The 67,668-nt window shown below is 50.2% G+C and overlaps 5 protein-coding genes across 11 annotated transcripts; 4 read left to right on the forward strand and 1 right to left on the reverse strand.

Annotated features, from left to right (window-relative positions):
- Nucleotides 1–11,187: 11,187 nt before the first annotated feature.
- Nucleotides 11,188–17,531, forward strand: FXYD3 (FXYD domain containing ion transport regulator 3). Of its 2 annotated transcripts, none has more exons than XM_066243932.1 (8): nucleotides 11,188–11,268; nucleotides 13,707–13,760; nucleotides 15,652–15,684; nucleotides 15,792–15,815; nucleotides 16,656–16,730; nucleotides 16,811–16,847; nucleotides 17,173–17,210; nucleotides 17,331–17,531. In XM_066243932.1, the coding sequence occupies exons 2-8, from the start codon at nucleotides 13,721–13,723 to the stop codon at nucleotides 17,348–17,350; spliced, it is 267 nt and encodes an 88-aa protein (XP_066100029.1). In that variant the 5' UTR covers nucleotides 11,188–11,268; nucleotides 13,707–13,720; the 3' UTR covers nucleotides 17,351–17,531. The 2 variants fall into 2 exon arrangements, with proteins under 2 accessions (XP_066100029.1, XP_066100028.1); XM_066243931.1 differs by having other exon boundaries at nucleotides 11,220–11,268; nucleotides 13,684–13,760.
- Nucleotides 17,532–17,681: 150 nt separating this feature from the next.
- On the reverse strand, nucleotides 17,682–26,921 carry LGI4 (leucine rich repeat LGI family member 4). The gene is made up of 9 exons (XM_066243928.1): nucleotides 26,158–26,921; nucleotides 25,666–25,737; nucleotides 25,341–25,412; nucleotides 23,906–23,977; nucleotides 23,705–23,776; nucleotides 23,321–23,490; nucleotides 20,812–20,976; nucleotides 20,193–20,698; nucleotides 17,682–19,335 (listed from the first exon to the last, which is right to left on the reverse strand). The coding sequence occupies exons 1-9, from the start codon at nucleotides 26,328–26,330 to the stop codon at nucleotides 19,021–19,023; spliced, it is 1,617 nt and encodes a 538-aa protein (XP_066100025.1). The 5' UTR covers nucleotides 26,331–26,921; the 3' UTR covers nucleotides 17,682–19,020.
- Nucleotides 26,922–28,998: 2,077 nt separating this feature from the next.
- On the forward strand, nucleotides 28,999–34,849 carry FXYD1 (FXYD domain containing ion transport regulator 1). Of its 2 annotated transcripts, none has more exons than XM_066243930.1 (7): nucleotides 28,999–29,214; nucleotides 31,628–31,692; nucleotides 32,149–32,181; nucleotides 33,052–33,126; nucleotides 33,402–33,438; nucleotides 34,318–34,367; nucleotides 34,556–34,849. In XM_066243930.1, the coding sequence occupies exons 2-7, from the start codon at nucleotides 31,632–31,634 to the stop codon at nucleotides 34,576–34,578; spliced, it is 279 nt and encodes a 92-aa protein (XP_066100027.1). In that variant the 5' UTR covers nucleotides 28,999–29,214; nucleotides 31,628–31,631; the 3' UTR covers nucleotides 34,579–34,849. The 2 variants fall into 2 exon arrangements, with proteins under 2 accessions (XP_066100027.1, XP_066100026.1); XM_066243929.1 differs by lacking the exon at nucleotides 28,999–29,214 and adding an exon at nucleotides 30,360–30,490.
- Nucleotides 34,850–35,042: 193 nt separating this feature from the next.
- On the forward strand, nucleotides 35,043–44,323 carry FXYD7 (FXYD domain containing ion transport regulator 7). 2 transcript variants are annotated; one of them, XM_066242891.1, is made up of 6 exons: nucleotides 35,043–35,155; nucleotides 40,076–40,105; nucleotides 41,708–41,782; nucleotides 41,927–41,969; nucleotides 42,104–42,144; nucleotides 43,918–44,323. In XM_066242891.1, the coding sequence occupies exons 1-6, from the start codon at nucleotides 35,125–35,127 to the stop codon at nucleotides 43,938–43,940; spliced, it is 243 nt and encodes an 80-aa protein (XP_066098988.1). In that variant the 5' UTR covers nucleotides 35,043–35,124; the 3' UTR covers nucleotides 43,941–44,323. The 2 variants fall into 2 exon arrangements, with proteins under 2 accessions (XP_066098988.1, XP_066098989.1); XM_066242892.1 differs by having other exon boundaries at nucleotides 41,927–41,960.
- Nucleotides 44,324–44,648: 325 nt separating this feature from the next.
- FXYD5 (FXYD domain containing ion transport regulator 5) lies at nucleotides 44,649–58,525 on the forward strand. 4 transcript variants are annotated; one of them, XM_066243742.1, is made up of 9 exons: nucleotides 44,649–44,873; nucleotides 45,555–45,615; nucleotides 47,486–47,584; nucleotides 48,817–48,870; nucleotides 50,967–51,068; nucleotides 54,754–54,789; nucleotides 54,868–54,942; nucleotides 58,198–58,243; nucleotides 58,339–58,525. In XM_066243742.1, the coding sequence occupies exons 2-9, from the start codon at nucleotides 45,555–45,557 to the stop codon at nucleotides 58,445–58,447; spliced, it is 582 nt and encodes a 193-aa protein (XP_066099839.1). In that variant the 5' UTR covers nucleotides 44,649–44,873; the 3' UTR covers nucleotides 58,448–58,525. The 4 variants fall into 4 exon arrangements, with proteins under 4 accessions (XP_066099839.1, XP_066099840.1, XP_066099838.1 ...); XM_066243741.1 differs by having other exon boundaries at nucleotides 44,654–44,918; nucleotides 48,817–48,873; XM_066243740.1 differs by having other exon boundaries at nucleotides 44,656–44,873; nucleotides 48,817–48,873.
- Nucleotides 58,526–67,668: the final 9,143 nt, after the last annotated feature.

Raw genomic sequence — 67,668 nt, forward strand, 5'->3', positions numbered from 1 at the left:
TGAAGACTAGACTGGATTTTTCCTTGGCAAGACAGGGAAATAAGGCATTGGAAATCTGTAAACAATCTTCTGTTTCAAGTCTGGATAAATCCTACTGCAAAAGCTTAAGCTTCTCCAAGTGTGGGTTTTATATTACTTTTTATACAACACCGTACATGAACCCCATCAAAACCAGATTCAGAACCAATATCACAGGGACAGCAGGTGGGTGTGATTTTACATAGGGTGGTCAGAAAAGGCCATGTGAGAAGGTAGCATTGGAGCCAGGACTTGAATAATGTAAGGGAATGAGCCCTATTGCCCTATGGGAAAAGAATTCCAGACAGAGGAAGCAACTACGGCCAGAAACATACCTGAAATGTTCCAGTAGCAGAAAAAAGCTGGAACAGAGTGACAATGGGGCAGGTGCTGAACCTCTCCCAGCTTGCCTACTCCCTAATGTGGACTCAACCAGTAGCCCAGGGGCTGGGCATATTTAATACACGAAGTATTAAAAAAATAAAAGGCAGTTACCAACATTTAAAAAATCAGGAGATAACATGATAAAAACCAACATTCCCAGCTTCTCTTGGTGGGTGATGACATCAAAGCAACACAGAGGGCAGCTGTAAGGCTGGTGGCTGGTGGCTGTGGCCATGCAGGTGCACATTGGATTTGGGCAGACGTAAAGGAACCGTGGAGCTGGAGGGTGGTGGGCCATTCTATTTATTAGAGTCTCACGACAAAGGATGAGCAAGCAGGGAGGGAAAACTGCTTCTCTCTCTCAGGGCTGATGAGCAAACAGTCCAGGGGAAAAACCCCTTCTCTGGCAAATAATAGCAAAAATGACCCCTCCCAATGGCGGCAGGCAATCTACAATCTACAACCTTCTGCCCTGGGGACAAGCACCTGCAGCCTTAAGTAGACTATACACACATGGTGCTGCCCGTGCTCATGCACCAATCAGGCAAAGTACAAGCAAGCAAGCCTAACACACTTGTTTGCCCAACATTTCACCCCTTTAGGGTTGCTCGCTTCACAGTCTACATGACGGGTATCTTCCGCAATGGTCCCTGTGTGAGGAGTGAGGTACATTACATAAACAAACAGACTACAGCAACAGCACAAGCTATACAATTACAATAATTACAAAGGTGCCCTTCACAGTATCTCTCTGAGCGCTCTTCTCAAAGTGCCAACTGGGACCCATCTCTAGCCCCCTAATTCACAGTAGGTGGGAGGGCCTGTATAGTCCAGGGCCGTGTCCATGGAAACTGTAAAGTATCCTTGGTATGTCTCTACAACTGGATGAGAGCAGCTTTCCAGTGCAGGAGGGCCTCCACTGGAGCTGGACACCCCACCCCAGGGTCTCTCATACTGTCCAAAAGCGGCATAACCATCCAACAAGGAAGCCAGTGCCCCCGCTCTGGTTGCAGTCCAAGAGTCCATTACACTGCTCAATGATCAGTCCACAATAGACAGCCCAGCTGTCTGTGCAAATCACCAAGGTAAAGGTCCATTACAGGCAACTGGGCATACAGCTCTTTATTAACGGACCTCAGCGCCTTTCCATAAGCGCTCTGTCCATTACCACAAACCCCATCCAAACCCCTCAGCAAGCCTACAGGGCTTGCTGGAAGGGTCAGACACATTCAAGGACTGTGCCACCTTGAGAGTTCTCTTATCTGTTGCTGCAAAATGAATGAAAAAAAAAAGCACCTATTATCTTCTAATGCCAACAGCTGCTGCACCTAGAAGTGACCCATGGATTGTTAATTTCACATGGGGCCTCAAACCTCCCTGCACATTCCTGTTAGGAGGGTCTTTTGGCCTTTTCCCTATTTAAATTGGAACAATGGACCTTGGGGAGAATACTCCTCTCCCACAGCTGTCTCCAACAATTAATCCTGCAACTGAGCAACCCACGCACCAACTGTTTCATTGGTAGCTGCTTTTTGTCTCAGCAGCTGGAACCTCTGTTCTGGTTTAAGCTGCCACCAAAGCTAAAAAAAAACTTTGGACTTGCCATCCAATTTTTCCCTATCTGTCCCAGCCATGATCAAATCTACCCACATCTGTTTGGGTACAGGCCTATTTCCCTTGTTAGTCAGGGGCGAGGGGCAGCACAGGCAGCAGCCCTCACTGCTTTATGATCCCATGCTACCTCTAGCTCCCCCAAATCTACTACCATCTGCATAACCTCACTGATGGGCTACCCCACATAGGGGCCCAAGATAGCCACTAGTGACCCAAAAATGGCTAATGGGGTGCTGCCAAGAATAGGTCCCTCAACCACGCCGTAAACACTTTCTCATCTGGCCCACGGGACCTCAGGTTGAAAGCAGCATTTTTCATACCTAGTTTCCTAAGGATTTTTACTAGCTCACTATAGCATTGTCACCTACTCACTGCTCCTGGCAAGTCTCCAGCATTCCGCCAGACTGTACGAATGGTGGCCATCACCCATTCTAATTGGGTATGGTTTTCTGGGTTGTCACAGCAGTTTTGAAGATGCTACCTTAAGGAGGACTGTGTGGTAATGACAGCCAATTTCTCCATCTCTGTTCCAGAGAGCACGATGCCATCCACCCCACTATGTCCTACAATCGCAACAACCAGGCTACCAGGGGCTTGGTGGGTTTCTGCCTGAATTGTGCTCCCAACTCCATCTCTGCCTGAGTGTAAGGCTGTACACAGAGTGCTCCACTACCTTGCGAGGGGGCTATGGCTGCCCCTGAGGGACTCTTGGCTGCTGAGCGGCTTTTACCTTCTGGGCTACCACTGGCCAGGCTCTGAGTCTCTGTATGGCAGATTCAGCCCAAGCCTCCTCACCCTCAGAAGAGGAGGAGTTGGAAACGTCTGTTCCTACCGGCTCAGAGCCAGTCTGCCAGCACAGCTACTGCTCCTTCTTTGGTGACTCTTTCAGCTCCTGCAGCTGCCGGCTCTCAGCCTGAAGCTAAGACTCAAGCTCTTGAACCCATACTTATTTTTCCAACAGCTGTCACTGCCAATGTTCAGCTTCAAGTGCAAATTGCAACTTGCAAACCCCTAATTCCTTTTCCAGAGACTGTTCCAGTTCAAGGCGCTGCTGGTGTTTGTTCTGCATCTCACACTGCAGCTCCTGAACACGGTCAGCCTCCTTCTCCAGTGCTTGTTCCAGTTCATGCTGTTGTTGGTGCTCGGTCTCTTCCCACAGATTTGTAAAAAAACATCCAGCCCATGGCCAAAAGGACAGCCAAGGGGAACCATATGCTGGAGATCAATGACCACTCCTCTATCATACCCTTCAAGGGTGACAGTGGCTCCATACCGCTCTGAACCGAATCCTGCCAACTACACCAGATGTAAGGCCGGTGGCTGTGGCCATGTAGGTTCACACTGGTTTTGGGTAGATGTTACAGGAACTGTGGAGCCAAGAAATGGTGGGCCATTCATGTATTAGAGTCTCACAACGGCAGACAAGCAAACAAGCAGGGAAAACCACTTCCCTCTCTCAGGCTGACAAGCAAACAAGCTGGGATGGGGGTAGGGGACTCCTTTTCCAGCAAACAATAGCAAAAAAAAAAAAAACAAGGGCCCTCCAATGGCAGCAGGCAATCCACAATCTACAATCTGCTGCCCTGAGGGCAAGCACCTGCAGCTACGTAGACTATACACACATGGTGCTGCCCCATGCTCGTGCACCAATCAGGCAAAGTACAAGGGAGCAAACCTAACACACTTGTTTGCCCAATACACACTTTCTACCCCACCAGCCATGTCTCTTAGTCTCCACCTGGGAAGGTGGGAAACTGGCCCAACCAGAACCCCTTTCAAGGGTCAGGGTGCCTCTGGCTTGTGGGAGACTGCAAGCTGGCAAAACCCTCACAGTTTAAGGCTTAGCCCAGGGGTCCCCAAACTACGGCCCGCAGGCTGCTTGCGGCCCCCTGAGGCCATTTATCCGACCCCCACTGCACTTCCAGAAGGGGCACCTCTTTCACTGGTGGTCAGTGAGAGGAGAATAGTTCCCACTGAAATACTGGTCAGTTTGTTGATTTAAATTTACTTGTTCTTTATTTTAAATATTGTATTTGTTCCCATTTTGTCTTTTTATTTTAAAATAAGATATGTGCAGTGTGCATAGGGATTTGTTCATAGTTTTTTTTTATAGTCTGGCCCTCCAACGGCCTGAGGGACAGTGAACTGGCCCCCTGTGTAAAAAGTTTGGGGACCCCTGGCTTAGCCAAAGGTTGAGTTCTTTCCCCACACCACATATTGGCTATGAAGCTGAGTATTTGTACTTGTCCCATCCCCCACCTCACTTGCTTAAGTTGCTAGAAGCAATTTACATGCCCTTCCTCTTACCCTTTGTTTGTTCTGATGTTGGTTGATTTCAGTTATGAGCTGGTGGAGGATTTTCTGCACTTGGAAGAATTCTTGGGTTGCCTTGAAAATGTGACTTTGTATCAGAAATATCATTGATTTGCTAATGACTTTGTTCTGCCCTATAAATAAAGCAGTTTGGGGGTGGAGACCCGCTTTTTGCAAGCTGTTTTGGCCTTGCAAAGAGACCTCCCAACCCCATCCTTTTTCTCTCTGAGTCTGTTTCTTCATTCCGCATCTTTCTCACTCAGGACCTGGATAATTACTAGCCGTGCTGGTCTGCAGCACTGGCTCCCTGACCCAGACTGACCCATCGAGAGTCTATAAACTTCCCATGAGCCTGTGGAAATATTCACAGCCTTAAATAAGAACAATGAAAGTATTGACCCCTGAATATTAAAATTGAAATTAATAAAACTTTGAATCAGTGACTATAAAACACTCTATGGCAGTGGTTCTCAACCTGTGGCTTGCGACCCCGGCGGGGGTCGAACGACCAAAATACAGGGGTCGCCTAATTTTCCGATGGCTTTAGGCGACCCCTGTATTTTGGTCGTTCGACCCCCGCCGGGGTCGCGACCCACAGGTTGAGAACTGCTGCTCTATAGCCTTGCTTTTGTATTTTTATTTACCATTCCTGAAAACTTTGTGATGTTCAGAAACTATTTGAAGGTTTGATTTTTCTCATTTTGCAAAGATTTCCAGGATATTGAGAAGTCACAGGCAATCACAGCTTCAACAGGTTCTGCAGGGCCAAAGGATTTCAATAGCAAAATGAAAAGTAACTATTTTCACTCTGGTAGTTCAGTTGGTTAGAGTGTTGTCCCAAAGCACAGAGGTTGCCAGTTCGATCCTCAGTTGGGGCACATACAGGAACAGATGCTCCTGTCTCTCTTTTGCCCTCTCCCTTCACCTCTCTATAAAAAGCAAACAAACAAAAACAAAAAAAGAAAGGGAACTATTTCAAATGCCATTATTATCTATACAATATAATAAATATATATTATATTGTAAAGTAGCATTCCGTGGGTTTATGTAGAGACACCAAGGCAGGATACAGAAGAATTTTTAAGAGGAGATTTATTGATTAAGCCAGCTGCATATGCCATACACGGGGTATAGCTGACCCAAATCGTGCAGTGTTGAATATAGCTCTGAGGCTGGTTATATACCCTTAACCACATACAGGTTGGGGGAAAAGGAGGCGGAGCATGACACAATCATTAACAAGCTTATAACATTTGTCTGGAGGATCTATAAAAAATGTTAAAACTTTCAAGGTAACACAATAGTGATGTCATTTTACATATCAAAGATATTCACAAATCTTTTAGTGTCTATCTCCCCTCCCTTTGCCTAAAGGTATATGTTACTCTCAGGATTCCAGGAAGGGAGGGAGAGTTAAAATCAGTGTAGGGTATATAAATATTGTCTCTTATTGAAAGGGAAAGGAAGTTCTTCAGATAACCTTTATTCTATAGTTAAACTAAATGACCCAATTGTCCTTGCAAGCCAGAAAGCTTCTGCATTCTCCTCCCTCCATTCTCTAAAGAAAGGGCGGGGCAAGGAGCCTGACTTTTCCTCCAAAATTTAATATTAATTTTTGCAATTCTTTGGTACCTGTAAAGCCAGTAGCCATGGCCACCATCAGAGCCACCTGGCCCATGCAGGTTTGCATTAGATTCGGACAGACGGTAATGAAACAACAGAGCCAAGAACTGGTGGGCCATTACCTTTAATCCTAACTTGCGCCCGATGGGCAAGTAAAAACACACACTGGGCTCCAAAACCCACTCATTCAGTGCTCACAAAGCTACTGGTTTATCCGAGTTTCCTAGAATCAAAGGTTTCTAGCTCATTAGCCTTATTCACCTCTGTTTCCCATCTCCTTCTCTCTACACAAACTCTGCACAAACTGGCTTCTCCTTCAACACTCTGCCATCTTGGCTGCCTCTCCTGGCCTCCTCCACGTGGCCTTTCTCTGCTTTCCTCTAGCATGGGCTCCTCCTAGAACATAATCACTCTTCTCCCAAAACGACGTGAATCTCTTCCTTTTAAAATCTTTTGGTGCGAAAGCCCTCCCCCGACACACATTAATATAATCACGCCCATCCCAAGGAAGAAGGGCAAATAATATTATCACCTGGGCACAGGCTTCCACGTAGGCAGCGCCATCTTTAACAAAGTGAGCATAATATATTTTATCTGCCCAACAGTACCTTACCACAATATATATTTATAAACATGTAACCACACTTTAACACTGTTACTGGATGGGGGCCAGGTCTGAGTCTGCCTTAGGCTGGCCTATAGTGTGTGGGTTCTTGACTTGGTGCAAAAAAGATTTCACAACATGAGTCCAGGTGATTTTGAGAGTACATTTATTAAAGCTGGAGACAGTGAAACAAAAGAAGGGCTTAAGGTAGAAGCAGCAACAGGAGAGGGAGCCTAGGCGGGGCTGCTTTGGCTCACGGGAGAGTCAGAGAAAAAGGGGGCCTTGGAGACAGGCTCAGGGGTAAACCCAGGACAAACTGCCACTGCCCATTGCTCCCCTGGTTGCAAATCTCATAGGACCCTTAGAGTTTATGAGAAAGAGAGCAGAAATACACACCTAAGGGAGAAAAGCCTGGGTTGCTTTAGAGCAGGGGTCCCCAAACTACGGCCACGGGCCGCATGCGGCCCCCTGAGGCCATTTATCCGCCCCTGCCGCACTTCGGAAGGGGCACCTCTTTCATTGGTGCTCAGTGAGAGGAGCACAGGATGCAGATGCTCATCCTGTGGAGAGAAAGATTCCAGGAAGGGAGGGACACACGCGTCACGGCTTTGGAAGTGCGTCATATCACTTGTTACGGCTAGCAGTGACAAATATGGAACTGGACATTGACCATCTCATTAGCCGAAAGCAGGCCCGTAGTTCCCATTGAAATATTAGTCAGTTTGTTGATTTAAATTTACTTGTTCTTTATTTTAAATATTGTATTTGTTCCTGTTTTGTTTTTTTACTTTAAAATAAGATATGTGCAGTGTGTATAGGGATTTGTTCATAGTTTTTTTTTTTATATAGTCTGGCCCTCCAACGGTCTGAGGGACAGTGAACCGGCCCCCTGTGTAAAAAGTTTGGGGATCCCTGCTCTAGAGAGAGCATGCACTGGGTCCTTTGTCTTGAGGCTTTTCATCTTTCTTTAGCCAGTGGGCATTCTAGGGGAGGTCTCAGGAAAGGGTCTTAACAGAATATTAATTAGCTCTCTATGTGTGTCCTTCAATATGTTGATGCATCAAAATGTAAGTATAGAGGGGTCAGAGTTATTTTCTGGTTAGTTTCATTTTTAAAGAACATTATTGTCCCTGGCTGGGTTGCTCAGTGGATAGAACGTCATCTCAGTGCACCAAGGTCGTGGGTTTGATTCCCTGTCAGGGCACATATGAAAAGCAACCAATGAGTGTACAACTAAATGCAACAACTCAGTGGAACAAGTTGATACTTCTCTTTCTCTCTCCCTTCACCTCTCTTTCTCCCAAATCAATGGAAAAGAGAGAGAGAAACATCATCGAACAGGAACCAGGATGGAGGCAGGTGTGCCTCTGGACAGTCTGTGGTTTGTAAACCATTTGCTCTTAGGCGTCCTTGATTAGGGAAGAGAAAACCTTGTGATTCATTAGCTGGCTGTAAATTGCTCAAATTATTTGGCCTTGTTTAGTTATTTTGTCTCAATAAGTTTCCCTTATTCCACTTATCAAGGAATTTCCCTAGCCTCTTACTATCCTGCCTCAATATGACTAAGTCAAAGCGGCCTGGATAACTCACTGCAAAAGAGATCAGCCCCCAATAGGGTGCAAAAAGTTGCACACACCCCATGTCCTGTAGACCTTCCCCAGGGTTCCAGAGTGCACACCTTCCCCATCCACAAGGGAGTCTCTAGTCCAGAGGTCGGGAACCTTTTTGGCTGAGAGAGCCATGAGCGCCACATATTTTAAAATGTAATTCCGTGAGAGCCATACAACGACCCATGTATGTTATGCATTATCCAATAAAAATTTGGTGTTGTCCCAGAGGATAGCTGTGATTGGCTCCAGCTACCCACAACCATGAACATGAGCGGTAGGAAATGAATGGATTGTAATATATGAGAATGTTTTATATTTTTAACGTTATTATTTTTTTATTAAAGATTTGTCTGCGAGCCAGATGCAGCCATCAAAAGAGCCACATCTGGCTTGCGAGCCATAGGTTCCCTACCTCTGCTCTAGTCCTACTCTTTACAGCCCTAAGCCCCAGCTCCCGCCCATCTCACTCTTGAGTGTGGTAGTCCAGCTTTGGGAGGAAGCTATGATTGGCCCGGATTGAGTATAAACTGGTGGTCTAACTAGTGGTCTTCCCAGGCTGAAACCAGCCCTCAGATGTATTCTTTTTGACCTGTGTAATTTTTAAAATATCCGATCTAACTTTATATCAGAAATTCCACATAAAGATGCAGGTTTCTGACACCTATTGAAAATGTAGTAGCAATTGGTTGGAACCGTGTACAATCTATCCCTTAACTTTTTTAAATTAAACTTTTTTTTCAAGATAGTATATTTTCAAGATATATGCTAAGTGTCCCTTCTACTCCATTCTGCAGTCTCCCAGTCTCCCTCCCCAGAAGCAATATTTTATTCGTATAAAAGTATATGCATAAACATTATTTTCCCCCTCACAAATGGTAGCATACTTGGCTACATCTTGCTATCCTCCCTTAGCAAGGTATCCGGGAAGTACTTTATTTTTCTTAAGTGAAAGGAGAGGAGATAGAGAAACTGACTCCCACAATGCACCACAACCAGGACCCACCTGGAAACCCCCATCAGGAGCCAATGCTTGAATCAACCAAGCTATCCTCAGCACCTGAGGCCAATGCTCAGACCAAACAAGCTATCCTCACTGCTCCAACCAATCGAGCCACTGGCTGTAAGAGGTTAAGAGAGAGAGAGAAGGGGGAGAGGGAGGGGAAGAGAAGCAGATGGTCACTTCTCATGTGTGCCCTGAACCAGAATTGAACCTGGTATGTCCACATGCCAGGCTGATGCTCTATCCACTGAGCAAACCAGCCAGAGCCTGAAGTACTTCTTTATCTGTACACATAAGTTTGCTCCAGCTTTTTTGGTGTCTGCTCTTTAGACAATAGTTTTCCTATTTGTCCAGTTGCCACCATACCTTGTAATCTCACTCCTGTCCTGCTGCACTAGTTCATGATTCTTGCGTGTCCCCTTTGGCATCTGAGTTTGCAGACTGGCACAGGGGCAGGACAGAACAAGCCTCCTTCTCATACATAGTGCACTCAGCCCTTCTTGCTCTCCAATGCCTGTAATTCCTGGACTTCCCAACAGAGGGAGACACCACTCCACTCCCAAGACCACCAAAGGGGTTTTCCAAGCGACATTACAGTCTTAAACTATCTGGGCAAGAGATGTTACTGCCCAGACACATAGACCCCTTAGCTGGATGGGATCCCCTCAAGGCTCCCCTTCCTCTGTTTCTATGTCCACCATACCCCTCTGAATTTCCCACTTTGACTGAGGCCCATCCTCCCTGAGTGCCCTCTCCACTCCTTATAGTGACCAGACTCTCCTGAATGGGAGTAGGGGAGGCTTTGTCCAGTATAGGGCCTGAGACTGAGAAATTGTTTGAGGGAACCACATAAAGAAAGCACGTAGCTGGGTGAACATTCCTGCCTCCCTGTCCCTCCCTGCTGAGATGCGTGTGTGTGTGTGTGTGGGGGGGGGGAGTTGTTCTCCCTGCCCCCAGCAAACAGCCCCCAGCAGAGCCTTGACCTCCAAGCCCCTCCCCCTGTCCTGCACGCCACTCTCCCAATAGTACCCTCTCCCTGGCGTGGTTCCTGCCCCTCTCCTCCCCACTCCTGTGATGGTGTTGGGGGTCGCCTGGAGTCCAGCTGGTGGCCAGCACAGAGCCACCCTTTCCTGGCCCTGCCCCTCCCCATGACCCCAATCCTCCACCAGCCACTCAAAGGAGCCTTGTTCTCCATCCAGCCCCAGACAAAAGTCTTTCTGTCTAAAAAGGCGGAATCGGGGGGAGGGGGCACCCCAACGGGGACCATGTGGGGGCCCACACAGACCCCAGCCGGAAAGAATGCCATAAAAAGGAGGGCAGGAGAGGGACGAGGGAAGGAAAGGAGCCATGCACAGTGCAGCCCCCACCGCAAGGCCCCCTGGGTAGACCCTGCTCCCAGCACTCTTGGGAAGAGCGTGGCTAGGAAGGTATGGCCGAGTGCTCCGCAGTCAGTGTCCAGTCCCCCTAGGGCACGACAGGGGAGGAGTCGTGGTCTACGGCCCAAGAGCCCCCCCCCACCTTAGGAACTTGGTCATGTCAGCATCTTCTGTTGACCCTCATACCAAGTCCACAGCAGTAAGTGTTGCTGGAAGAGGACATTAGATCTCCCACAATTGCCACCAATCCCTCCTTCAAGCACAACACACAATCTAAGTAAAAGAAATTAGGATATGACACCCCTGTATAGCCCTCTCCCATCACCCCGCCAGGCCACCAGGCCACCAGACCACCAGACTGACACTGCTGTTAAAGACCCTGGACCTTCTTCTTTCTAAGTCCTTTTCTGAGGGGCAGAAGACTGGAGAAAACTCCCTCCCCTACTTTGGGGGGGGGGTTCCAGCCCATCCTATTCTCACTGCACCTCACCTGAGGCTGCTGTGACCTTGGACCCCAGGGAGCTCCCTATCACTAATGGAGGTGGTGGCGGCAGGAGCTGTCTCTTTAAGAGCAGGAATGGGATGAGAGCCCCTGTGCTTTAGGGAGTCAGACTTGTTCTCTACCTGCCCAGCTCTGCCCAAGTTTGCTTAGGGCGTGGCAGCTTCAGATAAAAGCAGGAGTCAAGCAGAACCTGGGACCTCCACGCAGCCTGGGGAGACGCACAGGTAAGAGATGGGGATCCCCTGCTCCATGCTCTCTGTTAAGGACCCTAGAACCTTCCATCTTCAAGGTCCTTTTCTGGGGGAGTGCACGAAATTAGAGCAAGTCCCTAATGAGATCCTCCTCCCATCAGTCTCCTCTCGGGGCCTGGGTGAGCCAGCTGGGGTGAGGATGAGGTCCACAGGTGGAACTGGGTGTCTGGATTGATCAGGGTATCTGAGTGGACCAGCAGTATCTGGAGTACTGCGAGTATCCGGGTGGGCAGGGGTGGGTTGAGGGTACCGAGTGAAGGGGGTGTCTAAGTGGACCATGGGTGTTGGGGTTATCAGAGTAAATGGAGGGTGACTGGCTGGACTCGGAGTGTCTAGGAGTGGGGTCCTGTGGATCTAGGTAACAAAGATGGTGGTTCCTGAGGAGCTGTGAAATGGGAGCTGGGTAGGAGACTTCAGGGAACACAGGGTTGGGCGGGGGGAGCTCATTCTGCATGCCTGAAAGGCCTCACTACCATTATGGAGGAACAGAGAGGAGAGCAGAGGGCCGGTGGCAGAGACAGGACCTCTGGGGCCAGGAAGAAGAAAGGGCAGGCAGAACCTTCATCTGCAAGCCTCATGCCAACTACAGTCAGTTTGGGAGCGGCCCAGGGCCTGACAGGGCACGGGAGGGCAGACTCCCAGATCCTAGCCCTCCAGCAGCCTGTCCCAGGGAAAGCCAGGCTGGAAATGTGCAGGGGCTGGGGTATGGCTAAGACCACCATCTGTCTCCTCTGAGCTGGGGGTGCCGGGTGATGCCCCGGGGAGGGGAGTAATGGAGGCCTTGCAGCCGGCGGAGGACTCGGAGACCATGGAAAGAGGCTTATGATCTGAGACTCCGAGTTGTGGGTGACGGAGTATAGCGCATTAAGTTTAGCAGGGATTACAGGGTTGCAACAGCACCATGGGCTAATCAGAATGCCAACGTCATCAGCCTGAGAAGGTTATACATGTGAATAAGTGTACAGAACTGATAATAGCACCTGCCATTGGGTGAATGCTCAGTAAGCCCAAACTCTTGTTACTAGCACTAGTATAGCCATGGGATTCTGGTACTAGTATAGTCATGGTGACGGCCTCACAAGATAGCTATTAACAACAGCAGACCTTCTACAGACCTGAGCCCAGAACCACTGGGCCATCCTGCCCACATACCCACTCCAGATCTCCCCAAAACTTTGTGGGTTCCTAAACATCTTTAGTAATGCTCCTCAAATCTGCAGGCTCCCCCCTGAAACAGAAAGCAACTCAGGTGGGAGTTACATGGAGGGAACAGAGGAAGAGAGAGATGGTGGGTTGCTCTCTACAGCTGTGGACAGGAGTCCCCACGGGGACAGAGCAGCGACTATCAAATGGGCTTTTTACCAGGGCTGGGGAGGATATATGTTTTCACATCATTAAATGGGGTATATAACATGACCTGCAGGGTTTCTGGGGAGATTAAATGAGTGAAAACCCAGCAGGGTCCTCTGGCAATGCCCAGCACAGGGTGGATCAGAGTGAGTGTAAGCGCTTGCTGTCAAAGTTCTGACAACATATGCTTGTGGCTGTGGGACAGGGGCAGGGAGAGCGCGGAAGGACACGCAGAGACCAGGTGCTTATTGCAGGCACAGAGAATGGTGGGAGGATGGACTGGCCCTAGACAAGGAGGCGACAGAGGGGTGTTCTTCACGCTGGGCAGGGCTCCCTGGGAAAGGAGGAAGAGTTTGCTGCCAGGAGGAGCTTGGCAGGGGCTGGAACTAGGGTAGAGGCAGACCCAGGGATTGGATTGGGATGGGCAGGGTGGGGCAGAAATGGGGGTCAGGGGTCAGGTGGCATAAAAAATGGGGCTGGGGCTGGGGCCGGGCCAATTCTTCTTCCAAGTCTGTCTCTGTTCCACACCCTGCCTTGAGCAGCCTACTGTCTGCAAAGTCTGGGCATGGCGGGCAGGCTGTAAGCTGTCTATGGGAGGCACTCCCCGGAAGGGCCTCCTGCCACCTGGCTTCTAACAGCCCTTTCTCAGAACACCCTGAGGCCCTGAGAGTCCTGAGTTAGGAACAGCCACTGCAGAGCTGGGCCTGGTTTAAATCCCACTTCTGACAAGGCACCTATCAGAGCCTCAGTTTCCCAATCAGTAAAACGGGGTTAATTGCAGGCAGTTTCTCCCTCATCTGGTTGCCAGGGTGATTCACTTCAAGCCTCAAGTGCCTGTCCGGGGAGTTACTGCTGCTCCCTCATCAGGTCTGAGTCCTCACCTAGTTCCCACTGCACTTTTTAGCTCCTTGCTGCCCAGCCTTTGTTACCAACCTTCCTGCCCTGGGGCAAGCTGTGTACTGTGGGTGGGGTATGGACTAGGAGGGGATGGGAATCAGAATCAGAGGCCCTGATGGCATCCCTGTGGCCCTGCTAAAGCCGGGCCCTCCCACCCCCTGCAGGCTGGTGCTCCATCATGCAACAAGTGGCCCTGAGCCTGCTCGTTCTGCTGGCAGGTGAGTGCTGTCTCCTGAAATGCCTTTCCCCTGAACCCTTAGCTCAGTGGCCGGCAAGCCCCACGCATGTCTCTCTCATGATTTCTGCCTCCCATGTGGGTGGTGGCTGTCAGGACATCATCTCCTTGAGGAAAGAAGTGTCATGTGGCGATTTGAAGAGAACACAGATAGGACCTTTCTATAGCAGCCCCTCAATGGACTAGAAAGTTTCCATCTTTTTTTTTTTTGTTTTTACAGAGACAGAGTGAGAGTCAGAGAGAGGGATAGATAGGGACAGACAGACAGGAACAGAGAGAGATGAGAAGCATCAATCATCAGTTTTTCCTTGCGACACCTTAGTTGTTCATTGATTGCTTTCTCATATGTGCCTTAACCATGGGCCTTCAGCAGACTGAGTAACCCCTTGCTCAAGCTAGCGATCTTGGGTCCAAGCTGGTGAGCTTTGCTCAAACCAGATGAGCCTGTGCTCAAGCTGGCGACCTCGGGGTCTCGAACTTGGGTCTCGGACAGTGGACAGTCCGACACTCTGTCCACTGCGCCACCGCCTGGTCAGGCGAAAGGTTCCATCTTGATGTCTCATTGATGACGTCAAGGAAGAGGCTCAGGCTTGGGCTGCGTCTTTCACACTTCTCTAACACCTTATTACAAGGGGTAAGGTGGAGGTTAGAGGTTATATAACAGGTTATCAGTTGTGCCTCAGTTTCCCTATCTGTAAAAATGAGGACAATAATAGCACTTAATTATAGAGTCAATGTGAGAATTAAACAAGTTGGCATTTGAAAAGTACATAGTACCTATACAGTAAAAGCACTATGTGTTTGTACTTTAAATAATTTAAAATTATTAATCTTCCTTTAACAAAGAAAGAACAGAGCCTAAGCCCAGCGCTCAGGCAACCCAATTCTACCCAGAATTTTTTTTTTTTGGAGAGTTTTTATTTTTATTTTTATTTTATTTTATTTATTCATTTTAGAGAGGAGAGAGAGAGGAGAGACAGAGACAGAGAGAAGTGGGGGAGGAGCTGGAAGCATCAACTCCCATATGTGCCTTGACCAGGCAAGCCCAGGGTTTCAAACCGGCAACCTCAGCATTTCTAGGTCGATACTTTATCCACTGCACCACCACAGGTCAGGCTCTACCCAGAATTTAATTCTAGTCCTTTGCTTTCTTTTTTTAAAAATATTTTTAAGACTTTATTCATTTTAGAGAGAGAGAGAGAAGGGGGTAGAAGCAGGAAGCATCAACTCCCATATGTGCCTTGACCAGGCAAGCCCAGGGTTTCGAACCGGCAACCTCAGTATTCCAGGTCAATGCTTTATCCACTGCGCCACCATAGGCCAGGCTAGTCCTCTGCTTTCACTATACTTGTTTTTACCTATTACATTAGGCAAGATTGGTACTCCATTTAAAATGGTGATAGAAAGGTGTATTTTTCAATAAGGCATATTAAGTTTATAATTAGTAAGTTGCTTTAAAGGGGGGTGGTGAACAAACATCAGAACAGCTGAGGTGTGGATGTGGCACAATAGGGAGACAAGCTCTGAGAATGACTTGGAACGGATACCATCTGTCACATGGACAAGAATGTTGCTCTGTTTCCAGAGAAGGAGTGAATTAGCCAGGTGTCTGGAAACATCAGGCCAAAGGGTGGCCAAAAGCCCCCCAGATCAAACCTATTTTAGAAGGCAAAATGCTGGGGCTGAGTGGGCGGGGGCGTCCACATCTCCAAGATGGGACATGCCGGAGCAGCTAGTTTGGGGCTGGACCCCTGCACCCTCGGGAGGTGGGGAACCGTCTGTCAGGGGACCTTATCCCTGAGGCCTCATGGTCCTGCCTGCCAGCTTTGCTGGGGCTGGCACCCCCATCTCCTCTCCCTGCTTCTCCCCTCCAGGCCTGCCCGTCCTGAGCGCCAATGACCCAGAAGGTAAGTCAGATCGTCTTCTTCTACCAGTCCAAGCCCCAAATTCTCCCCTAGGACGCCTACATCCCAGCTATACTGCTAGATTCATATTCTTTTTTCTTTCCTTTCAGATAAAGACAGTCCTTTTTACTATGGTAAGAATTGCTGTCCCTCCCTTCTCCCCTCCTACCCCCACCCCTGTACTATTTGTGCTATGGGTCCTATATAGGGTTGGGTGAGGGTCTGATGTGGGTGGAAAGGAGGCAAGGACAGGACTGCACTGGGGCATTGATCAGTGAACACAGTGGATTAGGGAACAAGACATGCCTGCCTGGTCCTCAGGAAGACCCACGATTATCCATAAGTACAGTTCACAAGATGCAAAGACAGTTCATAAGAAGCCCTTGTTATGGTTCAAGTCAAGTCTGTTGGGAGAAGGGCTGACTTGAGAAAACTTACTAGAGGAGCTAAGCTATTTGATGCAAATCCCCGTGTAGCCTCCAAATTCCACCTGCCCTGCTCTCTGTCACTCCTGTTCTCACTCTCCCCTGCCCCTCACTGCTGTTGCTCAGACTCAGCAGACACACTCTCAGCCTCCAGACCTTTGTAGCTTCTGATTCCTCTGCCTGGAACACTTTCTTCCACAAACTGCACAGCGCCCTCCCTTCCCCTCTCCATGTTTCCGCTGGAGTGGGGCCCCTCAGAGACGCCTTCCCTGATCACTCTCCCTAAAAGAGCTGCCCTCTGACTTTCTGTTCCCTGGCTCTACTTATTTGTCATCAAATCGCTTCTCTCCACCTGACCTTGCATTAAATGTCACTTGCTTGTGTGTTAACAAAATGTGAGCAAAGGAGGGTTGGGGTTTGTTTTCTGCACTGCTGTATGCTCAGCACCCAGCACATCGCAGGTGCCCAATACATCTTTGTGAAGTGGATGGGGGCTGGGGTAGGGAGGACAACGGCCAGCACTAAGTGCCCCCTCTGGGTTTCTCCTAGACTGGCACAGCCTCCGGGTCGGTGGGCTCGTCTGCGCAGGGATTCTGTGCGCCATGGGCATCATCGTCCTCATGAGTGAGTGGAGCAGCTGGCTGGTAGCGGGGTGGGACAGGGCTGTGAGTCCCCTCTCCCGACCATTTCCTTCTCCCCAACAGGTGGGAAATGCAAATGCAAGTTCAAACAGAAGCCCAGGTGAGATGGGTTCCTGGTATGTGCCTGCCTCATGCTGGACAGACAGACACCTTTCAGGGGTGAAAGAGCTAAACCCTGCAGAAAGAAGCCAGGCCTCCAGGCTCTGTCCTGGAGAAATCTTGCCATTAAGACTTCCTAGGTTTATTCTCCAGAGAGGAAAATCCTCAGAAGGCCCCAAATCTTAAAATGCTTTGGACCCTGGGGTGGTACACATCTACGATGGAAAAATAGCCAGGAAGCTAGTTTAGGGAAAGCTGAGAATCTTAAAGTACTGAGGTAGAGGACAAACAGGTGAATACAAAGCTCACCACTTTTCTTTTCCCAGCCACCGACCAGGGGACAACCCACCTCTTGTCACTCCAGGTAAGACAGGGACAGGTGGGGCTGAGGGGAACATGGGATGTGAGGTGTATCTACGAGCATGTGCCCAAGGGAGAAAGAACTCCATCCACTCTCACAAGCTGACCTCATTACCTTTCCCAGGTTCTGCCCATAACTGCTGAGGATGGATCAGTGAAAGAGCAGAGACCTCTCCCTTTTCTCAAGTCCTGGTTCTGCACAGGAGCCTGACTCCAGAATGGAATTCTCCCTCCTCTCCTCAGATGGTCTTGCCAGGCATCACCTCACTTCTCACTAGTGGGGTCTCTTTGTTCAATTTTTAATCTAAAATGATCTTGCCTCCTCCCCAAGTAGTCTTGAAACTCCCTGCGTGCTTTGGGGTAGGATTTGGGGGGCCAGGAGAAGGTAGACATGCATTGGAGGCTGCCACAGAAACTGGAGGCTGAATCTCTTTGTCGGGAAAAGCCCAGAGGCCTATTCCCTCATGGCCTGGTGAATGGCATAGGGTCTGTCCTCTGCCTCCATGGCCATGACAACTGCATGTACAATTTAAAAATTTCTAGTATTCAAATGGGGGACATTTTTGAGAGTGAAATGGAACTGTAACCAGATGAAATGCTGGGGCACTCAGATGGACTGGGATCATCCTACCACGACATGCGTACCCAGATGGCTTATGATTCTAACAGTAAGACCCCTATGACCACTCACTACCGAGACCCCGCTTTATTACAGAAGGCCCTTCCTAATATCCAAATGTCCCTGTGAGACCTTTAAATAATTGTCCATGATAACCCTAATAATATATGATGGCTATATGGTGTGCCATATGATGGCCAATGAAGCTCAAACTCCCTTGAGACTCCCCAAAACACCGTAAGACCTCCAAATATCCCCCAGGGCCACCACTGAAACCCTTCAAAACACCCAAAAGATACCCTAAGAGACCCACTGTGAACTTGTGACCTGTCCCCTAATAATGCCCTAATCCCTCAAACATATCATGAGCACCTCATTATCATGAATCCACGCTCCTTAGACAACTCTGAAAGCTCACCAGGGGAAGCCAAAATGCACCCCTAGGATCTCCTCCACCATAATACTGCTCCTGGGACAATGCCCCCCATCCACAGCACTCCAGAGACACTTCCAATGATCCTACAACAACGGGTGGGCGGGCGCACAGCGCATTTATTGAGCTCATACACCTTCTGCCTGCACCCCTGTCGCCCACCAGAAAGTGGTATACAGGGTTCCCGCAACAACTCTCACTTTCTCTCCCATTCCTCTCGCAAGACCAAGAGTCAAAACATACTAGCTTTCCGCCTTGGCAGCGGGCATGCGCATAAACGGCAGAGGAAGTTAGTAAACCGGACAGAAAAACCTGCCCAGCAACTGTGACGTCATGGAAGCGTGCACTAAAAGTGATTGGCCAAATTGAGTTTAGAAGGGATAGGAAAAAAAAAGCTAACTCCTCCTGAGTACTTTCACAGGGAGCAGGAGAGATAGGGGTGGGTTAAGGGGAGTGGGTGCTTCCAGCTTCCAGACCTCATGGAACGCTGCACATTACCCCCACCACGACTTCTGGATTATGGCTCTGTGCCCCAGCTTGGGTTTCCACATCACCTTTAGTGGGGGGCATTTGACCCCCAGCCAAGATATTGCTGAAGAAAGAAAGGGCAACTCTTGCCTAAAACTTGGCCTGCGGCCAGTATCTCATAGGACTAGCCATAACCCCAAGTGGAGCCAGGAGGTCAGTCAATGGGGTGTCAGAGGCCTAAGGCTCTCCATGCCAGCTCCCTCACCAGCCATGTCCAGGGTCCCCCATCCAGTGTCAGGCACTGAGGTCTAACTCATGAAGCTGGTAGATTTGTGTGGGGCCCTTGAAGCAAGCAGCAAAGAGGAAGCGTTTGCCAGCCATGGCGATGTGGGCAAAGGCCCGGGGGGCCACCAAGGCTGGGGGCCCCAGCTCCTGTAATGGTTCCAGAAGCCCTGTGTCAGGCTCAAGGCGGAAGACCTGGCTGAAGGCGAAGTCACTGCCCAGGATAGCCAGCTGGTCCCTGGCAACGAGCAGAGGCTGGAAGACATGGGCACCACGTGAGGGAAGTTGCTGCAGCAGGCGAAACATGGAGCCATCCCACCGCATGACCTGTGAAGTGTGGCAGCTGGTTAAGGCCTGGGATCCAGGAGGGCCAGGCCTGCTGGTATTCCCCTAGGCTTCAGAGGACTTGAAACAGTTTGTAAACAGACCTATAGGTCCCCAAACTCTCATAGCTCTCTTATCTTCATAAATGTTACCACCCAGATGCTCAGGCCATGTTCTTAGCCCTTCTCTCTCCCACACACCCCACATAGAATCCATCAGTAATGAAATCTGTCCATTTTACCTACTATAGTCTATATTGCTCCAATCTCCTCTGGCTGCGCATTGACCCAGCTACTGCCACCTCTTCCCTGATCACTCTACTCCTGTTCCTGTGCCCACAGTCAGCTCCCACACAGACACTCTGAACACCCGAGTCAGATCAGTGCCTTCTAGGCTCAGACTCTCCCCGGGCTATACCTTACTTTGAGAAGAGAATGCTGGAAGGTGTGGGCATCAGCCTTGGGGGTACAGCGTGTGGTGTTGTGGTTAAATGTAAGTCCTGGACTGAGTCAGAGTTACACAGATAGAGTTTGGGGGTAGAATCAGAATCTCAGAGCAAGTGTCTATGTTGGGGGATGAGGAGTAGATTAGGGTCAGCAATCCTTGAGGGGACACAGTCTTGAAGTCAGTGTTGGGATGGGGTCAGAGTTCAAGGATCAGCATATTAGGTGAGGTTGGAGTTTAAAGATCAGCCTGTGAGTTTGGAGGCCAGTGTGCAAGGTGGGGGTCAATGCTGAAAGATCAGCATATATTGGATGGTCAGTGCTGAAAAGGCAGCTCTGAGTAGGAATCAGCTGCAGGTCAGGGGTGGCTTGTGGCCTCTGCTGCCCCCCCCCCCACCTGGTTGGGCCCAGACTTACCATAGAGTCTCCGATATAGCGTGTCAGGCACAGGAACACGTCCCCACTGGCCTGGAAGTGGCGTGTAGCATAGACGTCTTCAGCCTCAGGAATGTCTGTGCGCCTCTCGAAGTGGCCTTCAAACCAGTGGAAGAGCACGGGTCGCTGTGAGGCTGAGGCCAGCAGCAGATGGGGCCGGCCATCAAGCTCAAGGACCTCAGCGTCCGTGTCCCGGTGCCAGGCATGGAGGCTCTGGCGCGGGTAAAAGCCAGGCCCGTCGCGGCACAGCAACGTGGTGCTCCCCGCCTTGGAGGCATCAGCCACCACGAAGCAGGGCTGCCCATCTAGCCACAGGAGCTCGGCATCATTGGGCCGCAGCAGCCTCTTTGGGGCCAGGGCCTGAGTGGGAGCCAGGCGCAGGCCCGGGCTGGGCCTGGCCCACAGCTGCGAGCCTCCCCACAGGCGGGCCACCAGAACAAAGAGGCGCAGGCCCAGCACCAGTGGCTTGCAGGATACCACCGAGGGTGCTGTGGAGGAGTCAGGGAACAAGAGGCAGGTCAGGCTGGCTAGGCTGGGCAGGGTAGGCCCCCAGGCAGGCTACTGTCTACTGGGCAGGCTGGAAGATGGGAGGGGGACTCACCTGACAGTTCTTCCTCTGGCTGGAAGCGCTGCAGGCCATAGTCCCAGGCGAGGATCAGGCAGCGGCCTGCAAAGGGCTGTGCCAAGACAACGTGGGGTTCCCCCTGGTAGGAGAAAGGCTCCACACCCAATGCCGACTCCCCAATGGTCTGGAACCAGGAAAGCTCTGGGGGTGGCAGGAGAGTCAGGCAGGCCCAGGGGACCCCAAAGGTCCTCATCGCTGAGCCTTGGTTTGTACATCTCTGAAATAAGGACCCTCAAAGTGTTCATCTCATAGGGACATAGAATGGAATCTTATTTTTATCTATAACATTATTAATTCAAAACAACATAGTAATATTTCTTTTCTAAGCTTCATGGCATCATCAAATAATTGCTTAGAAATAGCATATTTATTAATTCAATTAACTTGAGAAAATCCCTATGATGTATATTCCATTATTATATACACTTTACAGATGAGAAAACTAAATCTAAGAGACACAGGCAGCAGTTATCCAGGAAAAATCATCCTTCCCATTTTCCATGAAATAGGGTTGGAGCTGGGCAAAAAACTGCCCAAGGAGAAGTCACACTATCCCAGCACTTCCCCAGCATGCCCTCCTCAAGTTAGGTGTGGCCATGTCCAAACCAAGTTCCTAATGTAACAAGAGCAGAGTGCTGGCTGGGCTGCTCGCTTCACGTGGATGAAGGCGGCTCGCCCTGGACTTGGGTCTCCTTCCCCTTCTCCCCAAGAACTGGAAGATAGACAGGCCACAACCTGGTGTCACCAGGACAACACCCAGAGGCTGGCCCACCTGCCTGAAGTGCACACCTTATACCCTCTGTCTTCTTTCACTCATGGTATTTTGAAAGTCTTTGGTAGAGCAACTTAGCTTTCATGTTAACAGAGTACCCCCAGGTCGCCCAGCAGAGTGGTGTGGGAGCTGAGCAGGTGACTCCAGGTCATCCTACTTCACTCTGTGTGACTGGCCCGAAGTCACCAGGGTTGAAGTAATGACCCAAACTACCAAGGATGTCCATCTAAAGATGGATCTTTTTAAATGTCCATCAAAAATGGCCCTGGCTGGACACTGGTTGGTTAGAGCATCGTCCCGAAGGGCAGAAGTTGCCAGTTTGATCCCCAGTCAGGGCACATATGGGAACAGATTGATGTTCCTGCCTCTCTCTCTCTCACTCACTCTCTCCTTTCCTATCTCTAAAATCAATCAAATAAAAACATTTTTAAAATAGCATATAAATAAATTAATTAAATGTCTATCAAATTATCACCCCCTGCTCAAAACCTACTGTGACTTCCCACAGCCCTCAGGACGAAATCTACTCTCCTCTCTGTTGCTTTCAATGTCTTACACTATGAGGCCCCTGCACCTTTGACTTCATCTGTGTCCTTCCCCTTACTTGCTCTCTCAAACCAGACCTGCCTTCCTTTGATCCTCAAGCAGGACAAGTTCAATGCTGCCTCAGGGCCATTGCACATGCAGTCCCCTCTATCCACAGTGCCCTTCCCTCTGTACCTCACTCAGCTACATCCAGATCAAATCCCACCTCTTCAGAGAAGCCTTCTTAGAAGCCCCATGTAAGGTAGGACCCTCTCCCTTAATTTTCCTTATCACTCTCTGTGTTTACCACAACATGTAACATACATTTATTTGTGCAATGTTTTATTTAATGTCTGCCTGCCCTCCCCCCAGTTCCCAGAGCCAGGACCCAGGGCTATCTCGGTCACCGCAGTGTGCCCACTGCCTCTCGTAGGGCTGGGCACAGAGTGGACCTCGGTGAGTGTTCGTTGAGTGACAATAAAGAATGAGCCTTAAGTTAAATTCTCTTGTTCTTTGAGTCGCACAGACCTAAAATATGTCACTCTTAGACGATGCTGACAGTAATAGTTATTATTATATTAATGGCCTCCAGATTTGAAGCACGCTTTCAGCAGGGTCTAGCCCTCGTTCTGGCTCCCACGGCCCTGTAGGCTCCCCACAACCCCACATCCCGACCACTCTGCGCTTCCCCGCCCTGGCCCTGATCATGCTGGGCTGTCATTCTCTGCTTTCCTCTGCAATGTGGGCTCTGTGGGGCAAGGCCTGGAGCTGTCTATATCACTGCTGTGCTCTCTGCATCGCCCAGTACCCATCACGGTACTAAGATATTTATGGGGAAGCAAAATGATAACAGGAAGCATTTTAGAAATCGCCAGTTTTGTGTTATTAACAGCAACAAGAGTGAACTTTTAGAGTCCTCCCATCCCAGGTCCTGTGCCAAATGCTCTGCAGGCATACGGACACGTTACTGAATTCTCACAGCAGTCCCATGGCATGTTTATTACCTCCATTTTACAGATGAGAAAACTGAGGCTCAGGGAGGTGATGCTGCATGCTCACGCTCACAGCCGGGAAATGGCAGGAAACAAGAAGTGAGGAAGAACCCCTCAGCCCTGGCTGCTTTCCCCGATCTCCCGCCTTCTTCTGGCAACCCTGCTGTCCCTCCCACCCCACAGAGAAAGACCCCACCTATGGCTCTGCACTTGAACGTCTTGGGGTCGAGGTGGCGGAGCTGCACGTGGGCCAGGGTGGTGGGACCGGCACAGGCCCCAGTCCCCACGCTGGCATTCACGCTGGGCATCCACTGCAGCAGCCAGAGGACACGGCAGTCACACTGGAACGGGTTTCCGCGGAGGTCCCTGGGGCAAGAGGCCGGGGAGGGGCTGCGACCCGCTTCCACCCCCTGGATACCATGTTCCCCACCCCCTCCCCAGACAAGGCTTCAGGATAGAACCCCACGGGTGGTGTACAAAATACAAACCATTGCATCTGTATGCACAGTGCCCACTTTGGTGACAGCTCCTCCCTTCACAAACACTCCCACACTCCCCACCCAGCCCCCTTGAGCCTCACACATGAGTCAGGGTCTCCAGACCTCGGAACAGGTATCTGGGGAGGGTCTCAAGATGGTTATTGGCCAGGCTTCTGGTGGACGGAGAGAAAGAGAAGGGCCCGTCAGCAGCTATCAGGACACCCTGTGTCTTTGGGCGATGGCACTTGGGTGCCTGTGAGGGTGACCTGGGGCCACGTGGGAGAGGCCGTGGAGGCACGTACAGGTGTGTTAGTGAGCGAAGTCCTCTGAGGGCATTCTTAGATATGGAGCCAATCTCATTGTCCTCGATGAAGCTGTGGAGGAAAGGGGGTGGGGAGAGATGCTCAGTTTTTTGCTGTGCTTCCACAGTTTTAGGGGGAACTCACCCCCTATGGTGACCATACACTACTGGAATGTGCTGAATTCTCCCTCAGCACTTGGCATAATCCCAGGGGAAGCCTCCCCAAAAACCTATTCTCATCGAGGTCTCAGTCTAGAATCCTGGGAGCCAAGAACCTGACCTGTGGTCCTGTCAGTCTCCCAGGGAACACTGCTGCCACCATCGCCAGCACCGCCGCTATGGCCACCACTACCAGCGCTAGCACAGGGGTCACCGCCAATACCTCCACCATTACCCATTATGACCAGTGCTCATTGTCACCAACCCCAATGCCATATTGTGCCACCACCTTCACCAACACTGCCACCGTCATCGCCACACCAGTATCACTACACACTCCCATCTTCAGCACCATCATTACCAACGCCAGCACCAACAACACAGCCTTTATGATCAATACCAAAATGACTGCCACCACCCGCACCGACACTGCCACCATTATCACAAGCATTAGCACTAGCACCAGAATTGGCAACACCAACAACATCACCACTATCCCCAAAACTCACCTCCTCAGCCACCCCTAACACCACCACCGCCACAATTTCTATGCATGCTTATACCTCCATCGTCACCACCAAACCTAGTACCAACAACATTTTTATTACACCAACACCAACATTCTACCCACAGCCACCACCCACACCAACACTGGTACTAATACTGGAATTACCCAGGTCCACTGCACTGATAATTGTCACTACCACCAACCTCTCAAACTTCGTCATCGGTATCACTAACAGCACCATCACCGTCAGGTCTGCCATTTTTGTCAATATCATTCCCACTCCATCAGCCTCAGCAACACCCCGGCTTCCTTGTGAGCAGCAGCAGTAGGACCACTGCCATCACCACTCTCCTCAACCCCAACATCAACACCACCGGCACCGGCACCGGCACCGGCATACTATTGTCACCACCAGCACCACCATCACTACCTAACTCAGAGTTGTTTCCTGTTCATCTCCTTTCTCTGGTCCCTGCATCCTCCCGGGGCTTCCATAAGTCAGGGAGGGGCAGAAACAGTCTTGGGGTATCCAGGCTCTGTGGATCTTCAAACGCACAGAGGCAAGGTGAGCGGGCTGAGAGGACACAGCTGAGCAGGAGCCCTTACCCCTCCCAAGAGGCCAGGCCCTTTGCCCCCAAGGAGGGACCCTTATCCAGACATTTTCTCCCCAGGGCAACAAGCCCTACCTCCCTCTACTCTGGGAGCCACAGAAGGGCCCTCCTTCCTCCCTCAGGGCCCCCTCCTGGCCCCATCCCCTGACCTCACTCACAGGTACTGCAGATGAGACAGGCCCACAAACGCATCATCTTCAATCACGGAGAACGAGTTGAATGTGAAGAGGCTGGCAAGGGAGCAAAAAAGAAAAATTTCCAGAGTTGCTGCCCCCTAACATTTTAACCTTGACCCACCTTCAGCCTACATGGGTATGGTCACACACACACACACACACACACACACGTATGCAATGTATGTGCGTGGATTCGGTTGCTTTCATAGACACACACATATGCATACATGTGCACACAGCCCCACAAGTCTGTGCATGAACACCCACTCCCTTGAGTTAGGTGTTGGCTCTGCTGGGCCCCACTCACAGCAGGTGCAGTGATGGCATCCTTAGGAAGCTGCCGGCTCTCAGCTGGGTAACTCCAGTCCTAACGAGTGAGCTGGGGACATGGGCAATGGTGGGTGAGGAGAAAACCACCCCGGTGCTCCAGTCCCACCCCAGAGCCATCTCCTACCTGGGGACCTTGGCATGCCACCCTGGCCCTGGCCATATTTCCTCTACATCCGAGGGAGACAGACATTTATTTGCCACCTCACTTGGCAAGGATCCTGACAGCACTCAGCCCACCTCCTGGCAAGCCCTCCTCCCAGGCCCCTAATGCTGCTGCTGCCTTTTGGAGTTTCCCTTCCACTTGCTTTCAAATCTTCGCAGTCCCCTTTTTGGGCATTCCAACATCCTTTGCTGCCCATCTCCCGGGATCCTGGCTGGCCCATTTCCTTAGCACCCTGCTCCCAACCCCTGGGGTCCCAGGACTCCCATCCCCACCCTCAGGCCCCCAAAGGGCCTGACACTCACTCACAGTGATAGCAGGGTTGGGGAGAAGCTCTCAGGCAGGTCCAGGGAGCCTTCACACAGGGCACTGTCTTTGGAGCAGGAGCAGCTCAGAGGACATTTTCCTTTTGGGGGTCTCCAGGCCACACCTGCCCTTGGAGCCAGCAGCAGCAGCAGCAGCAAAATGCCTGCCCCTCCCATGCCCCCTCACCCCTGCTGGGGCTCCAGCTCCTTTGTGCCCACCCAGCTCTGCCCGGGCTTCGGCCACTACATCGCCCATGCCAGGCAACCCTCCATTCCGCCAGCTGGCACACTCTGCGGGCTTCTCTCTCTTCTTTCTGTTTTCCCTTTCAGTCTGCCTTTCTGCCTGTATCTCCTTAGGGTCTAATTTTCTGTTTATTTCTCTTTGTCCTTCTGTCTCCCCCTCTTTTTATAATTCTGACTCAGCGAGTTAGTTTGTTTCCCACTCTATCTCTGTCTCTATTTCTGTCTTTGTCTCTTTTTCTGTCTGTTTCTGTCTGTTGGCCTTCCTTTCTGTGCTGTGTGTGTGTATGTGTGTCTCCCTCTGTCTTTATTTCTTGTCTCCCAACCCCCCTTTCCAGCTCTCTGTATGTTTCTTCCCCTCCTCCTACACCCCTTCTCCTTGGAGGTTTGGGAAAGGGACTCAGTGGGCATCGGGTGCGCCCAAAAAGCCGGGTGAGAATGAGGAGGGGGGTGAGAGGTCATAGGAAGAGGAGCAGCTCTGGGGAAGGGTCTAAAGGGCCCGTTGGGAAGGGAGGGGCAACCAAGGGCTGGAGCTGCCCTGGCCACTCCCAGCCAGCCCCTGGCCCAGATTCCCCACTCAGGGAGTGTGAGGAAGATGTCACCAGGGGGAGGACCAGTTGGCTCTTCAGGAGGAAGGGGCCGGGAGGAGAGACCTCTGGGGGCTGGAGTCACCCCAATCATTCCCAGACAGCCCCTCCCTGGTCTTCAGGAGGGTGCGGCCGGCGCTGTCACTAGGCTTGGAGGGGCCAGCTCAGGTCCAGTTGCTCCCTCTGGTGGCCACACTTGGCAGGGCACTACCCTGCCCCAAATTTTGCCTGCTCAAAATTAACCCCTTGCAATCCCACTACCTACTGAGGGTAGGGAGTCAATCCAAGAAAAAATGATAACAATACCACTCCATCCTTCAGCATTGACTCTGCACCAGACCCTGTCCTGAAGGCTGATCTATTAGCTCCTCTGACCTCACCACAGCCCTCTGAGGTTGATACTATTGTATGGCTATCTTACAGAGAGACATATGGAAGAGAGAAGTGAGGTAGTTTGTGGTCTAGATCATCCAGGAAGGGCAGGGCCTGAATTGGAGCCCAAGCATCAGCTCCGGAGCCTCTCCACATTATTTTGCATTCTTTTTTAGAGATCAAAACTCATGAATAGTGGTTGTTTTTATTTGGACTAAGCTTTTAGCAATTTGGATAGATTCTGTCCATTAAATAAAAGAAATAAATAAATGGCACTTGTTACCGAACCCAAAATAGCAGAAGTCAGTAATACTGTGTGCCTGTGTCTACATGAATATACTCAGTCCCTACAACAACCTTGTGAGGTGGGTAATATTACTTACTCCCACTTTGCAGTTGGGGAGACTGAGACATGGGGAGTTTATTGAGTCATTTTATGGCACTGGACATATCTAATCCAACCTCTTACCCCTGCCATTGAGTGCATCACACAGCCTTCCCTCCTGCTTGCACACACCCAGAAAAATTGCAGAACAAAGGGCTAAAAACTCAGGCAGGATCACACAAGTCTGAGTTCCAGGCCTAGTTATGTGTGGATTTAGGCCAATCATACAGCATCCCTGAGCCTCAGTTTTCCCATCTGTCCATGGGGCAATCATGGTACCCACTTCCCGGTGTGTAGATGCTAGAGGCAGTGCCCCGTTTGGGGTTCAGTGCAGGGTGGGCACCGCACAGTGGTCAGTGGGCTTGGGGTAGACTTTGGACCCAAGTGCATGCCTGCACCCAAACAGCTCTCTGATTTGAGCAAGGCTCTTGGGTTTTGGTTACTTCATTATAAAGGAAGGATGATGAACTCCTTACAGGGTCTTTGAAAAGATAAAGAACTAGTGCCGGGGCACAGAGGGGACAGATAGGCCTAAATCCACACTCACAGCATGCCCAGCCCAGCGAGGTTCTTACTCCAGTTTACGATGAGAAGGATGACAAGGACGAAAATAATAGTCACTTACTGGGTGCCAGGCTTTGTTCTAAATGTTTTACATGGATCACTTCAGATAATCATTTCAACCTCCAAGTAAGGTGAATACTATTATCTCCATTTTACAGAAGAAGAAACTGAGCTACAAAGAGGTTAAGTCATTTGCTCAACATCACACAGCTTGAAAGTGGCTGAACCACTCACTCTGCTCTGGAGCAGTTGGCCCTATGATGGAAGGAAGTTGAGAACTGGCTAGACCTGCCAGGTGTCCCCCTCCTCACTTACCCCTCTGCTTCCTGTCACTCCTCCCCAGTGCTGCATAAATATCAGAGTTGTCATTAACTAGGGACTGCTCATGATCCTGGGGTCCAGACCCAGGAGGAACAGAGGCTGAGGCCTCACGTAGACAGGGATGAGGGAGACTTGCAAAGCGCTCCAGGCCCTCTGAGGCCATGTGCACACACGTATGGGTGTGCCAGGGCTACGCCTGTGCCTGAGGGTGAACATGCACGTCCCTGACTGTGTCCTGCAGAGTCTGGGTCTGGGCCTGCTTCTGACCTCTCCGACTGAAAGGGGGCAGTTTCTGCTCTTAACCACCAGGGGGACCCGGGGAAAATTGGCTCCACGTTGCCCAGCCTAGGCTTGCTTATCTCTAAAATGGAGTTAATAATAAGACAGTGTCCAGTCAGAGCCCTGTGAGCCTGGCCTGAAGTTACACGTATGACCCCAGTGACTTCTCCATTTTATAGGATGGAAAACAAGCACAGAGAGGTCACATCGGCAGCCCGAGTTCACACAACCAGGAGTGGTAGAGTCCGGACCTGACCCCAGATTTTTCTGACACCAGTACCTTGTGAATTTGGCCTGCCCATGAGGATACCAGGTATGTTGTTCTGCAGGGGGGTCCTAGAGGCCACATGAGCTCAGGGAGGGGAAGTTTAGGATTAAACGCATCGACTCATGTTTGATGGTGTCACCGAGAGAACAAAAGCGTGTAGGCCTATATGTCTGTGCTTGTGTGGCCAGCTGTGTGCTTGTTTGCCTGTGCATGAGGTTGTGCTCACAAGTGTGTGTCTGTCTTTATGGTTATGTATAAGCATGGCTGGTTGTCTGGTTGTGTCCTTGACAGTGTTTCTGCTTCTCTGTGTGTCCGTGTAAATGTGTGTGTCTATATATATGTGTACACAAGTTTGTGGGCCTTCACTTCTCTAGGATTGTATAGGAGTGTATTTATGTGTGACATGTGTGCATTGGTGTTTCTGTACCACTGTTTGTAAGGATGTCTTCAAAACAGTGTGTATCTTTGTGACCATTTGTAAGAAGGGGTAGTTGGGTGGCTGTGTCTTTGATTGTATAGGTAGCCATATGAATAAATATGTGTGTGTATTGTTTGAATGCACAGATGTTTGTCTTAGTGTTTTGTGAGTGGTGTAAGAGGTGGTGGCTGTGTGTGCGTGTGTGTGTGTCTCTCTGAGTGTGTTATTCTGTGTGTGTTTGCCTCTGTGTTTGTATGTACATACATGCATGTATTTGTGTGCTTTTCGCCTGTTTGTGTGTGTGTGTGTGTATGCATTCCTGGGGGACTTCACAGTCAGCAGTGGACAACACACACTGAAATGTCCCCCAAACAGCCAAATAGGCTCTGAGAACTCTGGGGTCAGGGGTTAGTGGGCTCCTCAACACTCAGGCTAAGTGACTTCAGGCCGCACCTGAGCCCAATTCCCAGGGAGCAGCATCATAGAAAATTGTTGACACCTCCCACCCCAGCTCAGAAGCAATCTGAGGTGGGCCTGAAGCATGTGCGTGTGCGTGTGTGTGTGCGTGTGTGTGCGTGTGTGTGCGTGCGCGTGCAGTCCAGTCTTCTCTGCCAGCGTCGCACCTCCTTTCCCCAGCTTTCCCCAGTGTGACTGTTCTTACATCTGAACAGAGAGAGTTAACCTAGCGGGCCAGGGCGGTCTGGGCTGGGGGCCGCCCCCTGGCCCCCCTCCAGCACCAGCTCCAGTTACAGCTGCTGGTTGGGGAGGGCATGGCTGGGGTGTGGCTGGGAGGGGAGACCGCTGGGGGCGGTGCATCTAGCTCTGGGCCAGGGGGTCCAAAGTGCTTGCCCGGTCACAGCCGGACTTGGGGGACTCCTTCCAGCAGGGGACAGCCTGATTGGGGTGAGCGTCCCCTACCCCACTCCTCCCCTCCAGGCCTCACCCTTCGCCTGGCTGGGCAGCCTATTTTGGGAGCAGGAGTGGCCAGCCCCTGGCTTCCCAGGCAGGCTGAACCCAAGAGGAAGGGAGTATGGTTGGGACATTGGGGTTCCCCCAGGGGTGGGAGTGTGGGTACAACTTCTCCCTTCCCTGCTGCTGCCCCCTGGCTGGGTGTGGGCTGTGGACATTCACATGTGTAGGCTGGGTTGTGTCACTGATCAGAGGCACTGGAGGCCTAGATGAGGAGTAATGCGTGCCTGACTGTCTCCACCCCATGTCCTGTTCTAACCAGAAGTGTGGGGAACAAGCGCTTGTCTCCATTTCAGCCCGTGTGTGTGTGTGTGTGTGTGTGTGTGTGTGTGTACATGTGCATGTACACATGTGCACGTGTGTGTCCCTACCCCTGGCATCTGTCTTTTATCTCATGTCACTTGCCTGGTGTTGTTTGGTTATGAAAGATGTCACCCAGAGGTGGGCGGAGGGGTTATTTTTCCCTTTTCTCATTGTTTCCAGAAGAGAAAAAGGGGTGGCCTTTTCCCCAGCAGGGTTGTGCGTGACCCTGAGGAAGGGAAAGAAAGCTGTTGCCATGGTGGCCTGTGTGAGGCAAATTCCTCCAGAGTGAAGTGGGAGATATTTATACCCAGGGTCAGGCAGAGAGCGGCTGTCAGTGGCCAGGGCAGCGGAGCTGGGATATTTTGGACACAGGGAGGCTGTGCTGTGCGGGCAGGTGGTCCCTTGGGCGTGTCCTGCCTGTCTCATCCCTTGCAGTGTATCTGTCCATCTGGGTGGGGTGAGGCTTCCTGCTCTTCACTAATGTAGTGTGGGGAGTCCGTCGCCTGCTGTGGAGAGGCCCAGGCCTGCAGGAGATCCTTGTGGGCTATGTGTGTCTCGTCCTTGTCCTTGCTGCCATGGGACCTCCGTTGTGTGGGCTGATTTGGTGACATTGTGTCCCATGAAGTGGGGGTGCCTGTTTTACTCAGGGTGGATGACAGATGCTTTTAGAATTAAGTTCCTCAACTGTCTCTAAGTTAACCCCTTGAGTTCAGGCCCCAAACGTAGGGTGACAAGGATATACATTTTCTAACCTTGGATGTCCCCTAGGACAATGGCATCTCTTGACCACATCTTGGTTCTTTGTGTGAGTCTCCTTGCCATGGCTAATGCAGGTGAGTCTGGGAGGCAGTCCACTACCCACCTCAGACCCAGGGGTGACAGGAGTCAGAGAAACTCTGCAAGAGAACCAAGTTGGAGACTCCATCTTAAAGGGCATTGGGAAATTGAGGGTCTCACTTGGGGTCCAATAGCAGGCTAGTATTTAGGGGAGGAGAAAGGGTGCCCAGGTCAGGCAGAGTGTGGGGTGGTGGCTGGCTTCCCCAGAATGATGGAGTCACAGACAACCTGTAATGAGAAGGGGGTCTGGGAGTTAGGTGCCCTTTATCCCACACAGAACAGAGCAGAAGGGGTGGCTAAGACTCAGAGACGGTGGGTAGCCTGCTGAGGGTCTGACCGTTCCACAACTTCCAGCCTAGGAAGATAAAGCCCCCAAAAGGGTCTCTTTATGCCCAAGTCCAGGAGCCCATAGAAGCATCCAACCAACCTCTGATTTCTCTTTCTCTTTCCAGAAGCTCCACAGGAACACGACCCATTCACCTATGGTGAGGACAGAAGGGGCATCTTTGGGAATGGGGAGCAGGGCTGGATTTGCCTGTCTTGTCCTCATAGTCTCTCTCTTTTCTTTTCTTTTTCTTTTTTTTTTTTTTGTATTTTTCTGAAGCTGGAAACGGGGAGAGACAGTCAGACAGACTCCCGCATGCGCCCCACCGGGATCCACCCAGCACGCCCACCAGGGGGCAATGCTCTGCCCCTCCGGGGTGTCGCTCTGCCGCAACCAGAGCCACTCTAGTGCCTGGGGCAGCGGCCAAGGAGCCATCCCCAGCGCCCGGGCCATCTTTGCTCCAATGGAGCCTTGGCTGCGGGAGGGGAAGAGAGAGACAGAGAGGAAGGGGGGGGGGGGTGGAGAAGCAAATGGGCGCTTCTCCTATGTGCCCTGGCCGGGAATCGAACCCGGGTCCCCCACACGCCAGGCTGACGCTCTACCGCTGAGCCAACCGGCCAGAGCCTCTCTCTCTTTCTTTTTGTCTGCTTCTCTGTCTCTTTCTCTGTGTGTCTACCTCTCTATTTGACCCCTCTCTGTCTCTCTAATTCTTGCTTTCTCCTTTTACCTCTCAGTATCTTATTGTCCATCCTCTGTTGCTTCCTGCTTTTTCTCCCTTCGCTGTTCCCCCTTACCCCCTCCATCATCCTTCCTTACTCCCTTGTTTCCTCTGTTCTCCCTGCACTGCTTACCTCTTTCCATTCCTTCACCGTCATTTCCCTGATCCACCTCCTTTCATATCTGTTCCTTCCTGATTGATCTTTCTCTTCTCCTCCCCATCCTTTCTCCTTGCTTCCTCCTACCCATTCTGCCTTTCTCCTATCCTTTCTCCTCTCCTCCCGGCCCTCACCTTCCTTCCTGCTTCCCACAGACTATCAATCCCTCCGGATCGCTGGCCTCACCGTCGCCGGGATCCTCTTCACTCTGGGAATTCTCATCATCCTCAGTAAGTACCCCCACATCATTACCTTCTGCCCGTTTCCACCCTCAGCCCCGCCCCGCCCCGCCCCGCCCCGCCCCCGCTCCGCCTCCAACCCCGCCCTATTCCCCATCCTATTCCTGCCCCGCCCAGGCCCCACCCTATTATTCCCCGCCCTCTACCCGCCCCGCCCCTGTCCGTGAGGCTCCGCCCCCGCGAGCACCAGCTGGAGCAAGAGCGCCTCTCGGTGCCCACCCAGAATAAACTCTCAGCCCTGACTTTCCCCGACTATCTACCCACAGGCAGAAAGTGCCGGTGCAAATTCAACCAGCAGCAGAGGTAAGAAACCCAGCACTCATTCACCACTCCCGCTCTACAGGGGCTTGCTGTGAAGGTGAGACGGGAAGTCCACCCAGCCTGCAGCCAGCGACCCTTCAGCAACTTTGTATTAAGCACCTACTATGTGCTAAGCCCCAAGCCAGGTCCTGGGACCAAGCAATGAATTAACTGCCCTCTGTTAGGCTGCGCTCCCAGGCCTGTGGGCGCGGTGGCCGTAGGTTCCAACAGCTCCACAGCTATAAAATCATAAATAACCGCGGCGAAATGAGATCACCATTCGGTGGCCCAGTTTAGCTCAGGGTCTTGTTGCTAGCTCTTTGATTCATCTTTAAATACAAATTTAAAACCCAGGCAATCTATAACTACCTTCTCCGTGTTAAAACAGTTATAGATGTTATTATAAATCATAGCTAATATTTGTTGGGCGTGTCCCACGTGCCAGATACCACCACTGCATTGTGTATTCTCTTATTTACCCTTCACACTACGTCTCTGAGGTAGGTGCTGTTATTACCCTCATTTTACAAATGAAGAAACTGAGGCACAGAGAGGTAAAATCACTTGCCCAAGACCACTCAACTAGAAGATGAGGCCATCTCGAGGCAGTCTGCCCTTCAAGTCCCTATGGTCATCTGTCCCCCACCCAGTCCCTTCCCTGGCCCTCCAGAAGTTACAGGTACCAGCCTGAAGCGCCTCTCGCCATGCACTTAAAGGGCTCCTGGGTGCCCCTAATTTTCTGGCGGAACCCGAGCCCGCTCCTTGCCCATCTCGGCCCTGGAGCACGCAAGTCTATGAAATGAGAGCTGCATTAGGGGGATTTCTGGGAGTGGCTGCCTCTCTCCTTTCCCATTCCCAATTATTATGCTTCTCTACTCCCAGGACTGGGGAACCTGATGAAGAGGAGGGAACTTTCCGCAGCTCTATCCGCCGTGAGTTTGGGGAGACTTCGGGGGTTTGGGGTGAGGGTTGGTACCAAGAACCCCTTTACTGTCCCGCTCTGGGCATGTGGAGGGTGGGGCTTGATCTCAAACCAGAAGGTGGAGAATATCCCTGCTACTCCCTCTTCTGCAGGAACCGGTACCCCTCCTGAGACCCGAACTCTCTGTTTGCCCCTCAGGTCTGTCCAGCCGGAGGCGGTAGAGACACCTGGCTCAGTGGAACCCAGCCAGGTCCTGCAGCTCTGACTGGACTGGGGAAGGGACGGGAGAGGAGGAGGGGCCGAGGGGCTGGGGCAGGAGGGCTGGGGAGCGCTCCTGTCTCTCACCTCTTCGCTTCTCCAGGAATCCCCTGGCACCTGAGGCCTCCCACCCGCCAACTGCGCACCTGGACTGCCCTATACCCTAGCCCAGACCCCACCAACTCCTCTCTGCCGCCCAGACTTCCAATAAAACGTGCTTTTCTCTCATAACAACATTTTGTAGACGTCAGTCCCTCTGCGCGAAAGCCCGGGCGGGCACCCCCTCGGACCCGGCAGGGGGCGCCCCCGCCCCTGAGGAAGGGGCGGGGACGGCGGCAGTGGGCGGGGTGGCCCGAACGGGGGCGGGTTCTCCGGGGCCCCATTGGCTACGGTCCCCCCCGACACCAGGGCTCCCCCATCTCCCCCTGTCACCAGTCCGTCCGGCTTCCAGCTGCTGCAGCCGCGCCTTCACCGACTCGGCATCGAGCTGCCCCCTGCTCCAGCGCGGCATGGCGACCCCAACCCAGGCCCCCACAAAGGGTGAGCGTCGCCTGGGGAGAAGGCGCAGGGGGGCTCCGGGGTCTTAGAGCTTCGGAGAGTGGATCTGGGGAGATATCCGTGCTGGAGAGGGAATGGAGTCGGGAGAGGGATGTCCGCTCCTTCCATGGGCGGAGGCCCCTGCAGTGCACCCCTGGGCGTCCCTCTGGGCCCTTTGGACACCCGCTCCGGTGGTGTCGGTCCTGTTGGAGAGCGGCAGTCCCGAGGGAAAGGATGCTGGGGCCGGTAGCTATGGCAACTGGGTGGCGGGTCGGTCCTGCACAGGACAGCGAAGGTAGTGGACGCGAAGAGATGGGTTTCCAGGGTGGGAGCCGGCGGATCTGCAGCCACAGATGTTCTCGCCCGTTCCAGGGTCCCTGTGGTGGGTAAGGGGAGGGATCCATGTCCCTCTCTTTTTCCACCGCTAGCTGCTATGGTGAGTTTTCCTGAAACCCCTGACAGGCAGACTCAGAGGGAAAGGGGAGAAAAAGGGAAAGACGGGGAGATGAAGGAAGTGAGAGAGAGAGATGGAGAGAGACAGAAAGAGAGGGAGACAGAAAGGAGACCGACTGAAAGAGCCAGAAACCAAGAGAGACAGGAGACAGAGTCAGATTCAGAGACCCGGAGCGACGGACAAAAGATTCAGAGAAAGAGAAGAGACAGAGGCAGAGGGACTGAGGAAACTGTGGAGAGGGAGACAGGGAGAAAGACACAGAGGAGGGAAGGGAGAGACCCGAAGCGCCAGAGAGGAATAGAGAGGAGGAGGGGCAGCACAGGGTGGGGCCGAGCCACTGCAGTGGGCCCCCGGGGGCAGGAACGGGTGGCAGGACCCTCCTTTCCAGCCCTCATTTAGGGGTGTCGTCTGGTCGGGGAGGTGCACTTGGGGGCACACAGATGCTTCTCCCCATCACTATCCAGCCTCAGCGATGTACATTTCACACTCATTAACCCAGTTACATGCACCCACTTAAACACGCTCTCTCTAGAGCCTCCTTTCCTGAACCTGCTTCTTCAGAGGAGCAAGAGAAAGAATGGTTTAATTAAGGGTGGGGGTGCAGGGGAAGGGTTTCCAGCACTGAGAGCAGGGCCAGGGGATAGGCTATCGGCGGTGCTGAGGAGCGCCCGGTGGTGAAGGAAACCCCACTCCAGTCCGATCTTTCCTTCCCTGCCCCCTTTCCCGGCAAGGCAGGGGCTGCTGCACTGAGCTGTATCTGCAGAATTTGAAGCAGGGCGGGGGTGGGGGTGGGGGCTGCAGAGGCTGGAAGCCACCCTAGGGAGAGGGGGCAGGGCTAAGCCAGCAGGCCTGGCGGGAGCCCAGGGCTTCTTTTCGTGGAGATGGTTAGCAGGATCGATGGCAGGGGGCGGGCGGAGGTGGGAGGACAGACGCCTCAGCCCCCTTCTCCCCCCCCCCCCCCCCCCGCACCAGCGTTTTCCCTAAGCATGAGAGGAACCACAGGTCTTGGGAAATCCCAGGGGGAGGGAAAGCACGTTGTCCCTTGCAAACTGCTTAAGGAAACTAAATAATGGATTGTTGGGGCAGGGTGGGTGAAGTCTCTCCCCAACCTGTCATAGTGTGGGAAGGAGAGTTGCAGGGCCCGGGTCCCTATCCTTGAGAAGGAACCTCAGCTTGGCCAGAAGCCAGCCCTGCAGGGTCAACAGAGGGAGGTACAAAGGGAGCAGAAGGAATCCACATTGGCCCTCGAGTTAGAAACCCAACCCCTAAACCCTCCACAGGACCCTACTCAGCCTGGGGTGCTCAAATACATCACCTCTCTTCACTCTCAAGATGCCCCAGTTACCATAGCAACCGCCTCCTTCCTGATGTCTCTGGCAACTGGCCACCAGTGGTGCACATATCTTCTCCTGCCTCCTGGCTCCACCCTTAGCCCAGCCTCAACCGAGGACCCAGATTGCTGGGGCAGCAGAAACCAGAAGAACTTCTGCATGGAGCACAAAACAGCCAGGGAAGAACCAAAGAGTATTTTGGGACAGGCACTCACCCAGTGGGCTCCAGGTGGTTTGGGTAGGGAGGGTGTGCGGAAACAGAAGAGACAAAAGTGGGATAATCCAACTGCTCCATCTCTGGTGCAGTCTCCCGCAGCCCGCAGCCAGAGGAGCTGGCTTGCCTTCTCTCTTCTTTCTTTTTCTTCTTTCTTTCTTTCTCTTCCTCCCTCCCTCCCTCCCTCCCTCCCTCCCTCCCTCCCTCCCTCCCTCCCTCTCTCCCTCCCTCCCTCCCTTCCTTCTCTCTTCTTTCCCCCACCCCTCTTCCCTCCCTTTTTCCTTTTCTTTCTTCCCTTCTTTCCTTAAACGTTTCTTCAAGAAACTTTTATAAATTCCAGGATTTAACAGCAGAGATGAGTCAAACAAATGCACTCCCCATCTGGTGCGAAAGCAAAGATAGAGCACAGATGATTCTAAAATAATGTTTCTGCATGTTGGTGCTTTTGAGGACCGCTTTCATGATTTTGCCCTATCGTAATGTTCCCTACACTGCTATTTCACATTTTTTTCTTCGAAAGATTAACTTTTTGAAAACTTAATTAGCTTTATGTTATATCACCATCGTGAACAGAAAATCAGGATTATAATTATTGTTTATTTTAATTAAAGGCGAGTATAAAAATGATTTTAAATAAGCGACTTCACTTTTCTGACCCTTAGTGTCCCTCTTCTGTGGAATGAGGATGAAGATAGCACCTATATCAAAGAGCTGCTGTGAAAATTAGGTGTGTTAATATCTGTAAAGTGTTTAGAAGGGAGCCTGGAATGGAGTCAGTGCTATCAAGTGCTGTTTAGATAATAAATAAAGGAGAAAACCAAATAATGTCACAAAATTCTACCTAGATATTGTTGCCTGCTGAACCCTCTGAGCCCAAGGCCTGTGTTCTCTTGGGCAAACGGGGAGAGTAAAAAGGGTTTGAAGGTGTTAAAGACACATCAGCACCTACCTAAAACTTCCTCTTTGAAGACTGGGCAGAACAGACAAGGCTAAACTTACACTTTGTGCTAATCAGTGCTATTCATGGTCTTGCCTACGTACCACATACCACATGTATCGACTGGTTTAGGCTAGAACATCCTGGGTTAACAAATAGTACCAAAAACTTCAGTGGCTTCCGACAACCAAGGTTTATTTCTCATTTATACCATACCTTCATTACAGATCAGCTGGGGGTCTCTATTCACCAAAGAAAACTTGGACATTCATGTCACCAGGCCAAAGTCAAAAGGGAGCTCTTGTGTGGGCTCTGAAATATTCCATCCTGGAAATGATGATGACATTTCTATTCATAGTTCACTGGCCAGAATTAATCATATGCACGTCTTTCCCCCACCTCAAGGCAGCCATCGCTCCCAGAGCCTGGAAGGGGAAGAGCACTAATGACAACACCTAGCATCGTTGGTGCTCCTCCCCTGGTGGTGCCCTAGAATTCTGCTCCAGAGAAGCCAGACTTGTACTAAGAGCTGTTGGAAGAATTCAGGAAACATCAGGATTGGTTCTTGAATAGGAAGGAGGTTCTAGCTCTCCTGAAGGGGAATATAATTTGGGACAGGAAGGTTGGAGATGAGGAAAAGTAAATCCACAGACACACACATATTCTATCCACACATTAACATTTATGAAATCAGGTTAGGTATTCTAATAGATGGGATGTTTCATGCGGTACAGTTACATACACGTTCATGCATAACACACACTGGGAAAGCTATTACAAAGTCAATTTTGAATCTTAAAATCGGTGGTGCCTCAGAAATAAGTAATATAAAACACGTTATATAGCTTGGCCTGTGGTGGCACAGTGGATAGAACATTGACCTGTAGTGCTGAGGTCGCCAGTTCAAAACCTTAGGTTTGCCCAGTCAAGGCATGTACCACAAGTAACAAGCAAGCAATGAACAACTATGAGTTGATACTCTTGTTCCCTCACCCTCCTCTCTCTGTAAAATCAATAAATAAAATATTTTTTAAATTAAAAAGTAAATAGGCCCTGGCCGGTTGGCTCAGTGGTAGAGCGTCGGCCTGGCGTGCAGGAGTCCTGGGTTCTATTCCCGGCCAGGGCACATAGGAGAAGCGCCCAACTGCTTCTCCACCTCTCCCTCTCTCCTTCCTCTCTGTCTCTCTCTTCCCCTTCTGCAGCCAAGGCTCCATTGGAGCAAAGTTGGCCCGGGCACTGAGGATAGCTCTGTGGCCTCTGCCTCAGGCGCTAGAATGGCTCTGGTTGCAACAGAGTGACGCTCCAGATGGGCAGAGCATCGCCCTCTGGTGGGCATGCCAGGTGGATCCCGGTCAGGCGCGGGAGTCTGTCTGACTGCCTCCCTGTTTCCAACTTCAGAAAAATACAAAAAAAAAAAAGTAAATAAAATACATGATATGTATAGCATAATATAGGGTATATTATAGGATGGCTCCCCTGTGCTGGATTTGGTGGCAGAAGCGAGTGGATGAGGGCAGTAGCCGCAGTGCTTGCCTCTTGGAGCTCTCAGATGACTGAGAGGCTTTGGGGAGTATTCAGGGGAAGCTGACACTAAGCAGACCACCAGTGGGACTGGAGACTCTTCACCCCCAGCACTAGATGCCAATGGGACTATGTATGTGTTTTCAGGAAATGAGTCCATAACTCGAAACAAGACTTCCACAGGGGACTAGGACCAAGACTGCCCTGTATGGTTGGGTAGGTTGTGCACTGTACAAGGGAAGGTACCAACCAATGGGTTCAGTGGGGGCTGGAATCCCTCTTAGCTTCTCTCTTCAAGGTTTGTGTCATGCCATGAAGCCATGTCATCTAGAGCAAGGGGTCTCTGTCTGATTTCTACACAGAAACCACTGGGCCAGTGGCCCCATCTGGATCCTCAAAAATGTTATGACGCCCAGTGTTGAAATATTTTTTCCCTCTCTTTCTTTCTCTGCTTTCCTCCCCACAGTTCCGCAGGAACCTGACCCATTTTACTATGGTGAGTGGCAGATTCTGTGATGAGGGCACCCTTGGGCTGGACGGAGGGGTGGCTGCAGGTCGCCACAGGTCACTGCTGACATGACTTCAGCTGTCGCTGGTGTGTGCTGGACCACTAGCCATGTGACCATGTGGATATAGTTCACACCAGCTGGGCTTATGGAGGGCAGAATCAGATTGGGGGTACTTTTTCAGGGCCCCCCTTAGGCTTCACCAGTACTCTGGGCTGCTGCATTGGGGTCATCAGAGTAGCAAAAACTCCTGAGGCCAACCGCCCGGATTTGAATCCTGGCTTATCCACTCACTAGCTGTATGGTTTTGAGAAAGCAGATTTGCCTTTCTGGGCCCTTCTGTAAACAAGGGGAAGAAACAGTTTCCACTTATGAGGATCCTGGGAAAGATTTACTTGGATAATGCCATTAAATTATTCTCACAACATGGAAGCTCAAAGAAGTTACTTCCGGGTCTAGCAGACCTGGCCCCGGTTTCCTCTCTAAACAACCCATGCCCTCTGCCTTTGCTTACTCGTACTGTTCCTTTAATATGCCAAGTGCTTTCCCACCTCAGAGCCTTTGCACTCGCTCTTCCTCTGACAAAGATATTCCTCCTCTCACTCTTCACACAGCTGCTAAGGCTCCTTTTCCTTCTTCAGGTCTCATATCAAATATAAACTATTCTTCTAGGAAAGACCCTCCCTGAATCCCCCTGCAAGAGGAGCCACACCTCATCTATAAAGGGTCATATGACTCAAGTTTTTATTTGTTTGTTTGTTTTATTTGTTTAGTGCTTGATCACAATATGAAAGTCAACTGCCTGAGGGCAGAGGCCTGGACCACTGCTGGTAGACAGTGGATGCTCTATAAATTAAAATTTCCAAAAAAAAAAAATTCACTGTGGTATAATTAGACAAGAATAGTTCTAATGTAGGAAGATAAAGGAAAGAATGAGATTAAAAAGTGTTGAGGAGAGGATGGGAAATTCTAAATAGGGCAGCCAGAGAAGGTTTCACTGACATTTGAATAAAGCCCAGAAGTTAGTAATGGCCGGATATTTGAGGAAAGAGCTTTCAGGCAGAAGGAACAGAAAGTGCAAAGGCCCTGAGGTAGGACCATGGTTGATATACTCCAGGGAGACTAGTGTGCCCAGGGAAAGTGGAGTGGGGTGAAGTCTGAGAGGGAACAGGGACTAGATCACACAGGGTCTTGTGGCCTGTAATGCAGACTTTGGTTTTTACTTGGAGCACAATAAAAATGAGGAGAGGCAGCTCTGAGCATCCCTGCAGCTGGGGGGTGGGGGGTGCCATAGAGAAGGACTCTTGCTATTGTAGTCCAGATGGGCGAGAACTGTGGACAGGACCAGGGAGGAGGTAGTCGAAGGAGGTCATGTATATATAGCCACCGACTTCAGAGGAGGGCAGAAAGGAGAGAGAGGACAGGGGAGCTGTGTTTTCCATCCTGGTCCTCATATTAACCCACTGGAGGAACCTCCAGCACAGCCTGCAGCATCCCTGAATGTTGGGCTCCTGGCTGGGCCACCTGAAGCCAGGCTGGCGGCGTGACTAAGGTGCCAGCCCCACCTTGATGTCCCCCTTTATCTTCCCCAGACTATGACACTGTGCAGACTGTGGGCATGACTCTGGCTACCATTTTGTTCCTGCTGGGCATCCTCATTATCATCAGTAAGTATGACCCTTTCCTGGGCTCCAGGAGCCCCCGAAGAGGGCCGCTTCAGGACCAGGCCCCAGGCACTTACAGTCTCCTTCTGGCTTCTGACCAGATCCTTAGGTCCTGTCCTCTTGTTATGTCTCTCTCTCTCCTAACAGGCAAGAAGGTGAAGTGCAGGAAGGCGGACTCCAGGTCTGAGAGGTCTGGCAGCAGTAGGGAGAGAAGGGAGAGGGGTGGGAGCAGTAACCCAGGGCCCAGGCCTGCCTTTTGTTTCACACAAAGCCTGCAGCTACTGAGCCTCTTTCTGTTTTTCTTTCTCATCTTTGCTTCCACAGCCCAACATGCAAGTCCTGTAAGTCAGAGCTTCCTTCCTCAGGTAAGGGTGAGAAATGTGTGGCTCTGGGAGGACAGTTGGGAGCAGAAAGGGGAGTCATTAGAAGGGGAGTTGCACTGATCCTAAAGAGGCCGCCAACCCAATGGATGGACGTGGGAAGTTCAGTAGGAACTGATATCCCAAAGATCAAAAATGTTAAACCACGGAGAGTCGGTGGGATGACAAATGTCCTACAGAGTCCACAAGCCTCCCAGAAACAAGTATCCAAGCCTATAAAGTCAAGGAAGAATTAATTCCCCCGGAGGAGGAAATCATAAGCCTGGGAAGAGAGGCACCCACATGAAAGGACTGCAGTCAGAATGAAGACAGAGTTCAGCCCTAGAGAAGCAGGAAGATAGAATATTTTCCAGACGTAATTGTTCAATTTGGAAGTTCTAGGATGAAATGACGGAGAAAAAGAAAGGAGGGAAGGAAGGGAGGGAGTAACAGGTGAAAGAAGGAAGAAGGGCTTCTGAACAATATTATCAAAATAACAAATGGAGAGATGTATAGAATGCAGGTTTTTAAAAATTAATGTAAGGAGTATGAGAATGAAATGATAGCAAGTATAAGAAAGGGATAAAGCCTGACCTTTGGTGCTGCAGTGGATAAAGCCTTGACTTGGAATGTTGAGGTTGCAAGTTCGAAACCCAGGCTTGCCTGATCAAGGCACATACAAGAAGCAACTAGTGTGAGTTGATGCTTCCCGCTGCTCCCCTGTCCCCCTTTCTCTCCCTCTCTCAGCTCTCTCTAAAAAAATCAAGAAATAAAATCTTGGATGAAAAGAAAAGAAAGAAAGGAACAAAAGAGAAAGGGAAGAGAAAAGTGTGTGGTGGGTACAGGAGAGGGTGAGGATGAGGATGGAGGTGGGGAGGATGGAATGTAGGAGTGGGTAGAGGAGAGTGAGGGTGTAGGAGGGAGAGTGGGTGCAGGTGGGTGGAAGGTGTGAAGAAAGATGGAGAGAGATGTAGACTGTAGGAGGAGGATAAGCGTGTGGATGAAAGTTGGTGACTCCTTGGGGGTGTTAATTTTAATTATGTAAAAATATCTCGACCTGTTTTTCAGTGGAACTGCATCCTCTGCAGGGACTTTTTAAAAAGAAATCAGATGGGAATCTCTGCCTCTTATAAAGTTCTTGTAACTAAAAAAATGGACTTGGGAGTACACAATATTTGGGGAGATTTGGTAGTAAATGTCATGTGTTCTGTTTCATGTTCTTTTAATGAGCCATAAAAACATTAAGGGGACACTTTGTGGATGATTGGGAAGGGGGGCCTGACACTGGGCCACAGTCTGAGAACATGTGCAGGATTCTGACCCACTCCAGTTGAGATGGTCTCAAGTGGGTGAGAAACAGAGGAGTTCTTGTGTCCCAATGCTCAGAATTCTGGGAGTGGGAAATGGGGGTGTAAGAGGAGGTTGGGGGTCTAGGAGGGAGATGGAGACCCCTTCTGGCAGGGGGAAGCCCCAGAAAAGCCCAGCTGTGCCCGGGGTCTCAGCCTCTTTACGGGTAGGTTCCCTTCTCTGACAGTGTCCTATGGGACAGGACAAAGACACACAGGTGTCCCTATATGAACCACACATTAGGGAGTGAGGAGGCAAGACCACTCCCCAGTGCTAACTCAAGGGTGCCAGTCCTTGGGGTTAGCATTCCCTGGTGGAGATGGAGGACTCACTGGTTCTGGGGAGGGGGCTGCTTCCATCCCTCTAGTCGCTGACCCAGGCTCGCTGGTTCTTTCGCTCTCTCTCTGTGTCTCTGTGTGTGTTTCTCTGCAGCCCCTGGAGGTGGCGGCGTGTAAAACCAGCCTCCAGCACCTCCACTGCTGTCCCTGCCTGAGTGTGGGAGCCTGAGGACCGGTGGGAGCGGTGGGGACCCCAGCCTAGCGCTGCTGGTGGCGCTCCCCGGAATGAGCCGCACCACCCACCCCGAGGCTGGAGCCGCTGCACCCTGCTGCCCCTCCCCAGGCCTTGGCAATGACGACCCCCAAAGAGCTCATCTGCATCCCAGATCCAGGGACTTAGGTCTCCAGTTTCTGGAGTCCGGGAGTCCAACCCCAGCCCCCCCGAGTCCCGGTGTACGGCCCCTCGGCACTTCCTTGTCTCCTCTCCAAAGATCCGTTCGCCCGCGCCCTCGGTGTCTATGTCTTGAGCTTAATAAATGTGCATTTGGTTTTTCCCCCTGTTCTGTCTGTGTGTTCTCATCTGTGGGAACAGAATGGGGGAGGGACAAAACTGAACCTGAGGTAGCTCCCGCCCAAGTCTTCAGAGGTGTTCCTCCTTCTTCCCCTTCCCCATGAGCCACCTCCTTTCTCTCCGAGCCCCGCGAGTTTCCCTTCCCCTCCCTCAGCCACCCCTCCCCGCCCTCCCCAGTCGCCTCTCCTTCCTCCTCGCCCGGAGACCCTAATAGACCCCTCCCCTTCTCCCCGCCCCCCACCGAGGAGAAGCCCCACCCAACCAAGACTTGCCCGCCACGGGCCCGGTGGGTGGAGGTCACAGCCCTGCTTCTTACCCCTGCCCTCCTCCCCGTCACCCTTAGCGTCTCCCCCCTCCTGCTCCCACCCCGGGCTCCGAGGCCAGGAAACCCAAGAGGAAATGACTGAGCCCGTCTGGGTCCCCGCCCGGCCGCCCGCCCGCCCCGCCAGCGCTCTCCTGGCCACACCCTCCGACTGGACGCAGCTGCAGCCGCTGCCCTCTCTCCACGAGGCTGCCGGCTCAGGACCCCTAGCTCGGACGTAAGTGTCTCCTTCGACTCTCCTCCACCCTCGCCTGGGGCCCAGGTGGGTAAAGACAGGCCTTAACGAATCCTCTCTGCCCCCATTCATGCTCACTTCTCTGGCCTGCTCCGCTTTACAGCTATGGTGAGCTGCCCTGCTCCTCTCCCTCCTGCCTCAGTCTCCCCAGCTCTCCTCTACTCCTCTCGGACCAGTCCTTCTCAGATCTGCCCAGCATCCTGCTCTATTGTCCCCGCAGTGAGGTCCTGACACAACTCACTTTTTCCTCTGATAGCAGAAGCACATTACTCACTCTTCCTCTTTCCCTTCTTTGCTGACTCCTCCGCTGGGGACAGCCCCAGAGGGAGGGAAGAGGCCCCAAGGATCTATTCCTGTGCCCAGCAGGGTCAGTCTGGGTGGGGTAAGTGCTTCTTTGCCTCAGGAGTGCGCGTGTACAGTGGCAGCTGCTGGAAGCCCAATTTGGTCTGATGAGTCTTGTTTTCTTTGGGGACTTACGGAGGGAAGAAGAGGGTGATAGAGGGGGACCCTCACTTCTGAGACTCTCCTGTCAGCCCTGGTAGGGGTCCTTGAAGCCAGAGGGAGCTGCTCAGGCCAGGGAAGAGGGCCACAGGATCCCGGGGGACTACCCTGGGCTTGCCTTACTGACATCATGGCTGATCCCAGCTCCTGCTATCCTCATAGATGTCGCCCTCTGGTCGCCTGTGTCTCCTCACCATCATTGGCCTAATTCTTCCTACCAGAGGTAAGGCCCAGCCCTGTCTCTACCCTGTTCCGGAAGCCCCAACCTTACCTCCTGTGCACTGCTGAGTGGGCAGCTAGTGAGTTAGGATGCCCTGTCCTCTCTCCTCACCCCTTTATTGAGCCAGCACCAGGAATTGGGGGGTGCTAACAAAGGGGCCAAGATTACACTCTTTTTGGACACCTCAGACCTTGGGTGGCTGCTTCCAACAAGTCTGGCCGCTTCCAACAAGTCTGGCCAGAGCCTGTCCTGCTGAGCAGTGTCCATTTCACCTCCAAGAACTGTGTTTGATTTGGAGGGGAGATCCGTGTCAGTTTTCTACTCAGCATCGAGGAGCCCTGGGCTCCCAGCAGAGCAGTACCCTGGATACCCTTGTGATGTACAGCGAGGCAAAGGGGGGGAGTCAGGCAGAGCTAGTCCAAGAGCTGGAGATGCCTCTCCTTTGCCTGGGAAGTGCTTCCTGAAGGCAGTAGTTAAGGTCACACAGGCAGGTGCTTTCTACATGGCCGTGTGTGGGAACAGGCCTTGGCTTCAGCCTTACTGTACTATACATATTGCCCTGCCTGCTTGATGATGAGGAGACAGGCTCAGCAAAGGGAAGTGCCTATGCCAGAGGCTTGTGAGTGGAGGAGCTCAGATGCAGTCATCCTTCATCCTACCTGTCCCCAGAACCCAGAGCATACCCTCCCCTGACTGTGCCGGTTCTCCTGGATAGAACTGGTTTTCATGTATTCCTTCAGGGGGGTAAGTGAGTATGATGAGTGCGAGTATGGTGCGTGCGAGGCAGTGGCTGGGTTGGGGTGAACAAGGGGCAGGGTGGGAATATGAGAGGTCAGAGGGGACCGGACCAGATGGAGAGGGAACTTATGGGCAAGGGTGAGGACTTGGGCTTTTATCAGGTGAAAGGTGCGGGCAGGGGAGGTTCTGAGCCAGTGGGGCCATGATCTGCATCAGGTGTTCCCAGGCTCCCCTCTCTGCTGTGTTTGGGAAGCAGACTGTGTGGACGGAGCAGGAGACCAAGGAGGAGGTGGCTATGATGCTCAGGAGAGAGAGGACAGGAGGAGGTGGCTATGATGCTCAGGAGAGAGAGGACGGAGGTTGTGCCCTGGCAGGGCAGTTGCTGTATCCAGCACTGACTCAATGTTAGCAGTGGGGGAGACTCTTCCCCCTCCATCTCATTTCACACTCTCTACAGCCCTCACAGGTAGATTCAATTATTCTCACTTTGCAGTTGAGGTAACTGAGGCTCAGAGTGGGATCTTTACTTGTTCCAGCTGACGCAGCAAGGAAGTTACTGGAGGGAACATATTTTGAGATTTGAGATCAGGGCCATGGCTGCCTCCAGTGCCTGGGCTAAATTGTCTCTCCCATCTCATGAGGTTGGGTTAGTGAGAGAGACTGAGAGAAGCAGGAAGGGAAAGAGATGAGAAGCATCAACTCGTAGCTGCAGCACTTTAGTTGTTCATTGATTGCTTCTCATATGTGTCTTGACTGGGAGTCTCCAGCCAAGCCAGTGACCCCTTGCTCAAGCCAGTGACCTTGGGCTCAAGCCAGCGACCTTTGGGCTCAAGCCAGTGACCCTGCGCTGAGGCTGGTGAGCTTGTGCTCATACTGGCGACCTTGGGGTTTCAAACCTGGGTTCTAAGTGTCCCAGGTCAATGCTCTGTCCACTGTGCCATCGCCTGCTCAGACATTTCTTAAAACATACTTCATGATGATGGATTGATGCCACCAGAGCTGATCAATCAAATAGCTGTCTGCTGGAGGACCTCCTGAGTTACCCCACAGAGTTTCAGAAGGGAGGGCAGAGTGGGGGTGTTGGAAAGAGGCAGACCAGAGGCTTCTCCCCGGCTTCTCATCCTTGATTTCTCAGGACAGGTATCGGAGAAGGCCACATCCATTTCTCCAACAGACTTAATCACTGTGAACAGTCATGCCCTGATTCAAACCCCAGGAAAGAGCAACAGGTCTGGTAAGATCTTGTCATCGCAAATAACAATAACAACAAAAACCTCAAGCAGAACCCAACAGGAAAACTTGAATTTGTGTAACTGAAAAGTGCAGGCATAGACTTTCAGGCATGGCTTGATCTAGGTTCTCAAACGATGGTATCAGGAACCTGTCTTCATCTCTTGGTTCTGTTTTCTCTGTGTTGGCTTTATTCTCAGGCAGATTCTTCTTTTATACAGCCAAGATCAGGGGTCCCCAAACTACGGCCCGTGGGCCGCATGCGGCCCCCTGAGGCCATTTATTTGGCCCCTGCCGCACTTCTGGAAGGGTCACCTCTTTCATTAGTGGTCATCCACATCCTGTGCTCCTGGAGTCCTGTATGTGGCGGCATCGCTCACGTACAGTACTACTTCCAGTGACGCGGGACGCATGCGTCACGGCTCCGGAAGCGCGTCATATCACTTGTTACGGCTAGCAGTGACAAATATGGAACCGGACATTGACCATCTTATTAGCCAAAAGCAGGCCCATAGTTCCCATTGAAATACTGGTCAGTTTGTTGATTTAAATTTACTTGGTCTTTATTTTAAATTTTGTATTTGTTCCAGTTTTGTTTTTTTACTTTAAAATAAGATATGTGCAGTGTCCATAGGGATTTGTTCATAGTTTTTTTTATAGTCCGGCCCTCCAACGGTCTGAGGGACAGTGAACTGGCCCCCTGTGTAAAAAGTTTGGGGACCCCTGGCCAAGATGGTGTCTAGATACCTGCGGCTTTCATCCTATCTGCTAAGATTCTGGAGGAAAGAGAATTTCTCCTTCCCTAATCCAGCAAACGTCCCAGAACAGGTGTCGTTGACCAAGCTCAGGGCACACACCTACTGTGAGCTTATCATTGTGGCCATAGGCCCAGAGAGCTGATTAGCCCGACCTGGCTTTCATGTTCAGCCTCCAGCAGGGCTGGTGCCAGCCCCCCTGAGACAAGTAGACTGAGAGTTGGGAAAGGATGGTTCTCCAAAGGAACTTCCGGTGCTCTTCTCAGAGGCAGGTGGATGCTGAGAAGGGCAATGGGCATCTGTGGGAGGGCCGGGCCCGAGGCAGGGGAGATGCTGGCATGGCATTGCTTAAATGAGGAAACGTTCGGGTTAAGTCATTTCCATTATATCAAAATTGGGTTGCCATGGCAATTCCCCGTACTTTCATTCATGGGCCTTTTCTATATCTTCTCTTTCTTCCCTCCTTGTTCCTGGACTTCAGACACAGTTCACCCAGAACTCCAGTCCACGCCTGAGACTTCAACGCTGAAGGCAGGTGGTGAGTGGGGCAGCAGACCGGGGCGGGGGCGGGGACAGACATTGTGTTCTCCCTCCTCTGACACTTTGGGTCTTTGTTTACCCATGTTAGCCCCGCAGCTCTGAATCCCCTGGTTTATTTCATTTGTGGTGGCCGGCCAACTCTACTCACTTCTTATTTATTTATTTATTTTTAATTTATTGTGTTTACATAGATTCAAGTGTCCCACCAAATATATCTCCCTCCACCCCCGTGTTCTCCTTGACACCCCCTTTGCCCCCTCCCCTGACCTGTGGTGGTGCAGTGGATAAAGTGTTGACCTGGAACTCGAAGGTCACCGGTTCGAAACCCTGGGCTTGCCTGGTCAAGGCACATATGGGAGTTGATGCTTCCAGCTCCTCCCCTTTTCTCTCTTCTCTCTCTCTCTCTCTCTCTCTTTCTCTCTTTCTCTCTCTCTCTCTCTCTCTCTCTCTCTCTCCCTCTCCCCTTTCTGAAATGAATAATAAAAAAAATGTCTACTCACTTCTTTAAAAAAATATTTTGGAATCATGAAAAATAACATGCATGTAAAAAAAAGTATGAAAACCATAAATGTGCAACTTAGCAAACTATGCTTAATTGAACCCTGTTCACCACCATCAGGTCAAGGAATAGAACTTTGCAGACACTCCAGAAACTCCCCAGGTGCCAACCTCATTCACGTCTTCTTTGAATCTCTTTATCTATTTCCTTTTTTTGAATTTGCAAATTATTTTTGAACTTTTTCTTAAGAGTCTAACATAATTCAAAAAGGGTTCCTCAACTTTTTCCATTCATGTTTAATAATACAGTAGTATATAAACACATCCTCCTTGGAAGTAATAAAGATGTAATAGGTGAGAATAAACCCCTTGCCCTGGCCGGTTGGCTCAGTGGTAGAGTGTCGGCCTGGCGTGCAGGAGTCCCGGGTTCGATTCCCGGCCAGGGCACACAGGAGAAGCGCCCATTTGCTTCTCCACCCCATCCCCTCTCCTTCCTCTCTGTCTCTCTCTTCCCCTCCCGCAGCCGAGGCTCCACTGGAGCAAAGTTTGCCCGGGCACTGAGGATGGCTCTGTGGGCTCTGCCTCAGGCGCTAGAATGGCTCTGGTTGCGGCAGAGCGACGCCCAGATGGGCAGAGCATCGCCCCCTGGTGGGCATGCCGGGTGGATCCCAGTCGGGCACCTGCGGGAGTCTGTCTGACTGCCTCCCCATTTCCAGCTTCGGAAAAATACCCCCCCAAAAAAATCCCTTGTTCATTCCCCATCCTTACTCCCCCCATGTCGAGGAGGCCCCCATTGTTTGCACTGAGTTGGGGGTAGTTCCCCAGTGAGGCTGTATCCCGTGTGTGTGACCTGGAGAATATGCTGACTGGGAGGTGTATTTGTGTGAACTTAAGGATATTATATGATTGTTGTTCTGCAACTGGCTCCCCGCCCCCTCCCCGTGAAGTAATGTTTGGAAGCGCTCCCACACTCCCATATAGACACTGACCTTGTTCTTTTTCACTGCTGTGTTCTCCACAGGGTACCTGTGCACAGTTATGAAGCTATGCATATCTTGATGAGCACCTTGGTCGCTTCCAGTTTTATCTGCTACACACAGTGCCACAATGAGCAACCTTGTCCCTTCCTCCTTGATCAAACACTTACAGCACTTATGTGTTGGTTTGGTTCTAAATATTTTACCCTTGTTCACTCATTCAATCCTCACACAAACTATATGAGGTAGAAATGATCATTATTACCACCTTACAGATAGGGGCATGTAAGCTCAGTCCCTTGTCCACAGTGTCACAGCACTTCAGTGACATGGCTCGGATCAGGGTCCAGGAACCTGGCTCTAAAGTCCTGCTTTTGCCCACAATAGTATGGGGCTAAGGACATGAAAACTAAAATTTGTTTTCAAAGGTCACTTGGAAATGTCTGCACCAATTTGCCCTGCAAGTCCCCCTTCTCACCCCCACAGGGCCACTTGGTCTGTGAATGTCTGGTCTGTGCTAGCGGATTGGGGGAGAGGGACACTAGCTGTTCCGTGGATCCGCAGGTCGCCGATTCACTCGTCTCTTACCCTCCCCTCTTTGCTCTTCTGACCTTAGAAGAAGCAACATCCACGCAGACAGAGAACCACATGCAGCAAATGGCGGGAGAAGATGTGCTTGTAACCGCAGATCCGGAAGATTACGAGACCATGATAGAAGGTAGAGCCAAGCACTAGAACAGCAACGTACAAGTTTTGTTTAATTCTCTATCTAGGTCATCATCTCCCCCAGGACGATTCTCCAAGCAAGCGTTTGAAGAATTGTTAATACATCTTCCAAAAGAGTTTTTTTGGTTTGTGGCCAGAGGTGCTTTGTGAAACTCTGAGATAAAGCTAAACATGTTTCTTTCCCGCTAGATTTCTCAACATCTTAAAAAAGCTTACTTGCAGCAAGTGTCCCCAAGAGGGGCATCTGTTTGCAGCACTTTCCAAGCCTGATAGACTCAAGACCTTCTTGTTCAGGTGCCTTCGCAGGGCTGGTGCTGGGAACTGTGGCTGTGGGTGTTTCCCTGTCTATGTCTTCTCGTTAGAGCAGGAGCGTTTCAATTGCAAAATACAGAAAACCCAACTTAAAAGGGGGGGGGGGCTTATTGACCGTATATCTTCTGTAAAGTCTAGAGGTACCAATTTCAGGCATGGCTGGATCAAGGAGCTCAAGTCATCATGACCCACTTGCTTTTCTCTGCTGTCTTCATTGTCAAGTGGCTTTTCCCCTCTGGTGGCAAAGATGGTCCCACGTTTTCAGTATAGGTCACAAACTCAGCAGCTAGAGCACATTTCTTTTTGTCTGCCCCAAGGTCTAGAATTGACTTTCCTTTACCCAGCTGGAGTCACCTGCTGGTGCCTGGCCAATGGGAACCTGGGAAATGGACTGCTCTGATTAGTCAGGTCTTAGTCTTGTGCCCTCACCGTGGGGCTGGAGAACACTTCAGCCCTGTCTGAACTCCATAGACCAAGAGTCAGGGAAGAAGTGGTTTCCCTTAAGACCAGTGAGTAGTTAATATTACCCGAGATGTGGGGAAGGGGCCTGAGCCCAGATGAAGGTAGCTTCTGATGCCAGGGTGATGCTCCATATTTGAGGAGCAGCCCCTACTGGGAAGTGCTCGGCACTGTGTGAGAAGACCATCTCTAAGGCCGTGCCATTCCCCCGTGACAATTGTTATAATTGTTACAGTTTTCCAGTGGTGGCAATAAATACCTCATTCTAACATAATCTGTCTATTAAAAATTTTACGACAGATGGAAATACAGGGTCTTGGGGAAGGGAACTTCTGCAGGTGAGCAGGGGTGTAGCAACTCTGCCCACACTTTCCATTTGGGAAAACATCACGTCTCCAGTTCACTTGCTCCGGGTCCTTGCTGACCCGAGTTACAGTGTGCTGTTTCAGACTTGTGGTTTTGTGTGAGAGAAATTCATCGGGGCTGACGGGTCACGGAGTCAAGTGGCAGAAGGTGCTGCTGAGCCTCAGAGTCGCCCAGAGCCTGAGCACAAAGCCCACAGCACCCCTCTCCCTCTGTCTTTGTTTCTTTAATGCTGGAGCTTGTCTTCACCTTGTGAGGAAATGGCTCTTGTCGTCTGCCCGATCAGAGCTTCCCAAGGTTCACTTAGCTTACACTCGGAATCCCTGCTTGGAATTTGCAAGGTCCCTGGGAAAGGCGAGAACGGGGTGACATGCTCCCCCTTGTGGCCTGGGTTACAATAGGAGAACGAGAGGGAAGCTGGAGTAGTGTACCTGCCCTCCACCCCAACCGACCCAAGAAAGGGAAAGCTGTCCCCCCAAAATGGAGGAGTGAAAAAAAAATAGAGGAGTGAGTGCCAAGTAGGTGATAACAGCCAAACTGCTGAGAGTTTGCTAAGTGCTGGACACTGCTACGCTGTCGTGTATTCTCTAATACTCACAACCACCCTGTGTGGTGGGAACTGAACCCCATTTTACAGGGAAGGAACTGAGGCCCAGACAGGTTATCTGCTGGGTCTAGACCACAGCCCTAAGTGGCAGAACAAGAATTTGAGCCCAGGCTCTTTAGTTCCAGGGGCCTGAACACCACACGCTACCCAGCTTGTCCTGTACGTTTTCCATAATCTCTGCTCCTGCCCCTGCTGTTGATCTTCCCTACCTCTGGGCCAGCCTTTCCCAAACCTGTCAGAATCCTTCAGTAATGGCTCATGTTTTGGAGGTGAGGCGCTGAGATTGGCCTGGAGAGCTCAGGATTCATGAGGCAGCTTTTCTGTCTGCTGACTTCACATTGGGACATCAGACAGCAGTAGCCACTTCACGGGGGACACTGTACAGTGCCAGAGGGGCAGGCCTTTGGTGTGTGTGGGAAGGTGTGATTTTTAAAGAGAAGAATTCTCTGGTATTTTTGGCTCAGAAGCAGAGGTGATATCAAAATGTTTTCTGCCAAGTGCCCCCAGTCTCTGTAACTGGCCCAGGGTCCTGGAGGCTCTGGGCCTGGCTCTGCAGATGTTATCCTTTACTTCCTGGCTAATGGGGCAGTCCACAAGGTCCTAGGAGAGGGATCCGCAGGTTGGAGCAACTGGTTTTAACCAGGGGGTGTGGGTTTATTTCAGTATGTCCACATCTGTCATTCCTTACTGGCTTCAGGGGTTGGAATAAGGGACACCTGTTCCTGCCCACCAAATGTGTAGGTGTGGGGGAGGGGTTTCTCGCAAATACAGACATTCAGGGATACCCCTTGTTTCCCTCTACGGCTCACTCCTGCCCTCCACCATCTCTTGGCCACTCTCTCTGCTGATCTCACTAAAGGCACCACACTCTCCAAGTAGCCTCCAGACAAAGACTTGAGGACAGACCTTGCCCATAGGCCTGCTGGTCAGTAAGTCCCAGGTTGTAAACAGGCTATTTCCTATTCACTGTATTTCTAGCACCTGGAATACTGCCCAGCACAGAACAGTCCTCTGCAAACATATTTTGGGTGAATACATAACTTCAAGGCTGGCAGAGGGTGGGCACAGGGTAGACACACATTTATTCAGAAATAAATATCTGAATAGATTAATGAACTCATAAACGAATGCTGCATGCAGGCCATGCCAAAACTCAATGACTCAAAATGACAACTTTTGTTTCGTTCTTGAGAACTAAACTTGAGTCTGCAATTTGGAAGTTTAGTCTGGGCTCAGCTAGATGATTCTTCTGCTCTCATGTAAACTTAGGCATCTGAGATCATTTGGGGGGCCAGCAAGGAGCTCTGTTTTTAGAGGCACCATAATTCTACCCCTTGTGGTTCTTTCTTACACTTCCTGACCATCCAGCCCAACGATATGCCCGTGAGTCATATTCATTCATTCATTCAAAAATATTCATCGAGGCCGGCACTATTCTAGGTGCCAGGATACAGCAGTGAACAGGACAACAAAAATCTGGCCTGATGAATCAGACATTCTAGTGGGGAGAGAGGAACAGTAAATAATAACCATTTATATGTCACGTGGCTTTAAAGTTGCATAAAACAGCTGGGTGAGGGACAGGGGAGTAAACTGTAGGGCCAGGAAGGCCTCTCTGAGAAGGAGTTGAAGGGAAAACCATGGGCACATCTGGAGAAGGATTCTGGGCAGAGGGAGCAGCTGGTGCCAAGGCTCTGAGGCCAGAAGTGGTCGTGCAGCACTGGGCGGAGCTGGAGCAAATGATGTGGGGAAAGTGAGGAGGTGAAGTTCGAGAGGTGACGGGAGCCAGACTGAGTGCCATGTGAGGACTTTGGGTTTTGATCTAAGTGCACCAGTGCTGAGATCCAGGTGTTCCCTCTCACTGACCCTGTCATTCACTGATTCACTCAACAAAACCTTGGCTGAACTTCAACTTGCTCCTGTCTGTTCCCTGCAGATGAAGATTCAAATGAGGACAACCCCTTCTTTTATGGTAAGTTACCCGTGGGAGGGGTGGGGGGGAGAAGGGAGAAGGCCCTCTCCCTGTACTGCTCCGCTTTTCTCTCTGCAGATGAGTTCACTCTCCGGAAACAGGGGCTGTTGGTCGCAGCTGTGCTGTTCATCACAGGCATTGTCATCCTCACCAGTGAGAAGGGGTGTTGGATGGGAGGGGCACCAAGACTGGGAGGGAGGAGTCCTTGGAGTGCACTCTGACTCGGGGTGGGGAGGTAGGTTTGTGAAGTCCCCTAGGCAAGGTGATTTTAAATGATGCATACCCCTTAGTTTCATAGCCATACAACCCACCATAGAATTCAGTGATTTAAAGTGGCAACCATCTACTTAGCTCTCAATTCTGCAATTTGGAAAGGTAGGCTGGGCTCAGCTGGGTGGTTCTCCTGGTTGCAGCTGGACTTAGTCATGCATCTGAGGTCAGCTGCAGGTCAGCGGGGAGCTCTGTTTCTGGGGGCACTTTGGTTCTTCCCCTCACTGGCCTGGCTTGTTCATGTAATGGGGCAGGATAATGAGATGGTACGGCCTCTAGGACGAGTGGCAATGGGGAGCTGTGATTACACTGGCCCGAAGGGGTGAGGGAGGGTGATGGCTGTGCCAGGACCTGGTGAGAGATGGAACTGTCGTAGAGGTTTTTAGCCACTACATCACTGTAACCCAACCAGGAGGGAGCAGGGTGGAGGAGACCAGACGTATAAACCTCTTTCTCCTGTCCTCCTCTCCTACCTGTGCCTCCTGCCAACACTCACGTAGAGGGCAAGGGGCTGGGACTGTGACCGCTCAGGGCCCAACTTCACATGGGAAAGGGAGCAGAGAGAGACTGACAAGCAAAGAGACTAATTTTTAAAGCTTTTAAAAGGCTGCACATGAAGTAAAACATGAAGGCCCCCGGTTTGCAAGCCATCGGTTAAGCTTTCACTACCTCTCGTCTGACTTCGTCACCAGGAAAATAAGCACAGCCGCATCTTTTTAGTCCCTTCGTTTTTATTGGTTTTCTTTTAGAGAGAGAGAAACATCAATTTGTGGTCCCACTTATTTATGCATTCATTGGTTGATTCTTTTATTTTATTTATTTATTTTCATTTTTCCGAAGCTGGAAACAGGGAGGCAGTCAGACAGACTCCTGCATGCGCCCAACCGAGATCCACCTGGCATGCCCACCAGGGGGCGATGCTTTGCCCCTCTGGGGCATCCAGAGCCACTCTAGCGCCTGGGGCAGAGGCCAAGGAGCCATCCCCAGCACCCGGGCCATCTTTGCTCCAATGGAGCCTTGCTGCGGGAGGGGAAGAGAGAGACAGAGAGGAAGGAAAGGGGAAGGGGTGGAGAAGCAAATGGGCGCCTCTCCTGTGTGCCCTGGCCAGGAATCGAACCCGGGACTCCTGCACGCCAGGCTGACGCTCTACCGCTGAGCCAACCGGCCAGGGCCCATTGGTTGATTCTTGTATGTGCCCTGACCGTACAAGAACTTGCAACCTTGGCATATTGGGACAGTGCTCTGACCAGTGATTTTCAACCTTTGTTTCTCACGCACTCATTAACTAATTACTAAAGAAAAAGGGGCCCTGACCTCTTCTCCCTTAGTAACTAATTTATTTGTGCCATGAGATGAAAATGGTTGTATTTAGTCAGGGGCACTGACCTTAGTAATAAGTGTGTGTTTGTACCATGGAAAAAAAAAGGTTGAAAATCACTGCAGTCTAACCAACTGAGCTACCTCACCAGAGCACATCTTTTTAGTCTTAAGGTGGGACGCAGAACACTGATAGTAATAAAAAGAGATTACTAACACATGCCTGAACCTCATTGAATCAGGGGTCAAGCAACATGTATTTATTGATCCTGATTTTGTGTCTGGCTCTATTCTCTCCCCTGTTGGAAAAGTGAGGCTCAGAGTTGAGGGGTTTGCCCAAAGTCACACAGCATAAAAGAGTCAGGAAAGGACTGGACTCAGGTCTGTGTGAGGACAGAGCCTGAATGTTGGTTCTGGAGCCATCAGTTGTTCCAAAGACAAGTATTTATGGGCAGCTGCTCTGTGCCCAACCTGTGCTGTGATGCTGGTCCTGCCCTTGGGGAGCTTACATCTCGGAAGGGGATGACAGCAAACAGGTAAATGCACTAATGAGCAGGGTGGATACAGAGAAAGATAGTAAACATGAGGAAAATAAAGCCACACGCCATGACTGAGAGGGACAGGGAGAGGTTCTTCCTCCAATGACAAAGTTGAAACTGATTCTTGAGGATAAGAAAGATGATTAAAAGAACCAAACAGGTAGAGGGAGGAGCCCTAGATGCAGCAACGAGCTGAGCATGTGGCAATAATGAAAGTGGTTAGAAGAGGCCAGAGATGGAAAGGCAAGAGTGGTGGCCAGGAGTTCTTTATGTCTTCTGAAATCCACTGTCCCTCATTCACTGTGGTTCAGCCTCCGGCCTCTCTGCTGTTCCTTAAGCCCACCTGTCCCTACCCCAGGCCTTTTGCACTGACTGTTCACTCTGCATGGAATACAATACCTTTTCTCCAGATATTCAAATGGCCACTCCCTCATCTCCTTGAGGTCTTCTGCCTCCTTCCTGGCTTTTTTTTTTTTTTGTGGGTAGATACCCAGTAAAGGGATTGCTGAGTCATATGGTAGTTCTATTCTTCATTTTTTTCTTTTTTCTTTTTTTTTTTACAGAGGCAGAGAGAGAGTCAGAGAGAGGGACAGACAGACAGGAACAGAGAGAGATGAGAAGCATCAATCATTAGTTTTTCGCTGCAACACCTTAGTTGTTCATTGATTGCTTTCTCATATGTGTCTTGACCGTGGGTCTTCAGAGAACCGAGTAACCCCTTGCTTGAGCCAGTGACCTTGGGTCCAAGCTGGTGAGCCTGCGCTTAAGCTGGCAACCTCGGGGTCTCAAACCTGGGTCCTCGGCATCCCAGTCTGATGCTCCATCCACTGCACCACTGCCTGGTCAGGCTCCTGGCTTTTTCTTCATAGCACTCATCACCATCTGACTTACCACCATCCCTACACTTAACTTAGTTATTTATCTCATTGTTGGTCTCCCCCACTAAAAGCTCTACTAAAGCAGAGATTTTAGTCTTGTTCTTAGCTGTGTCCCCAGTGCCTAAATCAGTGCTGGCCACTTAGGTGCACAATACACATTTGTGGAATGAATAAATAACACAAGTTAGGAAGGTTTCCAAAGTGCTCCTCCGTGTGTGGGGGAAGAGCCTCCCTTGGGCCATGCACCTGCTCCTCTGTCTGCCTCACATCAATCACTTTCTCAGTTGCCTTGGTGCTTCCCCAGGAGCATGGCTGATGGGCCTTGTCCTCCAGTATCCAGAGCACATACAGACAGAAATGAATATTGTTCCAACTCATGATTGGATGATTCCCTTCACCCACAGGTGGCAAGTGTAGGCAGCTGCCCAGATTATGCCGGAATTCTAACAGGTGAGCCCATCAGAAGTGAGGGCTGATGTCCCGATGGGCACCTGAGACCGAGCCACCACCAGCTCACCATGCCCGCCTCCTCCCTCCCTTCGCAGAACTTACAGAGTAGTCACTGAAGCCCAGCCTGAGAGGGAAGACACGGATGGAGCCAGAGCTGGGGTTGACAGCCTGAGCCCCCCACCTTCCCAGTCCCGTCTGCCCTGAAGGCGGCCCCGCCCCCCAGGCACTGGCCCTCACATCGACCATTCTGTTAGAAAGAAAAGTAAAGCGCCATAATCCTTGTCTCGTGGTCTGTGATCATTCATGACTGGGGGGTTGGGGGGTGGAAGAAAGTAGCAGGGGCTGGGGACAGGCTTCCTGAGGACTACAGTGAGGGGTCACACACTCAAAAACCAAGGCAAGAAATAGTGAGTAAAGCCAGCTTGGGGTGAAATGGGAGGGATTGGGGAGGGGCTGCAGGGATTCGGATCCGTGCTGGATTCGTGTCACCTGGAGACCCTTGGCCTGCTCCATGCACAGAGCCTGGTGTCCAATGTCAGCTCACCCCTAACGTTGGGAGGTAACATTCATACCTGAGCAAGCTCATTGGAGGTCCTGGGCCCATGGTGACCCCCTTCACACTCTGGGTCCCTTCAGCGCGCGCGCGCACACACACACACACACACACACACACACGAGTGTGGACCTTACATGAGTGTGGACACCCAAGCTTCATTCTGTACATCCAAGCCTCATCCACACACCCAGCCTACTGATTGGGCTGCTTCTTGATTTAAGGGTGTGCCCACCAAGAAGACCACATAGGCACTGGAGAGGGCTCAGAGCAGTCTGGGCGGAGAATTCCTGGGTCCCAGGCTCGCAGAGCATGCTCAGGAAGAGCGCAGGCCCCAGGGGGCACTTCCTGGAGGCTCTTGGGTTCCATAGCCTGAGAGGAGGGGCTTAGCCAGGTTAGGCCAGAGCAGGTCCGCTGCAGCACAGGGCTCGGGGCAGAGGCCTCGACTCAGGTTTAAAGGTTATCAGGCCAAAGTAAAGAGACAAGGTCCTGTTCACAGGTGATTGCATAATGATATTTCACAAACTTCAAGTCATGGCTTATTCCTGGATGAGAAAATCAATTTAGTGGACTGTGAGTAGCATAAAAAATAAAAAAGAAAGAAAAAGAAGTAATCAAATACAAAAGAAAATATCAATGTATCAAGTAATATAACTGTCATCTCAATGTTTGCCACAATTTTAATTTACCTGTATTATTATTTACCTTTATTTTTGAAATCAACACCCATTTTAACTTAAAGTTATTTTAAAGGAAACTATCATGTATATAAAAACAGTACTGCTTCGTATAAATAGAACATACCCAGAAAGATAAAGTCAATGAAAACAAATAACATATGATATATGATCTGTAGTGTAAGTATATGATATAAAAATTCTGCATTATGTATTTACTTAAATTATGGGTAATATATGTATATTATATATGTGATATACATATTATATACATGTAGGGAGAATACTAGAAATATTTATTGATTGGCACCCATCACCTACTAATCAGAACAGATGCCTAACCAATCAGGAGGGAATATCATTCATACATGTATAATAGATATATTACATATATACACATACATATTGCTAATTCTCTTTTTAACTTACATACATTTATTTTAGAAGTTACACTTATATATGGGAAACCAGTACTGCTTGATATAAGTAGAAGATAGCCATAAAGATAAGCCCATTGAAAACAAGAGAAAAGATGAACTGCATTCTAGCTGGGAACTGAGCGGTGGGCTGAGGGCTCTGAGCCAGAGACCAGAGGCTGCTCTGTCGGAGGAGACCATCAGTTGTCTGCACAAAGACACTACAGAGCTTGGGAGGCCTAACACCACTCTCATTTCTGACACCAACTGCAAGGACTCACTTAACTCACTGAACGGACTCTCTTACTTTATTGAAAGGACTCAGTTAACTCATTGAAAGTTGTTATATTCATGGTTTTTATAGTTTATTATAGCGAAAGAAACCAGATTAGAATTAGCCAAGAAAAGAGACATGTGGGCAGAGACCAGGAAAGTTCCAAGCACAAAGCTTCCAGATGTCCTCTCCCAATGGAGCTGTGGACAGTGCTACCTTCTGACAACAATGTGGGACAACATGCATGAAGTGCTATGAACCGGGGACACTCCTGCAAGCCTCAGAGTTCAAAGCTTTTAGGGGAGCTCTGTTACAATGACATCACTCACAACCCACATGGTCACCTTAGTTTTCAGCCCCTTTGAGGCTCAGCTGGCACCTGTGGCCTAAAGACCTCACCATCAATCCCATAGTTAGAAATATTTGGGATGATCCAAGGCCTCCAGGTAAACAAAGACTTTTTTAGAGGCAGAACATTCTAGGGTCTTAGTTTACAGGAGCTGAGGGCAAAAGCCAGCCCTCTCCTAGGCTAAGGTTAATTTTTTACTACACAGAGCCTCCCTCCCTCATACCATGTGTTGGATTGAAAGATATTCAAAAAGTAATATACTGTATTCCCCATGTATAAGATACTCCCATGTATAAGATGCACCTTAATTTTGGGGCCCGAAATTTGAAAAAAAGTATTATATAAAGTTATTGAACTCAAGTTTTATTCAACATAAAATTCATACAACTCTTCATCACTGTCAAAACTCCCATCCATTAGCTTGTCCTCATGTGTGTCTGATGACAAATCACTGTCTTCATATGTTGCCTCATCCTCAGTTCCATCTATGGCATTTGAAATGCCACAACCATTGTCTAAGATACACTCAGTTTTTAGACCCCAAATTTTTTCAAAAAAAGGTGTATCTTAAACATGGAGAAATAGGTACTCTGTTATGATGGGATTCATTGTGAGTTAGTATCCTTGGGGTCTAACACCCTCTCAAGTGCCAGCACTGGGGCACGGCCTGGACTTGAGGGCTCACCAGCTCAGGAGAAGGCCTGACCCGCGGGGCAGGCTGCGGACAGAGCTGGGCTACTGCATGGCCGGGCGTGGCCCTCTGTGTCCTTCGCCCCTCATTTCATCTTTCATGGGATAGAGATGGAAAAGCTAACCCCATGTTCTGGATGTGGATTCAACTCTACAAATTAGAAGCCCTTCTGTGAGACTTAGAGGCCAAGAAGAACATCCTTCTGTCCTACTGGCCATTTTCTGCTGGCCGGTATGTTTGTGAGGTGATGAGTTTTTGGGTCATACCACTTCAGCGTCCAGTCACTAGCCTGTGGGCATTAAGATGCAGTTTTGCACATACACACCAAGGCTATCTAAATGGCCAATAAATACATGAAAAGATGCTCAATATCATTAGTCATCAGCAAAAAGCAAATGAAAACCAGAATGAGACGCCTCCGCACACAGAATGGCCAAAATGAAAAAGACTCACAATACCAGGTGTTAAAGAAAATATGGAGCAAGTGGAATTTTCATACATTGCTGTACATTGGTACAATCACTTTAGAAAACTATCAGTTTCTTTAAAAGATAAATAAATGTACCCTTAGCGTATGACCCAGCAATTCAATTCATAGATATCCATCCAAGAGAAAGGAAACCAGATGTCCACACAAACATTTGTACATCAATGTTCTTAGTTAACAGCAATAGTTGTAAAAAAGAAAAGAAGAAGAAAGCCTGGAAACAACCCTAAAAATCCATCAGCATGCATAGGTGAGTAGATGCCAACTGGGGCATATGCGTGTGATGGAATACTGCTCGGCAAGACAAGGGAGGAACTACTGGTGTGCACGACGCATGGGTACATCTCAAAAGCCTTATCTGAATTAATGGAGCCAGATATAAAAGAGCTCAGACTGTGTGATTTCACTTATCTGAAGTTCTGGAATAAACAAAACGAATCGATGGTGATAGAAGTCAGAAATACAGTTGCTGCTAGTATTATGTTGTCTCTACTTCTCTACTGTGGGGCTGGGGTTGACTGAGGGGGCATGAGGGAACTTTCTGTTCCCTGAAATGTTCTGTATCCTGACTGCGGTGCGGATTACAGGAATATGTGTAGTGCTCAGAACTGGCTGAAGATCTGTGTACTTTACTACATGTCAGTTATACCTCAGTACAGAACACAGCAACATTGAAAACAAAAACACAGTTATGCCCTGGTTGGTGAGGACTTTCTGGTCATGGATCAGAGAGAGATTCTTCAGGACTCTGAAGGTGTCATATACAATGCGGCCTCCTGATATTTGGTCTTTGATCCTAGTTCCTGGTGTAGAGCTCCCAAATCCTTCGGAATGTCCTGGGTGATAGGAGTGTCTTTCATTCATTCATTCATTCATTTTTATTTAGAAAATTACATTTAACAGGGTGATATTTATCAACAAGAGTATACTTCTTATCGGAATTGTTGTGTGCAAATATCATCTCCCATTTAGTTGGTTATTTGTTTTGTTGTCACTTTCTTTTGCTGTGCAGAAGCTTCTTAGTTTGATATACTCCCATTCATTTATTTTTGCCTTTCTTCCCTTGCCTTTAGGGTCAAATTTATAAATTGCTCTCTATGGCCAAGGTCCATGAGTTTAGTGCCTATGTTTTCTTCTATGTAATTTATTGTTTCAGATCTTATATTTAGGCCTTTGATCCATTTTGAATTCATTTTTGTGCAAGGAGACATATGAAAAGGTGTCTTTTATGCTAATGAGGCAGTGCCTCATGGGCTCCCAGATGGGGGCTGGTTAGCAGAAAGACCAAGCTATCATTAGGAGCTTAAAACGTTCAGCCTCGTTCTCTATCATCCAATAAGGAAAGAGGGGCAGGAAATTGAATTAATGATCGATCATGCCTACATGATGAAGCCTCCATAAAATCCCAATAGTACGGCGTTTGGAGAGCTTCCAGGTTGGTGAACACATCCACGTACTAAGACGGTGACACAGCAAAACTCCACACGGACAGAAGCGCCTGTGCTTAAGACTCTCTCAGACCATGCCCTACGTATCTCTTCATCTTGCTGCTCAACTGTATCTTTTCGTATTGGTTGTTATATAATAAACTGGAAAATTTGTTTCCCTGTTTCTGTGAGCTGTACAGGGAAACAGTCAAATCCAAGGTGTGGGGAGTCATGGGAGCCTCCGATTTATGTAGCCAAGTGAGACAGAAGTTGTTGGGAACCTGGGGACCTAATTGTAATTGGCATCTGAAGTGGTGGAGGCAGTCTTGTGAGACTGAGCCCTTAACCTGTGGGGTCTACACTAAGTCCAATTAGTGTTGGATAGAATTGAATTATAGCACACCCAGCTGGTGTCACAGAGAATTGCTTGGTGTGGGGAAAAGAATCCACACATTTGCTATCAGAAGTGTTGAGAGTGTGGGAGTTGCACGTGAGAGAAAAGGAGAGCTACAGGAGGAGGGAGGTGTTCCCTACAGCCCTGTTCTGGGAATCAGTTACAAAGTTGTTGTCTAGAGCCCACTCCACTAGTCTTTCCGAAGAGCTTGCCTGTCTCTAATTCCTTGTATTAAGTCAGCCTACTTTTGCTGAAAATGGACAGTAATAAACAACTGCAAAATCTCAGTGGTTCACAGCAACAATGGTTTGTTTCTCACTCATGCTACATGTTCATTAGGGGTCAGCTGAGAGCAATGTTTTGACCACAGTTGATGAAGAAGACACTCTCAGAAACATTTCTGGTTATGACTGACAAAAAGAGAAAAGAATGAGGGAGAACACACATAAGCACTTGTAGCCAGTGCCAGGAAGGGACACAAATCATTTCTGCTTACATTTCACTGGCCAAAGCAAATTACAAGGCCATATTTGAGTTCAAGAGGGCAGAAAACTACAATCTTCTGGACATTGGTGAATAGTAGTACAGCTTGCCACAAAGGGAACTTGTTATCTCACATAGCAAGAATTCTGGAAGCAGAAGTTTTATTCAACTGCAAGAGACTTAAACCAGAAACAACAGTGGCTTAATGGTGATTTATTCCCCTCTTTTATAACAGAACTCTAAAGTGTATATAGTCCGAGGCTGGGGAAGGCATTCCTTGATGTCATAGGGGACCAGACTCTTAATGACTTACTGCTCTGCTATCCTTAGGATGTGGCTCTAATCTGCATGATCACCAAGTGGCTGCCTCAGCTGTCACACCACATTCCAGGAAAAAAAGAAAAAGAAAAGGGAAAAGGTGGAAGAAAGATACCACTAGGTAACTCAGCTCCTTTTAAAGAGAGTTTCCAGTATTCCAGTGGTTTTTTTTTTTTGGGGGGGGGGCAAAAGATTTCTACATGCTTCTGATTGGCCACTTCTATCTACAATAAGAAACCGGCAAATGTAGTCTTTTAGTTGAGACCAGAATATCATGAATACCATCAGGGAAAACAATTGCTAGTGTCTGTTGAGACATCCAGGAACAGAACAATAAATCTCAGACTTGGAAAAGACATCTAGAAATTTCTCCAGTAGTGCCCCCCAATGACCCCCAAAGGCTGTCTTCTGCTGCCCAACTCCTGGCATAAGACACGTTTTTCTGTTGGGTAGTGTCCGAACTGAAGCTTCTTCCTCACTTGCCAAGAGCTAATGGAGCGGCTCCTGTAACGCAGCCAGCCTCCTGAGAACAATACTGACAAGGTTCTTATTCTGGAAAAATTAAGGCCAAAACACATTAACTGAAAAGAATCTGATTGACTCATATAAAGCTAGATTGTACTTTTCTTGGTGTCCTGGGAGGGCCCTCCAGTGCACGCTTCAGTGAGGTGTGTTTGCTTCTAAGGTTAGTGAGTCAATGTGCTTCAGCTCCTGCTGGTGGGAGATCAGACAGGATTTGAAACATCCTCTGAGGCCTTGGCCGGTTAGCTCAGCAGTAGAGAGTTGGCCCGATGTGTGGATGTGCTGGGTTTGATTCTGGGTTAGGGCACCCAGGAGAAGTGCTCATCTGCTTCTCCACCTCTGCCCCTCCCCCTTGTCCCTCTCTCTCTTTCTCTCTCTCTTTCTCTCTCTATACCCTTTCTGCAGCCATGGCTCAAATGATTCAAGCAAGTTGGCCCAGGGCACTGAGAATGGCTCCATGGCCTCACCTCAAGTACTAAAATAGCTTGGTTGCTGAGCAACAGAGCAATGGCCCGAGATGGGCAGAGCATCGCCCAGTAGGGGGCTTGCGGGGTGGATCCTGGTTGGGGCTTATGCAGGAGTCTGTCTCTCTGCCTCCCTACCTCTCACTTAATAAAAATAAATAAATAAAAAGAAAGAAATATCCTCTGAGTTGGTTTTGTAATGTGTCCACTTGTCTAGGTTCATTTCCCAGAACTCCCCTTCCTATATGCTACACTTAGTTAGGAGGGCCACAAAGATGTTCTTGTAGAAGATTGGCTGGGTAGAGGCTGGAGCAGCAGCCTTTGTGGCTTACATGTAGCAACTAGGCCTGCAAACTGCTCCCTCTCCCTCTGGATCCTCCTTCACCTTCTCCAAATTCTGGGCCAGGTGTTCTTAACTCTGTCATGAAGGGTCCTGGCTTCAGCAGGACTCCTGCACCACCAAAGTAGAAGGCAAAAGAAATAATGGAGTTCAGACTATACTCACAGACTCCAGCTTGTGCTTATGGGTTCCAGATTGTTTTTGCTCTCCCCAACCTTACATCATCTTCCTTTCCTGACTGCCTGCCCCATGGGCTTCAAATTCCACCATGAGGACAGAGTTAACAGCCTTATAGAGACAGCTGAACTGGTTCCCACGATTGAGAAAGGTCAAGTTTCTGTGGCAAATTGTATCAGTGGTGCTGCTTTGCTGACACAGAATTTGGTCTCACAGTGGCTCCAGAATGAACAGGTCTTAAGGATGAGTTCTGGGGTTTTCTGGAATTGGTTCCCTGATCTAATTATATTTAAAGTCATTAATGACCTGCTGCCAGGGGTAAAGGGGACCTTGATCATTCATGACCCTAAGTGGGAAAACAGTTTTGCAGATCATTATCTGTAGCTTCCTGTATCAGTTTCCTATAGAATGCAAGGCTCTGGGTGACCAAGGATTTGCCTCTGTAGGACAATTTAGTGAAAATAAAGAGTGGGATGGGGTTAGTTGGTTGCTTCTAACTGTGGCAAAAATGGTGAGCTCGGGGCTTTACATGTTCAGCTGAAATCAGTGCCGGGACTTGAAAGTGGCCGTGCCTGCAGTTTCCCACCGCCACTGAGGCTGGGAGTCCGCGTCCCGAACTCGCAGTCACTCCCTGCGGGCAACCTGGTCAGAACACAGGTGGAACTTCCGACCTCACAGGGTCTCTTTGGTTAAGTTATGGCCTTGATTGGGGAGGAATAAGATCTGGAACACTGGGATGGGGCATATGAGCAGATTCTGATAAGCCTGGGACCCGACACCTCCCTATTCTGCGGAATCCTCTTGGTTCACAGAAGCAGTCTGCACCCCTGGCTGAGGGGGCTAGTCTCCTCTTGCCTAAAGAAGCTGTAATGGCCTTCCCTAAGGTAGTTGCCAGGCAAGACTCTGCAGATCCTTCTTAGGACCTGTTCCTATGGCCTCTTCTTGCTTCTAAAACTTATAACTAGGCCCCAGTCTCAACATAATCCAAAGGGTGAAGAACAAAATATGACCCACAAAGAGGTGCAATGTAACACCAAATGACTACCAATTTCTGTTTGCCAACTTATAGCAACCTAAAACTGGAAACTGGGTGTGAAAGTACATCTTAAGGGTGTGGAATCGGATGGAAGAATATAAAGTTAGATCTGGCCACATTTATTGCTATTGGCCCACTAAGCAGAGATTCTGGATTCAATGTTTGAACTTGAGAGGCTAAGGATGACTCTGACAGTTTGCTTGGTTGACTGATATGTGGACTCAAAGGTAACCAATACCAGGTTGAAATATCAGAAGTTCTTGGTATATTGTAGAGCATGAGTCAGCAAACGTTTTCTATAAAAGGCCAGATAGAAATGTCATAGGTTTCACAGGCCAGTGCCAGTTACAACTGTTCAACTCTCCCATTATAGCAGAAAAGCAGCCAAAGATAATTTATAAATAAACAAGCATGGTGGTGTTCCAATTAAAGTTTACAAACACTAAAATGTGAATTTCACATCTTTTTTTTTTTTTTTTGTATTTTTCTGAAGTTGGAAACGGGGAGGCAGTCAGACAGACTCCCACATGCGCCCGACCGGGATCCACCCGGCATGCTCACCAAGGGGCAGTGCTCTGCCCATCTGGGGCATTGCTGTGTTGCAACCAGAGCCATTCTAGCGCCTGAGGCAGAGGCCATGGAGCCATTCTCAGCACCCAGGCCAACTTTGCTTCAATGGAGCCTTGGCTGCAGGAGGGGAAGAGAGAGACAGAGAGGAAGGAGAGGGGGAGGGGTGGAGAAGCAGATGAGTGCCTCTCTTGTGTGCCCTGGCTGGGAATCAAACCCGGGACTCCTGCACGCCAGGCTGATGCTCTAC

This window comes from Saccopteryx bilineata, chromosome 9 (assembly GCF_036850765.1).
Source record: "Saccopteryx bilineata isolate mSacBil1 chromosome 9, mSacBil1_pri_phased_curated, whole genome shotgun sequence".
Classification (NCBI taxonomy): Eukaryota; Metazoa; Chordata; class Mammalia; order Chiroptera; family Emballonuridae; genus Saccopteryx; species Saccopteryx bilineata.

What these genes read in the sequence shown, in the direction of transcription:
- FXYD3 (XM_066243932.1), top strand. Translation starts at nt 13,721, where the DNA reads ATGCAACAAGTGGCCCTGAGCCTGCTCGTTCTGCTGGCAG. An exon ending in GAGCGCCAATGACCCAGAAG is followed by an intron (nt 15,685 to 15,791) that starts GTAAGTCAGATC and finishes CTTTCCTTTCAG; the next exon opens with ATAAAGACAGTCCTTTTTAC. An exon ending in AAGTTCAAACAGAAGCCCAG is followed by an intron (nt 16,848 to 17,172) that starts GTGAGATGGGTT and finishes TTCTTTTCCCAG; the next exon opens with CCACCGACCAGGGGACAACC.
- LGI4 (XM_066243928.1), bottom strand. Translation starts at nt 26,330, where the DNA reads ATGGGAGGGGCAGGCATTTTGCTGCTGCTGCTGCTGCTGGCTCCAAGG. An exon ending in CTGGAGACCCTGACTCATGT is followed by an intron (nt 23,491 to 23,704) that starts GTGAGGCTCAAG and finishes CTCTTGCCCCAG; the next exon opens with GGACCTCCGCGGAAACCCGT. An exon ending in GCCAGAGGAAGAACTGTCAG is followed by an intron (nt 20,699 to 20,811) that starts GTGAGTCCCCCT and finishes ACTCCTCCACAG; the next exon opens with CACCCTCGGTGGTATCCTGC.
- FXYD1 (XM_066243930.1), top strand. Translation starts at nt 31,632, where the DNA reads ATGGCATCTCTTGACCACATCTTGGTTCTTTGTGTGAGTCTCCTTGCC. An exon ending in GGGAATTCTCATCATCCTCA is followed by an intron (nt 33,127 to 33,401) that starts GTAAGTACCCCC and finishes ATCTACCCACAG; the next exon opens with GCAGAAAGTGCCGGTGCAAA. An exon ending in TTTCCGCAGCTCTATCCGCC is followed by an intron (nt 34,368 to 34,555) that starts GTGAGTTTGGGG and finishes TTTGCCCCTCAG; the next exon opens with GTCTGTCCAGCCGGAGGCGG.
- FXYD7 (XM_066242891.1), top strand. Translation starts at nt 35,125, where the DNA reads ATGGCGACCCCAACCCAGGCCCCCACAAAGG. An exon ending in GGGCATCCTCATTATCATCA is followed by an intron (nt 41,783 to 41,926) that starts GTAAGTATGACC and finishes CTCTCCTAACAG; the next exon opens with GCAAGAAGGTGAAGTGCAGG. An exon ending in GCGGACTCCAGGTCTGAGAG is followed by an intron (nt 41,970 to 42,103) that starts GTCTGGCAGCAG and finishes TTGCTTCCACAG; the next exon opens with CCCAACATGCAAGTCCTGTA.
- FXYD5 (XM_066243741.1), top strand. Translation starts at nt 45,555, where the DNA reads ATGTCGCCCTCTGGTCGCCTGTGTCTCCTCACCATCATTGGCCTAATT. An exon ending in CCTAATTCTTCCTACCAGAG is followed by an intron (nt 45,616 to 47,485) that starts GTAAGGCCCAGC and finishes TTGATTTCTCAG; the next exon opens with GACAGGTATCGGAGAAGGCC. An exon ending in AGGCATTGTCATCCTCACCA is followed by an intron (nt 54,943 to 58,197) that starts GTGAGAAGGGGT and finishes CTTCACCCACAG; the next exon opens with GTGGCAAGTGTAGGCAGCTG.